Here is a 72,089-nt window from a genome sequence, read left to right on the forward strand (position 1 = left end):
ATAAATAATAAGTTTATTATTGCCTCTAGGGCATATTTCCTTCAGTCTCCCACTTGCACTAGAGTCAATAATCTAGATTACACTGTAATGATTCTAACACCCATGGAGCCTTGGTGCTGATCATGTTTTGCTCGTGGAAGAGGCTTATTCAACGGGTCTGCTACATTCAGATCCGTATGTATCTTGCAAATCTCTATGTCTCCCACCTGGACTAGATCCCGGATGGAATTGAAGTGTCTTTTGATGTGCTTGGTTCTCTTGTGAAATCTGGATTCCTTTGCCAAGGCAATTGCACCAGTATTATCACAACAGATTTTCATTGGACCCGATGCACTAGGTATGACACCTAGATCGGATATGAACTCCTTCATCCAGACTCCTTCATTTGCTGCTTCCAAAGTAGCTATGTACTCCGCTTCACATGTCGATCCCGCTACGACGCTTTGTTTAGAACTGCACCAACTGACAGCTCCACCGTTTAATGTAAGCACGTATCCGGTTTGCGATTTAGAATCGTCCGGATCAGTGTCAAAGCTTGCGTCAACGTAACCTTTTACGATGAGCTCTTTGTCACCTCCATATATGAGAAACATATCCTTAGTCCTTTTCAGGTATTTCAGGATGTTCTTGACCGCTGTCCAGTGATCCATTCCTGGATTACTTTGGTACCTCCCTGCTAAACTTATAGCAAGGCACACATCAGGTCTGGTACACAGCATTGCATACATGATATAGCCTATGGCTGAAGCATAGGGAACATCTTTCATTTTCTCTCTATCTTCTGCAGTGGTCGGGCTTTGAGTCTTACTCAATTTCACACCTTGTAACACAGGCAAGAACCCTTTCTTTGCTTGATCCATTTTGAACTTTTTCAAAACTTTGTCAAGGTATGTGCTTTGTGAAAGTCCAATTAGGCATCTTGATCTATCTCTATAGATCTTAATGCCTAATATATAAGCAGCTTCACCGAGGTCTTTCATTGAAAAACTCTTATTCAAGTATCCCTTTATGCTATCCAGAAATTCTATATCATTTCCAATTAGTAATATGTCATCCACATATAATATCAGAAATGCTACAGAGCTCCCACTCACTTTCTTGTAAATACAGGCTTCTCCAAAAGTATGTATAAAACCAAATGCTCTGATCACACTATCAAAATGTTTATTCCAACTCCGAGAGGCTTGCACCAGTCCATAAATGGATCGCTGGAGCTTGCACACTTTGTTAGCTCCCTTTGTATCGACAAAACCTTCTGGTTGCATCATATACAACTCTTCTTCCAGAAATCCATTCAGGAATGCAGTTTTGACATCCATCTGCCAAATTTCATAATCATAAAATGCGGCAATTGCTAACATGATTCGGACAGACTTAAGCATCGCTACGGGTGAGAAGGTCTCATCGTAGTCAATCCCTTGAACTTGCCGAAAACCTTTTGCGACAAGTCGAGCTTTGTAGACAGTAATATTACCGTCAGCGTCAGTCTTCTTCTTGAAGATCCATTTATTCTCAATTGCTTGCCGATCATCGGGCAAGTCAACCAAAGTCCATACTTTGTTCTCATACATGGATCCCATCTCAGATTTCATGGCTTCAAGCCATTTTGCGGAATCTGGGCTCACCATCGCTTCTTCATAGTTCGTAGGTTCATCATGATCTAGTAGCATGACTTCCAGAACAGGATTACCGTACCACTCTAGCGCGGATCTCACTCTAGTTGATCTATGAGGTTCAGTAGTATCTTGATCTAAAGTTTCATGATCATCATCATTAGCTTCCTCACTTATTGGTGTAGGTGTCGCAGAAACAGTTTTCTGTGATGTACTACTTTCCAATAAGGGAGTAGGTACAGTTACCTCGTCAAGTTCTACTTTCCTCCCACTCACTTCTTTCGAGAGAAACTCCTTCTCCAGAAAGTTTCCGAATTTAGCAACAAAAGTCTTGCCTTCGGATCTGTGATAGAAGGTGTATCCAATAGTTTCCTTTGGATATCCTATGAAGACACATTTCTCCGATTTGGGTTCGAGCTTATCAGGTTGAAGCTTTTTCACATAAGCATCGCAGCCCCAAACTTTCAGAAACGACAACTTTGGTTTCTTGCCAAACCACAGTTCATAAGGCGTCGTCTCAACGGATTTTGATGGTGCCCTATTTAACGTGAATGCGGCCGTCTCTAGAGCGTATCCCCAAAACGATAGCGGTAAATCAGTAAGAGACATCATAGATCGCACCATATCAAGTAAAGTACGATTACGACGTTCGGACACACCATTACGCTGTGGTGTTCCGGGTGGCGTGAGTTGCGAAACTATTCCGCATTGTTTCAAATGTACACCAAACTCGTAACTAAAATATTCTCCTCCACGATCAGATCATAGAAACTTTATTTTCTTGTTACGATGATTTTCAACTTCACTCTGAAATTCTTTGAACTTTTCAAATGTCTCAGACTTATGTTTCATTAAGTAGATATACCCATATCTGCTTAAATCATTTGTGAAGGTGAGAAAATAACGATATCCGCCACGAGCCTCAATATTCATCGGACCACATACATCTGTATGTATGATTTCCAATAAATCTGTTGCTCTCTCCATATTACCGGAGAACGGTGTTTTAGTCATCTTGCCCATGAGGCACGGTTCGCAAGTACCAAGTGATTCATAATCAAGTGGTTCCAAAAGTCCATCAGTATGTAGTTTCTTCATGCGCTTTACACCGATATGACCTAAACGGCAGTGCCACAAATAAGTTGCACCTTCATTATCAACTCTGCATCTTTTGGCTTCAACATTATGAATATGTGTATCACTACTATCGAGATTCAATAAAAATAGACCACTCTTCAAGGGAGCATGACCATAAAAGATATTACTCATATAAATAGAACAACCATTATTCTCTGATTTAAATGAATAACCGTCTCGCATTAAACAAGATCCAGATATAATGTTCATGCTCAACGCTGGCACCAAATAACAATTATTTAGGTCTAATACTAATCCCGAAGGTAGATGTAGAGGTAGCGTGCCGACCGCGATAACATCGACTTTGGAACCGTTTCCCACGCGCATCGTCACCTCGTCCTTAGCCAATCTTCGCTTAATCCGTAGTCCCTGTTTCGAGTTGCAAATATTAGCAGCAGAACCAGTATCAAATACCCAGGTGCTACTGCGAGCATTAGTAAGGTACACATCAATAACATGTATATCACATATACCTTTGTTCAGCTTGCCATCATTCTTATCCGCCAAATACTTGGGCCAGTTCCGCTTCCAGTGACCAGTCTGCTTGCAGTAGAAGCACTCAGTTTCAGGCTTAGGTCCATACTTGGGTTTCTTCTCTTGAGCAGCAACTTGCTTGCCGTTCTTCTTGAAGTTCCCCTTCTTCTTCCCTTTGCCCTTTTTCTTGAAACTAGTGGTCTTGTTGACCATCAACACTTGATGCTCCTTCTTGATTTCTACCTCCGCAGCTTTCAGCATCGCGAAGAGCTCGGGAATAGTCTTATTCATCCCTTGCATATTATAGTTCATCACGAAGCTCTAGTAGCTTGGTGGCAGTGATTGGAGAATTATGTCAATGACGCAGTCATCTGGAAGATTAACTCCCAACTGAATCAAGTGATTATTATACCCAGACATTTTGAGTATATGCTCACTGACAGAACTGTTCTCCTCCATCTTGCAGCTATAGAACTTTATTGGAGACTTCGTATCTCTCAATCCGGGCATTTGATTGAAATATTAACTTTAACTCCTGGAACATCTCATATGCTCCATGATGTTCAAAACGTCGTTGAAGTCCCGATTCTAAGCCGTAAAGCATGGCACACTGAACTATTGAGTAGTCATCAGCTTTGCTCTGCCAGACATTCATAACATCCGACGTTGCTCCTGCAGTAGGCCTAGCACCCAGCGGTGCTTCCAGGACGTAATTCTTCTATGCAGCAATGAGGATAATCCTCAAGTTACGGACCCAGTCCGTGTAATTGCTACCATCATCTTTCAACTTTGCTTTCTCAAGGAACGCATTAAAATTCAACGGAACAACAGCACGAGCCATCTATCTACAATCAAACATAAACAAGCAAGATACTAATCAGGTACTAAGTTTCATGATAAATTTAAGATCAGTTAATTTACTTAAAGAACTCCCACTTAGATAGACATCCCTCTAATCCTCTAAGTGATTACGTGATCCAAATCAACTAAACCATGTCCGATCATCACGTGAGATGGAGCAGTTTCATTGGTGAACATCTTTATGTTGATCATATCTACTATATGATTCACGCTCGACCTTTCGGTCTCCGTGTTCCGAGGCCATATCTGTATATGCTTGGCTCGTCAAGTTTAACCTGAGTATTCCGCGTGTGCAACTGTTTTGCACCCGTTGTATTTGAACGTAGAGCCTATCACACCCGATCATCACGTGGTGTCTCAGCACGAAGAACTTTCGCAACGGTGCATACTCAGGGAGAACACTACTTGATAATTTAGTGAGAGATCATCTTATAATGCTACCGTCAATCAAAGCAAGATAAGATGCATAAAGGATAAACATCACATGCAATCAATATAAGTGATATGATATGGCCATCATCATCTTGTGCTTGTGATCTCCATCTCCGAAGCACCGTCGTGATCACCATCGTCACCGGCGTGACACCTTGATCTCCATCGTAGCGTCGTTGTCGTCTCGCCAAGCTTGTGCTTCCACGACTATCGCTACCATTTAGTGATAAAGTAAAGCATTACAGCGCGATTGCATTGCATACAATAAAGCGACAACCATATGGCTCCTGCCAGTTGCCGATAACTCGGTTACAAAACATAATCATCTCATACAATAAAAATTAGCAACATGCCTTGACCATATCACATCACAACATGCCCTGCAAAAACAAGTTAGACGTCCTCTACTTTGTTGTTGCAAGTTTTACGTGGCTGCTACGGGCTTAAGTAAGAACCAATCTCACCTACGCATCAAAACCACAACGATAGTTTGTCAATTTGACTCCGTTTTAACCTTCGCAAGGACCGGGCGTAGCCACACTTGGTTCAACTAAAGTTGGAGAAACTGTCACCCACAAGCCACCTCTATGCAAAGCACGTCGGGAGAACCGGTCTCGCGTAAGCGTACGCGTAATGTCGGTCTGGGCCGCTTCATCCAACAATACCGCCAAACCAAAGTATGACATGCTGGTAGGCAGTATGACTTATATCGCCCACAACTCACTTGTGTTCTACTCGTGCATATAACATCAAACCATAAAACGTAGGCTCGGATGCCACTGTTGGGGAACGTATTAATTTCAAAAAAAAATCCTACGCACACGCAAGATCATGGTCATGCATAGCAACGAGAGGGGAGAGTATGATCTACGTACCCTTGTAGATCGCAACGCAAGCGTTGACACAACGTAGAGGAAGTAGTCGTACGTTTTCTTCCCGATCCGACCGATCCAAGCACCGTTACTCCGGCACCTCCGAGTTCTTGGCACACGTACAGCTCGATGACGCTCCCCGGGCTCCGATCCAGCAAAGCTTCGGGGAAGAGTTCCGTCAGCACAACGGCGTGGTGACGATGATGATGTTCTACCGACGCAGGGCTTCGCCTAAGCACTACAATGATATGACCGAGGTGGAATATGGTGGCAGGGGGCACCGCACACGGCTAAGGAACAATCACGAGGATCAACTTGTGTGTCCTAGGGTGCCCCCCTGCCCCCGTATATAAAGGATCCAAGGGGGGGGGGGTGCGGCCGGCCTAGAGGAGGGCGCAGGAGGAGTCCTACTCCTACCGGGAGTAGGACTCCCCTCCCCGTTCCTTGTCCAACTTGGAGAGGTGGAGGGAGAGAAGGAAAGGGGGGGCGCCGCCCCTCCCTCCTTGTCCAATTTGGACTAGGGGGAGAGGGGGCGCGCGGCCTGCCCTGGCAGCCCCTTCCTCTTCTCCACATTAGGCCCATGAGGCCCATTAACCTCCCGGAGGGTTCCGGTAACCCCCCCGGTGCTCCAGTTTTATCCGAAACTACCCCGGAACCCTTCCGGTGTCCGAATATAGTCATCTAATATATCAATCTTTATGTCTCGACCATTTCGAGACTCCTCGTCATGTCCGTGATCATATCCGGGACTCCGAACTAACTTCGGTACATCAAAATGCATAAACTCATAATAACTGTCATCGTAACGTTAAGCGTGCGGACCCTACGGTTCGAGAACAATGTAGACATGACTGAGACAAATCTCCGGTCAATAACCAATAGCGGGACCTGGATGCCCATATTGGCTCCTACATATTCTACGAAGATATTTATCGGTCAGACCGCATAACAACATACGTTGTTCCCTTTGTCATCGGTATGTTACTTGCCCGAGATTCGATCGTCGGTATTCCAAATACCTAGTTCAATCTCGTTACCAGCAAGTCTCTTTACTCGTTCTGTAATACATCATCCCGCAACTAACTCATTAGTTGCAATGCTTGCAAGGCTTATGTGATGTGCATTACCGAGAGGGCCCAGAGATACCTCTCCGACAATCGGAGTGACAAATCCTAATCTCGAAATACGCCAACCCAACATCTACCTTTGGAGACACCTGTAATGCTCCTTTATAATCAGCCAGTCATGTTGTGACGTTTGGTAGCACCCAACGTGTTCCTCCGGCAAACGGGAGTTGCATAATCTCATAGTCATAGGAACATGTATAAGTCATGAAGAAAGCAATAGCAACATACTAAACGATCGGGTGCTAAGCTAATGGAATGGGTCATGTCAATCAGATCATTCAACTAATGATGTGACCTCGTTAATCAAATAACAACACTTTGTTCATGGTTAGGAAACATAACCATCTTTGATTAGCGAGCTAGTCAAGTAGAGGCATACTAATGACACTAAGTTTGTATATGTATTCACACATGTATTATGTTTCCGGTTAATACAATTCTAGCACGAACAATAAACATTTATCATGATATAAGGAAATAAATAATAACTTTATTATTGCCTCTAGGGCATATTTCCTTCAGTATGCATTAGGCTTAGCAAGAAAATGGACTTTAAGAAATAATAAATGGGATGTAATTATAATAACTGGACAACTACTATGCACCAAACACATAATTAGTTTGAAAAATATATTATTTTTGGAATTTGCAAATTTTAATTTCATTACATGTTGCGCGAGCAATATTTCGTTGGATTTTAACATAATACAACTTTATTTTGAAATTATATGTAACCTGACTAGAAATTTCAGATAAGAATATTTCGGATCCCATTAAAATGTGGGAATTTTTTTTGAATTCTGTTTTGAGCGGTTGTTTGAAATTATTAATCATTGTCCTAGCTAGAAGTTGGGCTGTACTTTTAACAAACTGTAAATGGGCTGTAGTAAATTCCATTAGATTTAAAAAATGGGTTGTACATTCTTACAAATCGCAAATGGGCTATATGTTCTCTGCCAAATCGAGCTGTGGGCCTACTAAGTTGATGCGTACCAAGGGCTTTGTCAAGTTAGTCAATATAAACGATTCTAGCTGCAGTGCTCGTACGATGTCCATCCAACAGCCGTAGTGCTTCTTCAACCTCTGGTCTTCTTGCTCCAGCCGCCCAAAGCAGCGTCGATCGTGTAGCGTGCTCCTGCCTTCCATGGCCTGCTGTGATGCCGCGGAGGCCTCACCGCCCCGTACTACTCCCACCACTGGCCAGGCCATCCCTCTACTCACGCACACCCCCTGTTATTCTGCGGCGACGACAGCCTCACACCGTAGCCGAACCAGTGAACCCTCGTACTCCTCTCCGCGCAGGCTTCCACTGCTGCGTCTTCCCAGGCTCCGCGTCATCTCTTCCTAGGCCTCGCCATCGTCCAGACCACCGCCCTGTGCTCTCGGCGCGGCGTGGTCAATGTGGTCAACAACCGACTTCCATCGGAAGAGTACTGTACGTGGAGAGGTTGACAACTGGGTCCACGGCAGCCGCAAGGAAGTGCCTTCTTATTACGCGCAAAATAATTATTTCTCCACCTGACAGCGGGGACCCACCGGACAGGCCATCGTATTTCGTGAAAAAAATGATTCGCCCCCTGACTGCTGGGACCCACGAGCTACATCTTCGCACGCAAGGAAGTGCGTCTGAAAAAAAACGATTCGCCCCCCTGACTGCTAGGACCCACCAGGCCCCCGACTGCTGGGACCCATCAGCTACACCTTCGCACGCAAGGAAGTGCGTTCGGGCAAAAAAACAAAATGATTTGCCTCCTGAGTGCTGGGACCCACCAGCTACATCTTCGCAAGCAAGGAAGTGCCTGACAGTCGGGACCCACCTGGTCGAAGCATACGTAGCATTGTCATTCTGGTCGCGAACGTGTACGTACATACTGGTCGATGTAGACGCGCGCACGTGTCGTACTAGAGGCGCGCACGTGTCGTAGTAGAGGCGCGCACATAGCATGTACACGTACGTACAGCGGCCAGGGTGCAAGAAAGAAAATACGACCACGTGTGTGTACATACGGGCGGGGTCTCGAACGTCTACTCGCGCATACGTACGGCCAGGGCTCGTGTACATGGCTGGGTCGGAACGGACAAACAGCGTCATCGTCGTATTCATGGGGAGGCAACGGAATGCGTCGTGTTCATGGGGAGGCAACGGAATGCGTCGTGTTCATCGGGAGGGCTTGGACGGAACAGGCGATGGAAACGAGGCCTGGCGTACCGCAGAACGAAGGAAACAGCCTTGTGTTCGACTGGCCACATTCGAAACGGGATACAGTTCATCGGGAGGGGTGTGGCGTACCGCAAAACGGAAGAAACGGACTTCCTACTGTCGAAACGGGGGTCCTGTTGATCGGGAGGGGTGTGGCATACCGCAAAACGGAGGAAACGGACCTCCTACGGTCGAAACGGGGGTCCTGTTGATCGGGAGGGGTGTGGCGTACCGCAAAACGGAGGAAACAGACTTTTGTTGGAGCTCTACGGTCGAAACGGGGGTCATGTTCATTGGGAGGGGTGTGGCGTACCGCAAAACGGGACTCCACGGGATACTGTTCATCTCCACTGTCGACCTCCTCCAGCCTGCACGGGCTCCTGTTCATCCAGCCTCCACCGCGTGCTACTCCACCGGCTACTGTTCAACCACCCCTCCACCGTCTACTGTTCATCCAGCCCTCCACACCACAGGATCCTGTTCAACCACCCCTTCACCGTCTACTGTTCGTCCAGCCCTCCACACCACGGGGTCCAGTTCATCCACCCCTCCACGGGCACCCCTCCACCGTCTACTGTTCATCCAGCCCTCCACCACATCACGGGGTCCTGTTCATCCAAAGGCAACGCCACCGCTCACTGTTCATCCAACCCCCCCCCCCCCCCGCAACGCTCACTGTTCATCCCATCGATCGGCTTTAGTTAGCAACAGTAGCGAAGGAATCGCTCGATAGGGTTCAGTTAACAGCCATCGATCGATCGCTTGGGTTCAGTAACGCGTAGCCTGCAGTGCAATCGCTCAGGTTCAGTTAGAGCCCGATGCCTCGCTCGGGTTCAGTTAGAGCCAACGCCTCGCACACACACGCGTACGTGTACGAGAGAAACGCGCATCGCTCGGCCCCCGACCTCCCACGGTAACCGGGAACTCTCCGAAATTTTCCTCCCCCTCGCTTCTTCCACGGTTTTTTCCGTCATGACAAAACCCGGTATCATCATAGATGTGGTGGGCACCTCTACAAATACCTGCTTCCCTCTACGAAGGGCCTATCAATTTACTTTTATGCTGAGTCATCATCCTCTTATTAAAAAGCACCAGTTCGAGAGCACCGCTGTCATTTGTATTCATTATTGTTAGTTTACATTGATTATGACTTCACTGGATCTCTTTTACCATGAATTACAATGTCTAGTCAGTCCTTGATCTTTAAAGGTGCTCTGCATTTATGTTTTGCGGTCTCAGAAAGGGCTTGCAAGATTCCACCTTGTTATATCATATTATGATTGTTTGGAGAAAGTGTTGTCATTCGAGTTTTATTATTATGGCTCGCTAGATGATTATGCTATTGATATGAGTAACTTGAGACCTATGCGTTATTGCGGATGTGGTTAGTTATTATCTTTGCTGAACACTTGAATGCTGACTTTACATATTTACAACAACAAGAGCAAACAGAGTTTGTAAAAGTTTTTCTTTATCACTTTCAGTTTGTCAACTGAATTGCTTGAGGACAAGTAAAGGTTTAAGCTTGGGGGAGTTGATACATCTCCAACGTATCTACTTTTCCAAACACTTTTGCCCTTGTTTTGGACTCTAACTTGCATGATTTGAATGGAACTAACCCGGACTGACGTTGTTTTCAGCAGAACTACCATGGTGTTATTTATGTGCAGGATCAAACGTTCTCGGAATGACCTGAAACTTCACGGAGACACTTTTCAGAAAATAAGAAAAATACCCGCCAAAGATGAAGGCCAGGGGGGCCCACCACCTTGCCACGAGGGTCGGGGGCGCCCTGCCCCCCTAGGGCGTGCCCCCTACCTCATGGGGCCCCTGTTGCCTCTCCGACTCCAACTCCACCTCCATATATTGAGTTTCGGGGAGAGAAAAATCAGAGAGAAGAAATCATCGCATTTTATGATATGGAGCCGCCGCCAAGCCCTAAAACCTATCGGGAGGGCTGATCTGGAGTCCGTTCGGGGCTCCAGAGAGGGGAATCCGTCGCCATCATCATCACCAACCATCCTCCATCACCAATTTCATGATGCTCACCGCCGTGCGTGAGTAATTCCATCGTAGGCTTGCTGGACGGTGATGGGTTGGATGGGATCTATCATGTAATCAAGTTAGTTTTGTTAGGGTTTGATCCCTAGTATCCACTATGTTCTGAGATTGATGTTGCTATGACTTTTCTATGCTTAATGCTTGTCACTAGGGCCCGAGTGCCATGATTTCAGATCTTAACCTATTATGTTTTCACCAATATATGAGTGTTCTTGATCCTATCTTGCAACTCTATAGTCACCTATTATGTGTTATGATCCGTTAACCCCGAAGTGACAATAATCGGGATACTTACCGGTGATGACCGTAGTTTGAGGAGTTCATGTATTCACTATGTGTTAATGCTTTGTTCCGGTTCTCTATTAAAAGGAGGCCTTAATATCCCTTAGTTTCCGTAAGGACCCCGCTGTCACGGGAGGGTAGGACAAAAGATGTCATGCAAGTTCTTTTTCATAAGCACATATGACTATGTTTGGAATACATGCCTACATTATATCAATGAACTGGAGCTAGTCCTGTGTCACCCTAGGTTATGACTATTACATGATGAATCGCATCCGGCATAATTCTCCATCACCAATCCATTGCCTACGAGCTTCCCATATATTGTGCTTCGCTTATTTACTTTTCCGTTGCTATTGCTATCATCACTACAAATACCAAAAACATTACTTTTACTACTGTTACCTTTTGCTACCGTTACCACTACTATCATATTACTTTGCTACTAAATACTTTGCTGTAGATATTAAGTTTCCAGGTGTGGTTGAATTGACAACTCAGCTGCTAATACTTGAGAATATTCTTTGGCTCCCCTTGTGTCAAATCAAAAAATTTGGTTTGAATACTCCACCCTCGAAAACTGTTGCGATCCCCTATACTTGTGGGTTATCACTCTTCCACCCTTCAGGAAAATTAGGTACCATCTGAACTAGTTCTATTATAGGAACCATCTGAGGATTGCAAGGGAATAGTTCAATCTCAGACACTCTATCCTTAGAGTTATACTTCAAATGGCATTTGGAGTTTTGAAGAATCTATTTAAGATCCTGGATCAGAAGCCGTTCCATCCTTTCCCACCTAGGTTAATTAGGCATGTTCTAGCATGTTGCACTCTCCATAACTGGATCTGAGAATGGGGTTGTGACGAATTTGTGCCGAACAAGGAAGATGTGATGGTTGGTGTTGTTGAAAACTCCGGCCATGGTGTGGAGTCATATGAAAACGAAACTTGGAAGAGAAAAGGGTTCGAGTGTGTTGAGGCACTGTGGGCAAACATATCTCAGAACTGGATTGAAAGAAGAAGCAGCAACAACAATAAAAGAAGAAGAACACGGGGATGGACTTTCCCCTAGTTCGGCATTGATGAAATTTCCCCCTGGAGCCATATGACTATTAATTTGTATTGCAATTTGTTTGTAGATAGGATGAATTATCATTTTTTTACTAGGTAGGATTGAAACAATGTTTATTGCGTACAACATATCTTGTGTAATGTATTGTAAGGTCACCGCTAGTGATAAGTGGTGACCACAACATGCACAACCAAACACCGTGTTTTGCATGTTGACAACCATAACCCATAATTGCTGCTAACCAAATGACAGACATCAAACTGCTCAGTGGTGCAATGTAGGCTAGCAAACCATGTGCAGAACTAGATTTTTGGCATGTATTCACTTACCAGACCCAACTCAGTCACAGATGCAAACATACCAAAAACAATGAAACCTACCAAACACATCACATATATACTTACAATCGGTTGTCGTTGCAAGGCGTCAGAAAAGGATCAACAAGATTATCAAGTGCGCCAGGCCGTTATTATCTTGCTTCAATCTCGATTGACACAACAATATGCACAATCGAGGATTTGATGAGTCTAGAGAGATTGACTGTAGCACACAACAACCATCAGTGGATCGTGCCTATATATACTAATGGTGTATTTATGTTTTTTTCAATAAATGAGAAAGATTGCATGATATAAAGAATTATGATAGTAGATCACACTCTATACAATCATACAATTTGCATAGTATTCTATATATTAAGTATTCGGATTGGGAGAATATATATTCTTCTTTTGTAATCACCTTGCGTGATTATGTAGAATTTTCTTTCTATTTTCCTCGTGGGCCGCTGTTCTCCGTTCATACGAAATGGTAATGGCTCGTGCTCTTACATCTAATCAAAGCTTTTTCTATAAGGATCAAATGCCAAATGTGCTGGCAAGAAAAAAACTTTTAAAGGCCAAATCTTTTAGAGTATGGCAAGCCATTAAGCACATGGGTGCTGCAAGCCGGCTGTCACCGACTAGTAAAAAAATTCAGATACTGGAAGCAACACCTTAAGTTAATGTGCTTTTTTGCGCGATTTTTTTTAGTTGGACACAGTGGTTATTGAAGGGCATGAAAAATGCATGCTATTTTCACATATATATATATATATATATATATATATATATATATATATATATATATATATAAATGACAATCAGTTTTAAAATTAGAAGTCAAATTTGGCATATTTATATATTATTATGCGCAGAAAATATACGCCGCGGTAGATCCGGTACTCAACAAACAGAATCTGCCTTGCTACCTGAGATCATTATTATCCACTCTAATACTTGGTCATTTCAGAGATTTTTTCTTATATTTAGAACAGAGTTTTTTAATTTGTTTGTTAAAAATTTGATGCATGTTAAAACATCAAAAGCTTGAATCTCACTGATTTTACTTAAAAGATATTTATCTTTCTTTGATTTTATTTGCAGACTGGATTCAGGTGCGCTCTGGAGCAATTTGATCCGCATCTCTACTCCTAAAGGGAGAGTTGGTAGTCTCGCCTCACCTCCAACCAACCCTTTATTATGTCCGCGAGCGTCTTACAGGTGATCTTTCGCTGAAGCGCGGCCAATTTGGATTGGTCCATTTGATGCATGCATTGACTCAATTAAATCGACATTTTCCCAAAACAACATCATGCATTAACTAATTCCAATCAAATCCAAAGAAAATTTCAAGTAAATCCAAACTTTCTTTGTCTTCAACTACTCATACCTAAATCAAATCAAATCTTTCCAAAACATCAACATGAATCAAAGTTGGCCGACCCATTTGATGTGTGCGCATGTTTTTATTTTATTCACTTTTTCCTATGTTTCATTTTTGGGTCTTTTACATCTGTGTCCCTAACTCGAACCCACTACTCACATTTGCCCCTAATTCGAAAGCCTGCTCAAAAATGCCCCTCCGCCATTACGTGCCCTTACAGAAATGCCCTTTTGCACCGTTACCGTCCGGTCAAAGCCGGTCAAAGGGCATTGACCGGCCCCAAAAAAATAGCAAAAAAATCTAAAAAATCTGAAAATTTGTGAGATCAAAGATACTAAGGTTCGCAAGGTGCGTGCAATTTTTCGTGCTGTTTGGGCATTCCAGGAGCTCGTGTCAAAGGAAAAACAGTAAATATGTAAGCCTGTGAACAGTAAATTCAAAAAAATAGCAAGAAAATTCAAAAAAATATGAAATTTTTTGGCATCAAAGAGGCTATGGTCTAAAAGCTGCGTGCCAATTTTTGTTGTGTTTGGACATTGGAGGGGCTTGTGGAGAAAAAAACAAAATCTGGCACGGGAAAAAACTTGGGAAAAAATGACTATTTTGTTTTTTCTTGCGAGAGCTCCTCGCAAGTCATTTGATCACAAAAACTTGCAAGCACCTTGTGCACCCAAGCCTATTTGATGCCAAAAAATTTCATATTTTTTTGAATTTTCTTGCTATTTTATTTCAAATTTACTGTTCACAAGCGTGCATATTAACTGTTTTTCCTCGCCACGAGCTCCTGGAATGTCCAAATAGCACAAAAATTTGCACGCACCTTGCGCACATGAGTATCTTCGATCTTACAAAATTTTAGATTTTTTTAAATTTTTTTGCTATTTTTTTCAGGACGGTCAAAGTTGTTTGACCGGACGGTAACGGCGCAAAAGGGCATCTTTGTAAGGGCACGTAACGGCGGAGGGGCATTTTTGAGCAGGCTTATGAATTAGGGATATATCTGATTAGGTGGTTCGAGTTAGGGACAGAAATGCAAATGGCCCTTCATTTTTTTTCATTTTTTCTGTTTCATCTCTACTCTGTTTTTTAACACAGTATAGACGCAAGCGCTCATATAAATGTGCATACATGGTAGACCGGTATCCATGGTTTATTTTTACCGCACCAGTTTAGTTTCACCCCACCTCGCAGCCCCCCCCCCCCTCCACAATGGTTTTCTTTCCTCCCGTCATTGATTTTTTCCCTCCACCTTCCGTATTCGTTTTTTTCTACAATCTAGTTTTTTCTCTATATCATACGTCAGCTCCTGACTCTATTCTCATCCACTCAAATGCAGAAAATATCTCGAAAGGGAAAGAATTCGAATGACATGTTGACCGCAAGAGCAAGTTGTGTGGATCGAATACATCTTGACTGCACATATCCAAACGTCAACGCATGAGATCTTCCAAACATCATCTTAATTAAGAAATAAAAAATGTCTTAAAAATAAAAGAGGCCAAAGAAGCCCAAATAAAAAATGAAAAAATGAGAGAAAAGAGAGAAGGGGCAATGCTACTATCCTTTTTACCACACTTGTGCTTCAAAGTAGCACCATGTCCTTCATGATAGAGAGTCTTCTATTTTATCACTTTCATATACTAGTGGGAATTTTTCATTATATAACTTGGCTTGAATATTTCAATGATGAGCTTCCTCAAATTGCCCTAGGTCGTCGTGAGCAAGCAAGTTCGATGCACACCCACTTAGTTTCCTTTTGAGATTGCATACACTTATAGCTCTAGTGCATCCATTGCATGTCAATCCCTACTCACTTGCATCAATATCAATTGATGGGCATCTTCATAGCCCATTATTTTGCCTAGTTGACTATGACATTCTTCTTTTTGTCTTCTCCTCACAAACTCCACCATACTCTATTCCACCTATAGTGCTATATCAATGGCTCACGCTCATGTATTGCGTGAAAGTTGAAAAAGTTTGAGAACATCAAAAGTATGAAACAATTGCTTGGCTTGTCATCGGGGTTGTGCATGATTTAATACTTTGTGTGATGAAGATGGAGCATAGCCAGACTATATGATTTTGTAGGGATAACTTTCTTTGGCCATGATATTTTGAGAAGACATGATTACTTTATTAGTATGCTTGAAGTATTATTGTTTTTATGTCAATATCAAAATTTTGTTTTGAATCTTATGGATCTGAATATTCATGCCAGAATAAAGAAGATTACATGGATAAATATGTTAGGTAGCATTCCACATCAAAAATTCTGTTTTTATCATTTACCTACTCGAGGACGAGTAGGAATTAAGCTTGGGGATGCTTGATACATCTCCAACGTATCTATAATTTTTTATTGTTTCATGCTATTATATTATCTATTTTGGGTGTTTTATATGCATTAATATGCTATTTTATATTATTTTTTGGACTAACCTATTAACTTAGAGCCCAATGCCAGTTTCTGGCTTTTTCCTTATTTTTGAGTTTTACAGAAATGGAATATCAAAAGGAGTCCAAACGATCTGAAAATTTATGGTGATTTTTTATGGACCAGAAGAGACCCACGGAGCACTTGAGATGTGCCAGGAGGTGACCGAGGAGGCCACATGCCTGGGGGGTGCACCCACCCCCCTAGACGTGCCACTAGGGCTTATGGGCCCCTCGGGAACCCCTTGACTTGTTTCCAATGCCAAAAATCATATAAATATAGAAACCCCTGGAAAAAACCTTAGATCGGGAGTTCCGCCGCCGTAAGCCTCTGTAGCCACGAAAAACCAATCGGGGGGCCGTTCCGGCACCCTGCCGGAGGGGGAAGCCATCACCGGAGGCCATCTTCATCATCCCGGTGGTCTCCATGACGAGGAGGGAGTAGTTCACCCTCGGGGCTGACGGTATGTACCAGTAGCTATGTGTTTGATCTCTCTCTCTCTCGTGTTCTTGTTTTGCCACGATCTTGATGTACCGCGAGCTTTGTTACTATAGTTGAATCATATGGTGTTTCTTCCCTCTCTACCTTCTTGTGATGAATTGAGTCTTGATCTTTGAGGTTTCATTATGTTGGATTGAGTATTGGATTTGAGATCACTTGATGTATGTCTTGCGATGGAATATCTGTGGTGACAATGGGATGTTCTATTGATTCACTTGATGTATGTTTTGGCACTCCAGTGGCGGATTCCCGAGGTGACATTGGGGTAATCTATCCATAGGGGTTGATGCACGTTTTCGTCCTACGTACTCCAGTAGAAACTTTAGACTGATTCTTGTGACATCCGGGTGTTGCTGGATTTTGCCATCATGCTTTTCATCTGCCCTTTTTGCTTTAAAATGGATTTGAGTTAATTAATTTGGACTTGCACTTGGGCATGGTTTTGATTTTGATGCAAGTGACCCCTCTCAACCTCTCTTGATCTCCCATCATCATCAAAATGCTTTGGAATATTTTTCTTATCAAGGAAATATTCATTTTTCTCTTGAAAATGGAATATTTTCCTTTCCCTTCCAAAGCAACCCCTTTGTTTCTTTCTCAGAAAAATCTGAGAAAATTCTCTCACACACTTTAGAGAGTGCCTCATCACCCTATGCAAAAATATCATATGGTCATGTGACCAAATTTTGCTAGGGAAAATCAATTTCTTTATACCCTCAAAATGCACTTTACATAGGAAGTGTATTATTCCTTAATCTAATGAAGATGATTTTTCTTGAGCTTCATTACCCTCCTAAGAAAACCCTAACCTAAAGAGATTAGCCCTAAAATCCTTCTAGAACCCCTCCAAAAACAGTGCACAAGTTTCTGTCCAGAAACTTGCTGCTGAGCTCTTGTTCAATCCGGTCGGCCTCGCAGTGTGCCATCTCGTCTCCTGGACCTAACACTGCACGGACAACACACTGGACAAGGTTTGGCATCGCCTGGGCGGTTGTTTGGCTTAGTTCGTGTGGTGACCGCATGTGCACACGGGCGCTGGCACGCGTTCGGCGCGCTCTGCGCTGCGGCCGAGCCCCTATTCAGCGTGTGCCCGTCTCAGTGCTCGCCGCCGACTGCCGCACCGCGCCACCTACCTCGACGCATCACCCTTGACCCCTCCCTGCCGCTCACCGACGCCGGAGCCACCACAGCGAGCACGGGCACGACGCAGCCAAGCGCACAATGTGCCCATGCCACTGTCTCCGTCCGTGCTCGCGCCCTGTGCTCGTCCTCGAGCCTCCACAGTGGCCGCGTGATTGCTGACCCCTTGTCCACCTCCCTCTGCCACTCCTCGTCACCGTGGGCCGCCTTCTAGAGCCCTCTGGCGGAGCCGAGTCCTCCGTACCCTCTGCCTATAAATAGCGCTCCCCTCCGGCCTCTCCGAGCATCCCAAACCAATCAGCCATCCTCCACAACGTAGTAGAGAAGCCGTAGCCCGGCCGGGCAGGCCTCTGGCCGCCGTCCTCAGCCAGAGCTCGTCGGCGATCGCCTCTACTGCTCCCCACCTCTCCAGCACTCCTCGAGCCCCATCAACTTCTCCGGCGACTCCCTAGGGATCCGTTGGTGCTCACTGACCCTGTTGGAGCCCCTGGAACCGCCTCCCCTTGTCGTCTTCCTCATCTCCGGTGAACTCCGTCCGCAGCCGCCGCAGGAGACACCGTTTCCGAACTGCTCCGGCCATCCCTCGCCAAGCCACGGGTACAGGAAGGTGTGCCAGGACCTCCTCTACACATCCTTCCCTCTCAGATCGGCCGCCGAGCCATTCTCATCGGAGAGAACTTCGGCGAAGCTCCTCCGTCCCCTGTTTCTCTTCCCCTCCTCTCCAACCCGATAGGCAGGGCCCGCTGTCAGCCTCTCCACTCGCGCCCGAAGCAGTACGAGTGGAGGCGTATTCTCTGAATACGTCTTCGACGTCACACCCCCCCCCCCAGTTTTTCTTTTATTCAAATTTAAATTCATTTTGACCAGCAACTTTGACCAACTCTAACTTTTAAACCATAAGTCCAAATGAATTGATTCTTTTTGTATTAGTTTTGTACTGAAATTCTCTAGCAGCACACCAAATTTGACGTAAGGTATAAACAGAAGTGTTGACGTAGCTCTAACTTTTAAACCATAAGCATGATCCAGCCCTAGCTATAAACAGAAGTGTTGACGTAGCTTAAGAGTCCCATATATTGGACTGGATGTAACGAGTTTTGACGTAGCTGAGGAAGAGACTAGCAAGAAGTGTACGATGCAAGTGTAACAGTTGTTGTCGGTGTCAAAACCGGCAGATCTCGGGTAGGGGGTCCCGAACTGTGCATCTAGGCTGGATGGTAACAGGAGACAGGGGACACTTTGTTTTACTCAGGTTCGGGCCCTCTCGATGGAGGTAAAACCCTACTCCTGCTTGATTAATATTGATGATATGGGTAGTACAAGAGTAGATCTACCATGAGATCAAGGAGGCTAAACCCTAGAAGCTAGCCTATGGTATGATTGTTGTGTATGGAGTTGATTCTGTCCTACGGACTACAACCCTCCGGTTTATATAGACACCGGATAGGGTTAGGGTTACATAGAGTCGGTTACAATGGTAGGAGATCTTGAATATACGCATCGCCAAGCTTGCCTTCTACGCCAAGGAAAGTCCCATCCGGACACGGGGCAAAGTCTTCAATCTTGTATCTTCATAGTCCTGGAGTCCGGCTGAAGGTATAGTCCGGCTACCCGAACACCCCCTAATCTAGGACTCCCTCAGTAGCCCCTGAACCAGGCTTCAATGACAACGAGTCCGGCGCGCAAATTGTCTTCGGCATTGCAAGGCGGGTTCCCCCTCCCAGTCCTTCATAGAAGATTGTAAACACCAAGAGTAGTGTCCGGCTCTGCAAAATAAGTTTCCACATATTGCCATAGAGAGAATAATATTAACACAAATCAAATCTGCTGATGTATTCTGCAGTGCGCCATCACATTACAGCCAAGCCCTTTACTCGAATCATTTTTACTTTTCCACCTCAGCATGTTTTGCGAGGCGGTTTCCTTGGCACGTCTTGTCAAAGCAGAGATCGCGTACCCTTTTTACGGGATTCTCATCAATACGGACGTGGGTAACCCAACCGCGCCATTTATCACGGCGCTCGGGAGGCAAGCGAGTTTTATTAGGCAGGTGGGGACGCATAACCGCATCCGCCTATATAAGGGGATAAGGATTCACCCTTTTACCTACGCCTTCTTCCTCCCTTGCCTACCCATCTCTCGCGCACCCGAGCTCCAGCGCCCAAGCCCGCACTTCCCACCTCAACCTTCTCCAGCAATGTCCGGAGCGGGAGGCAAATGGATGGTCTCCTCCGTTACGGAGGGTAAAATCAAGAAAGTAAGGAAGGCTGGGTATCTGTCCAAGGACATCGTGCACCGGCTTCCCGAGGAGGGGCAGCTTATCCCCACCCCAAGGCCCCATGGGAGGGTGGTATTTCTCCTCCACTTCCTCCGCGGACTGGGTTTTCCACTCCACCCATTTGTCCGGGTGCTCATGTTCTACTACGGCCTGGATTTCCACGATTTGGCTCTGAACTTCATCCTCAACATCTCGGCGTTTATCGTCGTGTGCGAGGCTTTTCTCCGTGTCCGCCCCCATTTCGGCCTCTGGCTCAAGACTTTCAACGGCAGCCAGGCGGAGTGCGGAGGCGCCATGGCGGGCAAGATGGCCAACGCCCTATGGTTCGAGGGCTCTTTCGTGGAGACCTTAAAGGGATGGCAATCCGGGTGGTTTTACATCACCGAGCCACGCGATCCAGAATGGACCGCGGCCCCCGAGTTCCGATCCGGACCCCCCACGCGGCTTGTGTCCTGGAAAGAGACGGGCATGTCGTGGGGTGACGAAAAAGAGGTGACCGGATTGCAAACATGCATCCAGTCCCTGGTGGACAAGCCAGTCCGGCTAGTCAATATAATCCAGGTTATACTCGTCCGCCGGATCCTCCCGTGCCAACAACGGGATTTCAATCTGTCGGAGTTCGACCCGGTGCAGCATCAAACCCTCAGCAGGCTCTTCGACACAACGTACGAGGATGCCTGGAAGATGATATTCAAGGGCGCCGAGGCTCCCGCATCCGCCTTCGAGGACCGCGGATACAGCTCGTAGCGTCATGCTAGCAAGGTATGCCATCTACACCTTTTACAGGATGTTAAGCTTTTTTCATAGTTTGGCTCTATGCGGGATCTAAACTCCCTTACCTTTGACAGGCTTGGCAGGCGATAGCCGAACCAATTAACTATCCGGCTCCGTTGCCCGAAGACCCAGCCCCAGCTCTACTAGTGAAGCTGCTGGCTCCGGCGCCTTATGTGGTGCCGGAAAACAAGGCCAAGAAGAAGAAGACCACGGGGACTCGAAAGAGTACCCGTAATGCGGTGCCGTCGGACTCGTCATCCGACGAATCCGAGGTGCCCTCTTCCCGTGAAAACGAGGAGGAGGAAGAAGAAACCTCTCCCCCTCCAGCGGGGGGAGGAAAGAAAAGGAAGGCCGCCCCAGCGGGGGGGGGGGGGAAGGGTCCAAGAAGAGGAAAACCCCTTCGCCGGACTATGCACCCGACGCCGACGAGGGCGAAGAGGAGTGGCCGGACAGGGCCAGGCGTCCGGCAAAATCGTAAGTGTTCAGGTACCAGAGTAACTCATGATATTCCTTTTGTTGCACAGCTTCCCCTAATGTCGAATATAATCATGCAGCCCGCCCCGGGCCGCACTCAACGAGTCGTCGAGCGTCTCCCTGGATTCATCGGACGTGAACTCTGTTCCACCCACTGTCTCACCCCGCACTGCGGATGACGCCGAAGTGGCGTCGCAACAAGCTCCGGGGCAGGAGGAGGTGGTCCTGGAGGAGCTGCAAGGCGACCTCCCGGACCCCAGGAGTGAAGGGGACAAGACCCCCCAGGGCTCCAAGTCCGGCCTTAAGCCAGACACCGTGCCGGAATCTTCAACAATTCCGGACCGCGGCAGGCGAACTCCTTCCAAGAGGAGCAAGCCTTCTGAGCCGGCAGCCTCCGTCCAACCGAAGGCGCCGGACAATCTGCTGGAGGTGCTTGAAGGGGCCTCCATCGACGAGGAGCACCGTACTATTATGAGTACGGTGATCCAGAAGGTTCAGTCCGCCAAGAGCGGGCTGAATGAAGCTTGCGCTAGCCTCCTAACAGGCTTCGAGGTAAGTAAAAATATGTAAAAATATTACCGCATAGACAGTAGCCCCTGATGCTCTGTTTGGCGTTCGGAAAGAAAAGCCGAATAGAGGATCTATTAAATTTCGCAGGAGTCTAATAATGAAGAGTCAATATGCGTATGCAGGCTTCGCTGCTAGCCACCGCCGCACTGACTGCGGAGGTGGATGCCCTGAAGCAGGGACTCGAGCGGTCCGAGGAAGAGCTCGGCCTTGCCAAGCAGCAGCTCGAGGAGAAAGAAGGTAAGAAATACCTTATAAAAAGGTGCCTATACAGAGGCATGATTGCAAAAAATAACAGGATTGTATTGCTTATTGTAGGGGCCACGACTGAGGTGGCGACCCTCAAGCAGGCGCTGTCCGAGGCCGAAAAGAAAACAGCCGCGAAGCGCACCGAGCAAGAGAAACTTGGGGCTCAGGTCGGTGAGGTGCAGCAAGAGCTTCAGGCTCTCATGAAAACACATGAGAGTTTGGAGCTTGAGTCAAAGACCCAAGCGTCCGAGCTCGCGACGGCCCTTGAGACTTCCAAGTCTGCCAAGGCCGAAGCCCAAAAGGCCCTCCGAGAGTTGGAGGATATGAAGAAGATAGCAGCGGGTAAGGCATTCTTTATGCAAAGCAGAAACATAAAAGTAAACTACTTGTTACTTACCCGAATCCGGAGTTCTCCAGGGGCCTTCGCAGATCTTCCCCGCAGCGTATCCGATGCCGCCGCATTCTACCGAGCTGAAGAGGGCAGCTCGACGGAGAAGGTGTTCTGGTCTCAGTATGCTGAGGCCGGACACCCTGTGCCCTTGAGCGACCAGCTGAAACAGCTGGTCGAACTCCACAAGGCGGCCGAACAGGCCATGAAGGGCTTCATAGTTCGGCTGTGGCCCGGAGAGGCCCTGCCTGGGAGCTACTTCGGGCTGGCGCGGCGGCTGGTGGAGGCCTGTCCAAGGCTCGAGGTCATCAAGCGCTCCGTCTGCATCGAAGGTGCCCGTAGGGCCCTTGCCCATGTAAAGGTGCACTGGGGTAAGCTGGACGGTGAGAAGCTTGTGACGGACGGGCCGCCGCCGGGGAAGGAGCATCGCAAGCCGGAGAACTACTATAAGGATGTTCTTGCGGGTGCCCGCCTTGTGGCGGATGAGTGCACCAAGGATGTAACTTTTGAATGAATCCGCTCGTGTTTATCCTATGCGCTGAAAACTTGTTCATATGCGCTAAGCAATGCTTATTGAATTTAAAATATTATTTTCTGTGCGGCCGTTTATCAAAAATTGAGAGATGGCCAGTCATCGGCTTCTGCCCCCATGCCACTAGTGCTGGGGTGTTCGGTGATAAACCTGGGCGCTCTTTTTCCCATGGTTGGGTCCTTCGAGGGAGGCGCTCAGCATGACGAACCAGGCAATCGGACTATAATGCTTGAACACTCTCACTTAGCCATAGAACTTTATAATTTTAAATTTCGGCGAAGCCCCTAGTTAGGAAGACCGAGTTCGGGGCGCTATCCACGCCTTGGCTGGGGTTATCCAGCTCCTCGCTCGAAGCGGCATAAGCCTTTAGGGACTCGAAAAACCTCTCGAACAGCGAACGGTCTCTCGCCTCATCATGACAGTCAGTTTTAGCTTTCTCCACTGAGGTGCTTAACCCAGCTCAACCGGGGCACAATCACAGTGGTTCTCCTAGTGCTACCTTACACTACAGGAATCAGCTACTTTGCCGTCTGCCATGGCGGACGGCAAAGGCATGAACGGCAGATGGCAAAGACCTTTGCCGTCAGCCGCGGACGGCAAAAGGCTCCGGCAAAGTAGGCTACGGTAAACAGCTACTTTGCCGTCTGCTACTGATGGCAAAGTCTTTGCCGTCTGCGGCGGACGGCAAAGAGACACGGCAATAATTGCGCTGTCAGTCCGTTAAGTGGCTAACAGCAGGCCTTTGCCGTCCGCCGCTGACGGCAAAATTTCTAGTGTCTTTGCCATCCGCCGCTGATGTCATCTACACGTCACTACATGGCAGGTTCTTTGCCGTCTGCCACTGATGGCAAAGTGCAGGTTCTTTGCCGTCTGCCACTGATGGCAAAGTCTTTGCCGTCTGCCACTTTAGGAAAACTGACGAAATGGGTCAGCTCCCAGGAAGCACAGCTAGATGCCACGTGTCTTCTTTGCCGTCCGCGGCAGACGGCAAAGAGCCTGTTGCCGTCGGTGGCAGACGGCAAAGAGCCTGCATATTGGCTCTTTTATCTGTTTTTTATTAAATCCAACAATTTTCATCACAAATATATATGACATATATAGATATATTTCAAAAGGCCATTACAGAGCAAACATATAAGATATCCAACACATAACTTCATCATCCAACCATATATATTACATGCATAGTTCCATCATACATAACAAGTTCAACATAGAGGCATCCAACCATATATATTACAATAGTTTCATCCAACGATACATGCATAGTTCAATGATACAAAAGAAACAGAGAAAGGGATAAGGAGCACTCCATCTATGCAAGCTTTCGTCAAGTGAATGAAATCTACAAAATGAAAAATAAGAAAGTTAGAACAAGAAGAGTAGAAGAAGAAGAAGAGTAGAACAAGAAGAAGACTAGAAGAAGAAGAGTAGAACAAGAAGAGTATGTCATTTATGAGCTAACTTACGTGAAATGGATCATATATGAGCTAACTTACGTGAAATGGATCATATATGAGCTAACTAAGTTGAAATGGGTCGTTTATGAGCTAACTAAGGTCAAATGGATCGTTTTGAGGTAAATAAGGTGAAATGGATCGTTTTTAGCTAACTTAGGTGAAATGGATCATTTATGAGCTAACTTAGTTGAAATGGATCGTTTTTGAGCTAACTTGGGTGAAATGGATCATTTATGAGCTAATTTAGTTGAAATGGATCTTTTTGAGCTAACTTAGGTGAAATGGATCATTTAAGAGCTAATTTAGGTGAAATGGATCGTTTTTTAGCTAACTTGGTGAAATGGATCGTTTATGAGCTAAATTAGTTGAAATGGATCGTTTATGAGATAACCTAGGTAAGATGGGTCATTTTGGAGTTAACCTAGGTGAAATGGATCATTTTAAAGCTAACGTAGGTAAAATGGATCATTTAGGAGCTAATCTAGGTAAAATGGGTCATTTTTTAGCTAACTTGGATGAACTGGGTCATTTATAAGCTAACCTAGGTAAAATGGGTCATTTTAGAGCTAACTTAGGTAAAATGGATCATCTATGAGCTAACTAAGCTAATTATGCAATTTTTGACATAAGTAAGCTAAGTACAGATCGTTTTAGAGCTAACTTAGGTAAAATGGATGGTTTTGGAGGTCAGTAAGCTTATTAAGTCATTTTGGAGGAGAAGAAGCTAAGTCTAGGTCATTATGGTAAGCATTGGAGGAAATAAAGCTAAGTCTAGGTCTTTATGCATGTGTTAAGCAAAACACTAGATAAACTTACCAAGATCCAGGAGGTGTAGGAGCGGGGTGGCTCGTGTCGGTAGCTGGAGAAGGATCGTGCGATGCTTGTCTGGAGTTACGCTGCACCAAAGATCATTTCCAATGTATTGTTAGCATGATGACACTCAAATGTTAAGACTAGCAAGTAATGTCCATTCAAATAAAACTCACCGTGGTCCCAGGAGCAATCACTAGCATCGGCGGAGCGGTCTGACATGTCTTCTCGCACACAGACTGCACATTTGGTTTTGACAACTCAGTCATACTAGTTAGTAATGAGACAAACACTACATGAATGTTTTGGCTAATCTGCAGAAGAAACTTACCACAAGGAGCTCGTACATGGCCCTTGCCTGCATGTCATTCCGTGCCCTCTCCTCCTCCATCATCTTTGTCGTCCTCTCCTCCAACTCCCGCTGCCTCTCCGCCGCCTCCGCCAGAAGTTTCTACGTTCTATCTCTCTCACTCTGTATAGCAGCCTGCAACACCACTCACATGACCATTTGTAATCATTGATGGAAGCGCACACAATGTAATGGAGAAAGATAACTGAGTACGTATCACTAACCTTGATGGCGAGTTGCACTGGCCATTCACGAGGCCTTATCTCAGGAGCGGAGCTCGACTGGCGCGCCTTGATCTCCGGGAGAGTGCTAGGACAACGGATAAGTCCATCTCCAATGGCTATGGAGCCATGGGACCTCCCGCCACCAGATATCATCAACAGCTCTGGATCAATGGGACCCTGGCTCGGGTTAAAGTCCTCCCCTTTCCTCGCCTTCCCCTCATCTCTATATCTCACGAGCTTGTTGTGGGAGGAGATGTTGGTGAAGTTGTTTGCATCATCGAGGTCAGACTGAGAGAAAGCCTTGACTTTCTTGAAAGAGGCAGTGTGGGCCATGGCATACAGGTCGTACACCTCTAGCACCTTATCCGCCTTATTGTAGCGTGCCTGAAAGAGAGAAACAATGAAAATTAGTAATTAAAGGGCTCAAGCTAGCATGATGAATGAATTGCATGAATCATGAAGCAAACCACATACCCAGTTGCGCCCGAACTGATATAAGTTGGAGCTGCCTTGATGGTGTGGCACACCTTCCATTTGGGCACGTTTGTCCTTGGCCTCGTTGTGGAGGGCTAGCCATTGTTTTGAGCACCACTCATCGACCAACACCTCCCAATAATCCATCCGATCCGCACACCATCTCGGAGGCGCCTAAGTTAGCAAATAGAAACTTGAGCGCTGCGGCTAAGAATTACTAAATGAAGGAACTTAAGTAGAGAAGGCCTTAAGAATTACCTTCATGTACTGCTCCTTACTCAGGAACTTATCGCGGCACGCCGGCTTGGTCTTCTTGATACCACGCAAGGCGTAGTAGTCTCGAACAGCCTGCACCCGAGCCTCGTGCCGTAAGTTCTGGAGTAGGCGCTTGCAGACGTTCTCGATAACATGTGCCGCGTCCTCCTCGTATCCCTCCTCACACCTGTAGAATGTCTGCAATCAAATGAGACAATATTGATTAGTACAATTAATAACTAGCTAGTTGAAGATTTTTAAATGTGTAAACGAGAAATTACCCAGAACTTTCTGATCACCATGTCTGCCCTCGTGTCGCACACGACACCGTCGATAATCTCATCCGGCGGGGCCGGGGCAGCCACGTAGTGCTCCCAGCTCAATCGAAGCTCTGGAAGCCGACCCTCACCAGGCAACGTGACAAACCCCGGGAAGTTTTGCCGGCAAAGAACTCCAAGGACGGAGTTGGGCCAGCGGACACTATGATGGTGGTCCCAACCCCTGCAGCATGACAAGGCCAACGCATTAGTTATTTGAAAAAACATGAATGCACAAGGTACAAAAATATTAAATGCACTTACGTACCTCTCCCCATCAGGGAAAATCAACCACCTCTGCTCGCGGGTCACCGGCATGGACGGGAGCCGTGTAGCACCACGCTGGTAGACGGTGCCCCCCTCCTCCTCAAGATCAGTCGGCTCCCCGCCATCATCAGCATGGCCACTCGGCTCCTCGGGCTGATCCGGCCAGGTACCCCATCCGGACGTGTGCTCCTCCGGGGTCACGTGGGCCGAACTCTCGTGGGCCGAAGGCCAGTCGACCCGAAGCTCGTAGGCCCAAGACCCGTGGACCGGAGTCCGTGTAGCCTCCTCCTCGGACGAGTCCACCCTAGCAGTCACGTGCTCGGGTGAAATAGCTGGGGGTGGCGGCGAGGAAGGCGCCGTAGCAGTCACCCTACCTCCTCTCCCACGACCACGTGCCCCACCTCCTCTCTTCCTACCTCGTCCCCTGCTGGGCACCGCGGTCGACGAAGAAGGGCCCGGCGGTGTGGCCATACTGTCCAGCAACGCTCGGCGGAGAGGTGCGTCTGGAATGGAAGACCTCAGACCACGCTCCCGACCAGCGCCCACCATCTTTCAACACCTGCCATGACAAACAGTAAACGAAATTAGTACAAGATAAAAAAAGACCGACATGAATAATAATATGTGTATCACTTAAGTGTGTCATCATCAAGTACAACATAAAAAAATGTAATACCTGGCACTACTAATAATCTCGATCAGTATCATCAATAAATGCATAATCATCATCATCACTATAATCAATGACGGGCTCATAGGGTTCATTGGCATCAACATGTGCAAGGCCATCTTGACGTAATCGGTCAAGCATTGACAGGTCATCCGCAGTAGTAACCTCTTCTTGTTCCGGCTCTTCTTGTTCCTCCTCTGGGGTGATGTCGGATTCATTGTCGTTGTCTACTTCAATGTTTTGTGGTGAAGTATAGCGGTTCTTGAAATGCTTTTTGGAAAGACGTGTCTCTTGGAAGAATTCTCCTTCATATGTGTCTGGGTTAATGTGAGGTTCATAATCCTCTTCCTTTGGGGGAGAAAGTCTAGCACGTGGCGGCACTTCATAAACGACATCCCAACCTTTCAGATTTGGATTAGTTTGGCAGGCCCATGGTAGATAGAATACTTGGGTCGCCTGTTGAGCCATAATATAGACATCAGGAACATCTAAATGAGTGCTTTGGTTGATTTCAACTAGCCCTACATGTTCATGAGTCCTTCTAGTCTCCTTCGGCTGAAACCAATAACATTTGAAGACTACGACATTCGGTGGGTTTTCACCATAGAACATAAGTTCATAAATTGCTTCAACTCTCCCATAATACTCGGTACCTCCTTCGCCGATAGCAGATACACAACAATTTGTTGACTTTCGGTCGGCCATAGATAGCTCTTTGCCATAGGTACGAAAGCGATACCCGTTGATGTCGTACTTGTCAAATGAACGGACCTTATAGTCAAAACCATTAGCGACTTGTCTCAATTTTCGGCGTCCATAGACTCTGAATTAGCCTACAAGTTTAATATGAAAGGATTGTTGCATTATGCACAAATTAGCGAATGAAATGAAATTTTCTAATAGAAATTACCGTTTGTTTGAACCAAGAGATGAAACCGGGATAGCCACCTCCTTGCTTTGCGAGAAGCTCATACTCTTCGACGGAATCCTTTTGGATCTCCGCTCCATACGAGAATATGGCGACGTATCGACTGTATGACATATCCAGGAATAAGAGTAGTTCAAAGGAAATAGAAGTTGCGAAACAATGTACCGAGAACTTACTCGATGTACGGCCGCACTTCTATCAGGTTGTTGAAGATATACAACGAAATGGTCCGCCATTCTTTGTTATCCAAAGATACTGGATGTGAAACACTAGCTGGTGCGAGATTCCCTTTGAATAGGCTGAGGTTGGATCCACCCTTTTTAAGCTCGTCAGCATTGTACCGAGGCTTCGGATTATGCAAATGACGATTTTTGGCTTCGTAGTGCGCTGTTACGAAGTTTGCCGCCTCCTCTGTGATGAATGCCTCAGCCATCGATGCTTCAATTCTACATTTATTTTTACATTTTTCTCGAAGCGTCTTCTGCATTCTCTCAGTTGGGTAGCACCAACGATTTTGCACGGGCCCCCCCAATCTTGCCTCGGTTGGGAGATGCAAAATCAAATGCTGCATTGGATTAAAGAAGCCCGGTGGAAAGATCTTCTCTATCTTGCAGATCAACTCCGGCGCCAACTCTTCCATTTCTTCTAGCACGCCAGGCGATAGTTCTTTCGCACAAAGAACACGGAAGAAATAGCTGACTTCTGCTAGTACTAGCCATTCATCCTCAGGGATGAAGCCACGCAACATCACCGGCATTACCCGCTCAATCCATATGTGCCAATCATGACTCTTGAGACCAAATATCTTCAGTTTATCAAGATTCGCTCCCCTCTTTAGATTCGCTGCATACCCATCGGGGAACATCAACTGCTCTTGCACCCACAAGAGAATTTCCCTCATAGCTGGCCTTCCAAGATTGAACCATGCCTTTGGCTTCGTCCAGTTCTGCTTTCCTTTCGGTTCTTTCATGTTTTGTAACGGCCTATCACATAGCGCCTCCAGATCGACTCTAGCCTTAGTATTATCCTTTGACTTCCCATCTATGCCGAACAACGTACCAAAAAGTGCCTCGCGATATTCTTCTCAGTGTGCATCACGTCGATGTTGTGTGGGCAAAAGAGGTCTTTGAAGTAAGGCAGATCCCATAAGCATGTTTTGTGAGTCCACGCGTGCTTAGTATTATACCCCTTGAAGTACCCTGGACGTTGTGGATCTGGCTCGAGAGCGTTTAACTGATCCAGGGTCTGTTGGCCTGTCAATGCAGGTGGTGCAGAGTTTTTGACAACTCTACCCCTGATGAAGTTCTTCTTGTCTTTCCTGAACTAATGGCGAGGATCCAGGAACTGTCTATGCATGTTGAAGCAAGAAAACTTGCGACCGGCCTGAAGCCAACGAAACTCAAGAGCTCCCTTGCATGTGGGGCACGGGAACCTTCCATGCACACACCAGCCAACGAATAGCGCATACGCCGGCAAGTCATGTGTCGAGTACATGTACCAGACACGCATTATGAAGTTCCGTTTGCTAAAGGCGTCGTATGTCTTCAACCCATTATCCCAGGCTTCTTGCAATTCGTCCTTAAGCGGCTGCATGTACACATTCATATTTTTGCCCGGATAGTTGGGTCCTGGAATTATCAACGTCAGGAAAATGTTCTTTCTTTGCATAATCTGTCCGGGGGGGAGATTGAGTGGAAAGACAAATATGGGCCAACAACTGTATTGGGCTGCCGTCATACCAAACACACTGAACCCATCCGTGCTTTCATCAAACTTTTTCCACGCAACACCATCCGATGTGTGTACCATCATCAGATTCCCATCTGCATCTAGTTCGGTTCTTTTGCCTGTTTTGTGCCATGTCATCTGTCTGGCCATCTCTTCGACCATGAAAAGACTTTGAAGTCTTGGTACGATTGGCATATACCGAAGAACACTAACGGGGATTTTGGTCTGTGTCTTCTCACCCATACCGTTGTCTACCACAATATACCTGGAAGACTTGCAAATGGGACAATAGTTCAAGTCCGCATAGTCAAGCCTAAATAAGGCACATTCTTTCTCACAGGCATGTATCTTCTCATAGGGCATCTTCAGTGCACGGAGGATTTTGTCCGACTGGTACAGGTTTGCAGGCATTACATGGCCTTTGGGTAGAAAGCGTCCAAATACTGTCATAATTGCGTCATAGCATTCTCTGCCCAAGTTGAACTGAGCCTTCAGAGCCATTACTTGTGAGATGGCATCCAACTGACAAAGCTCAGTGTGCTCGTGGAGCGGACGTTTCGAAGACTCCAACATTTCATTGAAGGCCTTTGCAGATTCCTCCATCTCCTCGTCCGAATCCCGAGCATCATCATAGCCTTGCACCATGTTTTCCATCCCGGTACCATGCTTGTCGGTGCGACGACGATCCACCTCAGCTCGGTCACGTTGGGCAGACTCACCATGAAATGTCCACACCGTATAATCGGGCATAAAACCACTCTTCTGCAGGTGTTTGCCCATTTCAGCCTCTGTCTTCTTTTCCCAATTGCCGCACCGGAAACAGGGGCACCAGGTTTTCTTTTGGCCATTTGCAAATGCGGCTTGCACAAACCCCTTGGTTTTTGTGAACCATTCAGCGCTCCATTCGTTCTGACCAGTGTGACCGGTATACATCCAAGCACGGTCACTCATCTTGACTTTCAGAGCTACTGGACACACAACAATTATATATGTAATTCACCATGTATATATTCATTAGTTGATCTACTTTGTCAATTTTATTACGTCCATGCAACCTACACTCTAATAGGTAATGATAGGTCCTAATCCCACCCGTGTATGTGTAGATTGGGTTCATTTTCCCATGCTATGCTCCGGATCCGACGCAAAATTTCGACAGCACCTCCCCGCTGTTCTCCTGATACACGTCTCTGCAATAAACAGAGAGGATGTGTACCCGGAGAACAGTAGGGGAGGCACTGACGAAATATATGCGTCGGATCCGGAGCAAAGCATATGGGAAAATGAACCCAATCTACACATACTCGGGCTGTCCATGGATAGCGTTGGACAATTCGAAAGAATCAAGGTTATAAATATGCAAATGCATGCATATTTATAACTATGACGCTTTTGAACGGGAGACACATATTGGTTACGCATACTGATGATTCAAGACACATCTAGCTAGCTATCAAGTTTCATCGGAATAGATCAAATAATTAATGGGGGAGGAGGACTTGTCATTTGTGCTCACCCACGAACGAAGGGGCAGAGCTCGTCAAACGCACGGCGAGGTCGTCGAACACCAAACCCCGCAGCGATGGAACAACTGCACATTTAAAACTACACGATCAACACAATTATATATGATGTTTTTCATAACAAAATCGAAAAATATATGACCTAACTAATAATTCACAAATATATGACCCCGTCGGCCTCTGGAAGGCCAAAGAACACCTTTTCGGGAGGTGTCGGTGGTCGGGGTGTCCTGTCGGTGTCGGGGTGCCGTGTCGGGGTCGGGGTGCTGTTTCGGGGTCGGGGTGTCGTGTCGATGTCGGGGTAGTGCCGTGTCGGTGTCGGGGTGTTGTTTCGGGGTCGGGGTGTGGTGTCGGGGTCAGGGTGTCGGGTCAGGCTCGGGGTCGGGGTGTCGGGCCAGGCTCGGGGGGTCGGGGTGTCGGGGTCGGGGTCGGGGTGTCGGGGTCGGGGTGTCGGGGTCAGGGTCGGGCTCGGGGTGTCGGGGTCGGGGTCTCGGGGTCGGGGTGTCGTGTCGGGGTGCCGGGTCGGGGTCGGGGTGTCGGGTCAGGCTCGGGGGGTCGGGGTGTCGAGGTCGGGGTCGGGGTGTCGGGGTAGGGGTGTCGGGGTCGGGGTCGGGCTCGGGGTGTCGGGGTCGGGGTCTCGGGGTCGGGGTGTCATGTCGGGGTGCCGGGTCGGGGTCTTTTTCCTTTTCTTCTTCTTCCTCTTCTTCCTTTTCTTCCTTTTCTTCCTTTTTTTCCTTCTTCTTCTTCTTCTTCTTCTTCTTCTTCTTCCTCCTTTCCTTTTTCCTCTTCTTCTTCTCCTCCTCTCCTGTTTTTTTCTTCTTCTTCTTCCTCTTCTTCTTTTTTCTCCTCCTCCTCCTCTTCTTCTTCTTCTCCTCCTCTCCTGTTTTTTTCTTCTTCTTCTTCCTCTTCTTCTTTTTTCTTCTCCTCCTCTTCTTCTTCCTCCTTTCCTTTTTCCTCTTCTTCTTCTCCTCCTCTCCTGTTATTTTCTTCTTCTTCTTTTTCTTTCCTAAAACTGAACTAAACCTAAATCTAATCTAAACATAAACCTAAAACTAAAAAAACAGAAAAAAAGGAAAAAACTAAATCTAAACCTAAAACTAAACTAAAACTAAACCTAAACCTAAAACTAAACCTAAAACTAAAACTAAAACTAAATCTAAACTAAACATAAACCTAAAACTAAAAAAACAGAAGAAAAAAAAGGAAAAATAGAGGAGAAGTAGAGCTCACCTGGGCCAGTGGAGGAGGTGGCCGGTGGAGGAGGGGGCGGGGCGGCCTGGGGCTGCGGCGCCGGGCCCAGGGCGATGGGGCGCGGGGGGGCGGGGGGCCGGGGCGCGGCGGCGCTGAGACGGGGGGCCGGTGGAGGAGGGGGGGAGGGGCGGCGGCAGTGGCGACGAGGCGGGGGGCCGGTGGACGAGGGGGGGCGGGGCGGCGGCGCCGGGCCCGGGGCGGTGGGGCGCGGGGGGGGCGGGGCGCGGCGGCGGCGAGTGGTGGTGGCGGCGGCGCGCGTATGGGAGGAGAGAAACAGAGAGAGAGAGTGCGGGGTGTGGGGCGGGCAGTTAGATATGTTAAATCTTTGCCGTCCGCCCCCATTTGCCGTCCGCTTATTTGCTCTTTGCCGTCTGCTAGCAGACGGCAAAGAGGGGGGGGCCGTTAAGTTTTTTTTAACCAGCTCCTCAGTGGGGCCCCCTCCCTCTTTGCCGTCTGCTAGCGGACGGCAAAGAATCTTTGCCGTCAGCTAGCGGACGGCAAAGAAACTGGCTGATGGCAAAGGCTTTCTTTGCCATCAGCCAGTTCTTTGCCGTCTGCTTTCGGGTAGCTGATGGCAAAGGGCTTCTTTGCCGTCTGCTAGCAGACGGCAAAGAGCTGGCAGATGGCAAAGTAGCTGATTCCAGTAGTGTTAGCCGATATAGCGGAACGTAAGGCACCAAAACATAGGAGCCGGGCAAACCAAACTATTGACCCAAATCATGATTCGGAGCCGATGCATATAGTGCTATAAGTTCGGGGTGCCGCACTTGTGAAAGTGTACGGACTTCTCACACCATATTTAATGGGTACTGAAGCCCCTGGCGTACTAGTCGTACCATAGTGTACGGATGCAACATGTCATCAATGAACATATATATGAAAAGAGTAATGCAAAAATAGACAAAAAGCTAAGAATTGTTTATGGAGAGGCTATTTATCAAAGCCGAACGATACAAATAGTGCGGTAAGCAAAAGATATTGGACTATTTAGTATATCCTGACCAGGGGCAGGCCGCGGAATTATATTTAAAGCAGGTATACCGCTCGTAACAGAGACCACCTGGGAGTTCCATAATGCGGCATGGCTTGTCTGCCTCCCTGGATCTTGCATCGTTTGTGCGGCAGTCGAATTGCCGAACAGGTCGTCCGAAGTATGGAGTCCTGAAAGTAAGAAAAAAGTAAAAAAAAAGAATCCGGCAGCCCCTGGTACGTTTTAAGCCGTATTTTGGGCGTGTCGTTATTGTGCCCCTTCCCCTGTGCCCATGGTATTTCAAGGGCGTAGTTATGTACGTGAGGTACTGGTTTTGCTAGGTCGCGAAAGCTGGGGTTGGGACTGCATTGCTACGCTTGCTCAGAGTGTGCCAGGCGGTCCTGCTGTAGGTTACTCCGGGCGCACTTGGCAGTGTCTGGCTTTTTAATGGCCCGGCTGGAGAATTGCCTAAGAAGGCTACTTTGTACCTCCGCTGCGAGAGCCTCCGTATGCTCCTCCGTACGGAGGGAGCGTTCGGTGTTTCCGTTGACCGTGATTACTCCTCGAGGGCCTGGCATCTTGAGTTTGAGATATGCGTAGTGCGGCACCGCATTGAATTTTGCGAATGCGGTTCGTCCGAGCAGGGCGTGATAGCCACTGCGAAACGGGACTATATCGAAGATTAACTCTTCGCTTCAGAAATTATCCGGGGATCCGAAGACCACGTCAAGTGTTACTGAGCCTGTACAGTTGGCTTCTACACCTGGTATGACGCCTTTAAAGGTCGTTCTTGTGGGTTTGATCCTTGAGGGATATATGCCCATTTTCCGCACTGTGTCCTGATAAAGCAGGTTCAGGCTACTGCCGCCGTCCATGAGGACTCTTGTGAGGTGAAATCCATCGATGATTGGGTCAAGAACCAATGCGGCGAAGCCGCCATGACGGATGCTAGTGGGATGGTCCCTTCGATCAAAAGTGATCAGGCAGGAGGACCATGGGTTGAACTTTGGGGCGACTGGCTCCATCGCGTATACGTCCCGTAGCGCATGCTTCCGCTCCCGCTTGGGGATGTGGGTTGCGTATATCATGTTCACCGTCCGCACTTGTGGGGGAAAGCCCTTCTGTCCATTATTGTTCGGCGGCTTGGTCTCCTCGTCGTCGCTGTGCAGCCCCTTGTCTCTGTTTTCGGCTCTTAACTTGCCTGCCTACTTGAACACCCAACAATCCCTGTTAGTGTGATTGGCTGGCTTTTCGGGGGTGCCATGTATCTGGCACAAGCGATCGAGTATTCGGTCCAAACTGGACGGGCCCTGAGTATTCTTTTTGAATGGCTTTTTTCGCTGACCAGATTTATAGCCTCTGAATCCGGCATTGACTGCCGTGTCTTCATTGCTATCGCTGTTAACGCGGCGTTTTTCCTTGTTCCGACGTGTCCTGCCACTTTTGTCCTTGGTATCCGAATTACCAGGGTTCTTTGATAAGTTGTTACTGTGAGCTAGCCAGCTGTCTTCACCCGCGCAGAAGCGGGTCATGAGTGTCGTGAGGGCTGCCATGGATTTTGGCTTTTCCTGTCCTAGGTGCCGGGCAAGCCACTCGTCGCGGATGTTATGCTTGAAGGCTGCTAGGGCCTCTGCGTCTGGACAGTCGACTATCTGGTTTTTCTTTGTTAGGAACCGTGTCCAGAATTGTCTGGCTGATTCTTCTGGCTGCTGAATTATGTGGCTTAAGTCGTCGGCATCCGGCGGTCGCACGTGAGTGCCCTGGAAGTTGTCGAGGAATGCGGCTTCCAGGTCCTCCCAAGAACTGATTGAGTCTGCTGGCAAGCTGTTAAGCCAATGCCGGGCCGGTCCTTTAAGTTTGAGCGGGAGGTACTTGATGGCGTGTAGATCATTGCCGCGTGCCATGTGGATGTGAAGGAGATAATCCTCGATCCATACCGTCGGGTCTGTGGTGCTATCGTATGATTCGATGTTTACGGGTTTAAAGCCCTCTAGGATTTTATGATCCATTACTTCATTCGTGAAGCATAGCGGGTGTGCGGCGCCTCTGTACTGGGCTATATCACGACGCAGCTCGGAAGAGCTATGTCTGTTGTGTTCAGCCCGGCCGGATTTGTTGTATCCGGCGTGAAGATCATTGTCACATGCCGTAGGGCGCCTGCGCGATCCGTAGATCGATCTTGTCTGTCTTGCCTTGTCCTCCAGTATGTCTCGCAGGTCGGGCGCATTTTCCCGTGCCTTAGTTGTGCGGCGTCGGGGCATGGCTTGGGTGGAGGGCTGAGAGGCCTCTCTATCGCGGCCACGAGGTGGCCGGTCTGCCATGTCATGCGTTGGTGATGTAGGTGCTTCCTCCTCTGATCGGGGTAGCGGCCTGCGCTTCGGGTAACTCTTGGAGGGGCGTTCGAGTTCATACTCTTCGGCCGCAAGGACTTCAGTCCATCTGTCAGCTAGCAAATCTTGGGCAGCTTTAAGCTGTTGCTGTTTTTTCTTGAGGCTGCTTGCCGTGGCTAAAAGCCTGCGTCTAAAACGCTCTTGTTCGGCGGGGTCTGATGGTATGACGAATTCATCGTCATCGAGGCTTGCCTTGTCTTCGGAGGGAGGCGTATAGTTATCATCCTCGACCTCTCGGTCTGCCGCTCTCTCATGAGGGCTGGCTTCTCCATCTTCCTGTGCCGAATCTTGCTGGGGTGGGTGTTCTTCGGCGCTATCCGGGGTAGTATTATCTCCCGTGCCGGAATCACCGTTTTTGCTTTGGCGGGATTTAGAGCGGCGCCCCTGACGCCGGCACTTTGGCTGTTTCCTGGGGGCGTCATCCCCCATTGTTCCATCGCCATCTCCGTCTTTTGGAGTATCCACCATGTATATGTCATATGACGAGGTGGCGTTCCAGTGCCCTACAGGTGCTGGTTCCTATTCGTCTCCTATATCGTCGTCCATGCCGTCGATGTCTTCGGAGCCGAAGTCAAGTATGTCGGTTAAATCGTCGACAGTGGCTACAAAGTGGGTGGTGGGTGGGTTTTGAATTTCCTCACCGTCCGTATCCCACCCTTGCTGACCGTAGTTCGGCCAGGGCTCTCCTGATAAAGAGAGAGACTTAAGAGAATTCAGGATGTCGCCAAAAGGCGAATGCTGAAAGATATCCGCGGCGGTGAACTCCATTACCGGCGCCCAATCGGATTCGATTGGCAGGGGTGCGGGGGTCTCGGAGTTCGGAGAGGAATCCGGCTCCTCGGAGTCACGGGCCACGCGGAGTGCGGGGCTGGAGTTCGGCTCGATCGCCTCTGAGATCGCAGCCCCTGAGGCAGCGTCCAACCGCTGATCCTCGATCGGCACAGTAGGTTCCGAATCAATGGTCGAAACCGATGCGTGTGCGGCCTCCAAGGCGCTGTTCGGCGGTAGAGCTATATCATGCCCATCGAGACAGTGCGGCATGCTTGGCTGTGGCTCGAATCCATCGAAGATCAAGTCCCCGCGGATGTCAGCCGTGTAGTTTAGGCTTCCAAACTTGACCTGATGGCCAGGGGCGTAGCTTTCGATCTGCTCAAGGTGGCCAAGCGAGTTGGCCCGCAGTGCGAAGCCGCCGAAGGCGAAGATCTGTCTGGGGAGAAAAGTCTCACCCTGGACCGCATCATTGTTGAAGATCGAAGGAGCCATCGGGCCTAAAGGCGACGACACAGAGGAACTCTCAATGAAAGCACCAATGTCGGTGTCAAAATCGGCAGATCTCGGGTAGGGGGCCCGAACTGTGCGTCTAGGCCGGATGGTAACAGGAGACAGGGGACACTTTGTTTTACCCAGGTTCGGGCCCTCTCGATTTAGGTAAAACCCTACTCCTGCTTGATTAATATTGATGATATGGGTAGTACAAGAGTAGATCTACCACGAGATTAAGGAGGCTAAACCCTAGAAGCTAGCCTATGGTATGATTGTTGTGTATGGAGTTGATTCTGTCCTACGGACTACAACCCTCCGGTTTATATAGACACCGGATAGGGTTAGGGTTACATAGAGTCGGTTACAATGGTAGGAAATCTTGAATATCCGCATCGCCAAGCTTGCCTTCTACGCCAAGGAAAGTCCCATCCGGACACGGGACGAAGTCTTCAATCATGTATCTTCATAGTCCTGGAGTCCAGCTGAAGGTATAGTCCGGCTACCCGAACACCCCCTAATCTAGGACTCCCTCAGTTGTTATTGACAAATATGCGAGTTTATTGCTGTCATGAGTCCAGGAATTCAGCAACCAGGATGATCTGGAGAAGAGCATGTACCTGTGACAGAATATATAGAAATGATTCAGCTAGTTAAAGGTTACCACAAGCAAGAGGGACAACTGTGTAAAGAAAGTGAAACAAGAAGATGGATATCGGCATATATAAGTAAACATAAATAGCACATGATTTCTATACATATGGTCCATTTTTTTATAAAATAGAAGGGGAACATGAGAAGCAATCAATGCTGAAGAAAGACTGGAAACAACACGAACACAATGGAATCAGACGAAGATTTTCTGTCTGAATGTGTGACGTAGATAGCTTATTTGTTTAGAAACACTATTCACATAACAGAATTTCTTGAAATAACAGCAATTATCATGTAACTACACCCAAGTAATTTAAGATGGAAAGAAGTACCATAAACATGTACAGCTAGCACATGCAGATTAATAGATTTTGGAAGTATAACCAACTCATACAAGTCTAATACAATGCATACTAAAACGTGTGCATTTAGACTGCAATTTATGGATACTATTTGAAACACATGATGGTTCTAATTCAAACTGAAATAAGCGTCTGGAATATCCAAGCCAACATCGTTGATGTTCACGTGGATTAGAAATACCCATTATACACAGCCCAGAGTTTGTTCCACATAAAAACACAACCTTCTGAAAGGATAGGATCATCTAGGCTCTAGTCATCCCTTATCCGTCCATGATATATTATGATTGCTAATAGAACTGCATATACCCTTTGGCAACTTATACCCGACAATTACTATCCCTGGTAGATACTACACCTGTCGGTTTTCATGGACAAAACACTCATACATTTCACTGAACATGACCAACTCATATGTCAATTTCGAAACAGGAGAAGTGATCACCAACTCAGAGACGTAGCAGAAATTGTATGCTAAGCTGCTAAGCTGGCGTAGCTGGGATGTTGTAGCGACTGTGAAAGCCATCGACAGCTCTAGCCACGGACTTTGCCATCTCAAGTAAGGTCACCTTGCACACTGACCAGTTATTTGCCAACCAAGTTAGTAAAGTTGAAGATTGAAGTGCAGCAAATTTCAGATAGTAGATGCCTCTGCTTGCTTCAGTACCACGAGAGGTAGACGACTGCACCTCTGTCAACAACTTCTTGTACGATGCCTGCAAGGAATCTACATGAAATTCAGATACACCTACGACCAGCACTCGATCAAACATGGATCGAATTGAAGGAGAAGTGTACCTTCATCTCCTTGGCTTGCTGGGAGACCTTGTCGGCCATCTTCTTATGCTCCTTCTCTGCCTCGCCCGCCATGTGCACACAGCTCTGCGCTTGCATCTGAAGTGAAGAGCACACATGGAAGGGGATGAAGGAAATATGCCCTAGCGGCAATAATAAAGTTATTATTTATTTTCTTATATCATGATAAATGTTTATTATTCATGCTAGAATTGTATTAACCGGAAACATGATACATGTGTGAATACATAGACAAACAGAGTGTCACTAGTATGCCTCTACTTGACTAGCTCGTTGATGAAAGATGGTTATGTTTCCTAGCCATAGACATGAGTTGTCATTTGATTAATAGGATCACATCATTAGGAGAATGATGTGATTGACTTGACCCATTCCGCAGCTTAGCACTTGATCGTTCAGTATGTTGCTATTTGCTTTCTTCATGACTTATACATGTTCCCATGACTATGAGATTATGCAACTCCCATTTACCAGAGGAACACTTTGTGTGCTACCAAACGTCACAACGTAACTGGGTGATTATAAAGGTGCTCTACAGGTGTCTCCGAAGGTACTTGTTGAGTTGGCGTATTTTGAGATTAGGATTTGTCACTCCGATTGTCGGAGAGGTATCTCTGGGCCCACTCAGTAATGCACATCACTATAAGCCTTGCAAGCATTGTAACTAATGAGTTAGTTGCGGGATGATGTATTACGGAACGAGTAAAGAGACTTGTCGGTAACGAGATTGAACTAGGTATTGAGATACCGACGATCGAATCTCGGGCAAGGAACATACCGATGAGAAAGGGAACAACGTATGTTGTTATGCGGTTTGACCGATAAAGATCTTGTAGAATATGTGGGAGCCAATATGAGCATCCAGGTTCCCCTATTGGTTATTCATCGGAGACGTGTCTCGGTCATGTCTACATAGTTCTCGAACCCGTAGGGTCCGCACGCTTAAAGTTCGGTGACGATCGGTATTATGAGTTTTTGTGTTTTGATGTACCGAAGGTAGTTTGGAGCCCCGGATATGATCATGGACATGACGAGGAGTCTCGAAATGGTCGAGACGTAAAGATCAATATATTGGACGACTATGTCCGGACATCGGAAAGGTTCTGGAAGGTTTCGGACATATACTGGAGTACCGGGGGGTTACCGGAACCCCCCCGGGGGCTTCATGGGCCTACATGGGCTTTAGTGGAAATAGAGGGAAGCAAGGGGAATGTGGGGTGCCCCCCCCCCCAGGGCCCAAACCGAATTGGTTTAGGGCAAAGGGGGCTGGCCCCCTCTTTCCTTCTCCTCCTCTCCCTTTCCTTCCCCCTCTCCTACTCCTACTAGGAAAACGAGGAGTCCTACTCCTAGTGGGAGTAGGACACCCCCTCTTGGCGCGCCTCTCCCTGGCCGGCCGCCTCCTCCCCCTTGCTCCTTTATATACGGGGGCAGGGGCACCCCATAGACACAACAATTGATCATTGATCTCTTAGCCGTGTGCGGTGCCCCCCTCCACCATAATCCACCTCGATCATATCGTAGCGGTGCTTAGGCAAAGCCCTGCGTCGGTAGCATCATCATCACCGTCACCACGCCGTCGTGCTAACGAAACTCTCTTGTGAAGCTTTGCTGGATCAGAGCTCGCGGGACGCCATCGAGTTGAACGTGTGCTGAACTCAGAGATGCCGTGCGTTCGGTACTTGGATCGGTCGGATCGTGAAGACGTACGACTAAATCAACCGTGTTGTGCTAACGCTTCCGCATTTTGTCTACGAGGGTACGTGGACACACTCTCCCCTCTCGTTGCTATGTATCACCATGATCCTGTGTATGCGTAGGAATTTTTTTTGAAATTACTACGTTCCCAGCAGGGATCCATCACGTCACATCACATCTTGTATGGGGGTAAAAAAGACCACCCCCACCCAAAGGGGTTCCGAGCAGCGGCGCGGGGGCGGCCCACACCAGTGGCGCCACCGAACCCGGGACCACGAGGTCCGGTAATGGTGGCAGAGCTGGAGCGGCCGGCACTGCATTGACCGGACGAGGCGGCCTAGTGCAGATAGCAGACGGGGCGCGTGCAGAGCCCGCATACGATCGACCCCAGAGTTCGCCAAGCCAGCAACTCACCGCTCGTGAATGCGGTTGTTGCCAGCGCTGATAGGGGTCGATGGACGGCGTGGCGGCAGGAGACTCATCGGAGGCAAGGAGAGGAGAGGAGAGCAACGGGCGGTGAGAGGACAGTGAGGAAGCGTGGTATGAAAAGGAGTGGGCGGTGACATGAGAGAGAGGCCGAGTTATGAGACGTCCTATCTGTCTCCTGCGCTTCCCGAGGCATGCAACAAGGATCCATGCGTGTCCGCGCTCAGCCTAGCTACGGAGAAACTGCCGATTCAGTAGTCGCTCACGGGCCTGGCCCCGGACTGCTTTAAATTCCATGTGGACCAAGACGTGGGTGCAGCCCAGGCAACCAAACAGCTGATTTTCGTCCTGCACAGGCCTGGTTGGCCCAAATGCAAGCAACCAAACGTGTCCTTGGATCCCGATCTGGATTAGGGAGTAAGAAAGATTCTCCATCTCCACTACTATTAAACAATCAAACAAGAATTTTCTTAAGTGCACCCAGCAAATTGTCCCACAACACCGCACGGACCGATCAACACCACACGAGTAGTCCCACATATCTCAATCTAACAGCCAATATTGATCTAATAACATCATTATGGGCAATAAAAAGAAAGCTACAGAGTTCCTACTTACCATCCTACAGTTCATTGTTGTCTTGCATAAAGTGTAATCAAATAGTTTGATTGACATCTTTTGACCAATTTTTATAACACTCTTTATCAGTTTCCTCACTTGATGCTGGTTCACGGATATCTCATTGGCCCATATGCAGAAAGGATCGAAGTGCGGATCTTTGACAATGACATATGTACCTAAAAGGACCAAGTTAATATTAGAAGCTATAAACAACAATTGCAAAATGATGTAGTACAACACTCCCTTCATCGGATTATATAAGATATTATATATGTATATCTAGACATCATCAGAACATTAAGGTAACACTTTTCCTTGTTGCTATGTAGTCTAGGATTGCATATTTAGTCATTCAGTACAATGCACGTTGCTATGTAGCCTCAGATATATTAAATATGACCCTAGTTAACCTACCGATAAATGGGTTACAGATATATTCTGTGAAATGTCCGATTCGATGATTAATCCTTAGCAGCAAGTATCCATCAAGCACCAAGCTCCAATCAGCTCAAATAGTACTCTTACATAGCGTGAGTGTTCAGTGCAGAATCATTTTTAGCTACTAGTAGTCTAGTGCCACCGTGAGCTTCACTTGTATCTGCGTGTGCTTTTATGTGCAGAACATAGCTAGTGTGTTCTACTAGTTCCTAGCTACTAGCTGCAGCGTACTACTCTGTAGTTTGGGCTAACATCCGGCGGCTTGGTTACAAATGGGAAAATGGCCCTGCATGCAAATGTGGCGATTAGCCAATATAGGTTTCAGCTGCAGAATACTACCTCCAGCCTGATTTATTGTTCCCCTTTGTATTTAGTGTCAATGCATGTCATAACAATTTAGTGTCAAATTTTGATTACAGATTTAACTAACAAAATGTCAATACATGTCATAAAAATTTATACCATGAGAAACTATGTTTAAATATGAATCCAACAATATAATTTTGGTGGCATGCATTAATATTTTTTACTTAAATTTATGGTCAAGATTTAACACAAAATACAAAGGGGACCAATAAGCCAGGACGAAGGTAGTACCATCTAAAGCTCTCAAGCAAAATATGTGGACTTTGCGTGGGACAATGAGCTGCCAAAGATGATCCCACAAGAATTGTCACCGAAGGGCCAGAGGAGCCATTTGTTAAATTCTGACAAAATTGATGGGACCATTCAATATGGTATGCAGTGCAGACTGGAAAGATTCATGTCTTTGTAAAATGCCATGAGACAAAATCCTCGAGCGCCACATGGTTAGGAGGAATCCGTAAAATTCTGGCAACATCCACCGTACTAAATATAGAGGATATGAGATCTTCATCCCAAATGCCAGTAGAGGGATAGATCAAGTCACTAACTTCGGAGAGAAGGGTTTGACCACGTTGGGATATAACTTTTTGATTAGGACTCGAAGGGATCCGAAGATCTGCCCATACGTTAATTGATTAACCACCACTAATCCTCCAAATGCAACCTCTTTTAAATGTCTGGATACTAGCGTATAAACTCAGCCAGGTGAACGAGGACCCTGCTTTAGATCCTACTTTGAGGACACTACAATTTGGATAGTACTTTGCTTTCAAAACCATTGCACTGAGAGAATCAGGGGAGGTGACCATCCTCCTCACTTTTTTTGCTAACGTTGCTAGGTTGAAGCAATGTAAATCACGGAATCACATGCCCCATGCTTTCTTCACCAAGCATACCAGTGCATCTTTTTGTCATCTCCATCATGGCCCCACCAAAAGTATGCAATTTTATTCATAATATCCTTGCAAACACTTGTGGGTAATTTTAATACATACGGCCTTCAATAATATTTCCTTACCGCCTAAAGATAATTGTTCTCCTTCCATCCATTAATTTTCTCTCCGATCCTATCTAGAAAATGTTTAAAATAGTTGATTCTATCCGTACTGACCATTACAGGCAGACCCAAGTACTTGTCAGATAAGGCCTCATTATCAATGTGCACTTCATTGCAAATCTCAGATTTCAGCGCAACACCCGTGTTAGGACTAAAGAAATGCTTGACTTTCCCCTAATCACAAGCTGACCAAAATTAGCACAATATGTATCAAGAACTTGTTGCAAGGAAGCTTCATTTAACATATCCGCTCGCATGAGAATTAAGGAATCGTCGGCAAATAAAAGTTGAGAAACTGACATTGCATTTCTGCACACCTTTATCCCATCAATGCCACCAACTACTTCTTCATGCAACAACAAACTCGATAACCCTTCAGCACATAAAAGGAATAAATACGGTGATAGGGGATCACTATGAGGGATGCCTCTAGAGTGTGAAAAACTTTCAGGCTCCTGCGAGTTATACCTTATAGTGTACGTGACTGAGCTCACACAGTTCATCACCAGAAGTTGAATATTGGCACCCAGTAATTTTATCATCATATTTCCCAGAAAAACCAATTCAATCTGGTCACAGGCCTGATGCATATCAAATTTTACCGCAAAGAGGCCTAAAAATCTCTCATTTTTATTTTTGTATGCCACCAGTACATTATCAGTAATTAACCTTCCGGGGACAAAAGCACTTTGTTTTTGTTTTGGGAAGATAATTTCTGGAAGAACTGTTTTCAATCCAGCTACCAACATCTAGGAAGTAATCTTGCAATTAACATTATAAAGAATAATAATTGGCCTAAATCGAGTAAATACCTCTGGAGCATCAACTTTAGGGATAAGAAAAACAGTGGTATTATTCCATTCCTCTGATATTATTTCAGAATTAATAGCAGGAAGTACTTCTTGTTTTATCTCTTCACCAAAAATATGTCATTATTCTTTATAGGAAAGAGCTCACTACTATAACCGCTTTTTTGACATCTACCGCTGAATCGGGAGTCGTGAGCACATCATTCATCTCCAAGGTTACATGAGAGTGCACCTTAGCAAGTCGCTCTGGCTTTGTTTCATTAACTTCAGAAGAAAACAAATCAGTGAAACAAGAATGAATCAAAGTATTCAAATTATCAGTACCTTCGAGCCAGATACCCTGGTCGTTCATCAATCGTGATATTCTATTCCGTTTCCATCTGGCCGAGGCAAACAAGTGAGAAAGGCAATATTTTTATCTCCTTACATAAGCCAATTAACCCGGGACCGCTAGGGCCAATGAATTTCTTCTAGCTCTAGCAAATATTCTGTCAACTCAGATAGCTCCTTTTTTATATTTCTGTTTCATCATCCATCTGGTCTTGCATCTCTTTTTCAAGATCCCTTTGAGCCTTCTGTAATCTCTTTTGTGGCTTCTTCAGCACCCTTTGGTCCCAGTGATGGAACACATCGTGCATGAAATTAAGTTTCACCTGGTACTCCTAAAGTAATGTGACAGTTTGCTTCAGACCAAGCCTGCTCCACCTTCTCCCTAAATTTTGATTCATGCAACCCGCGTGCCTCCAACATTTTACGTCATGTCCGCTGTGCGGGTACCTAACAAGGATAATCATTGTGCACTAATAATGGTCTATGGTCAGAGTGGTTGCACTCTAGGTTACCAACAGCAGCATTTGCAAATTGATACCTATAAGTGCTACTAGTTCTTTAGTACTTTATAAAGGATTTAGTCCTTTATACTTATAGATAATTATATTGCTTTACCTTGTTCAGTTTAGAATAGCTTCTCCGGTTACTGTATCTGCTCTTTGTAGTTAGTAATTCTTCCATTCCTTTTTATTGCTGTGCTTTTAATAAATCTATGTAACTACAGTTCTTGTTCTTGTATATACTGCAGCTATGAACTAGCCCAAGTGTTGTGATATGCTTGGTGTTCCTATATATAGAAAATACCCCTGTGCAGGTGGGTGTGCCTATAGCAGATATACTGTTTATGTTCTATAATGGCCTGAAGTTTTGTACTCGTTAAGGACAGTACCTTTTCTTGCCCCAAGTTCCCTCTCTTCTACATTCTGATTCGAACAGATCCTATACTTGCTCTTCCCACTGTCTCTTTCTCTCCTTCTCACTGATAAGAACAGGTGCTCTATGATCTTATGCTAGCCAATGATGGTGCTCTGAGGCTACTCTCACTAGGATAAATACAGAACAATCCCCTCCAAACCAACCTTCGTATCTTCTGTAGCTTAGTCTTGAGGATTCTGGCAAAACCGTCAATATATTTGTACACCCTTCAGTTTGCTCGCCTTCGTATCTTCTGTAGCTTAGTCTTGAGGATATTGGGAGAGGGTCAAGGAGGGAGGACCATGGACGGTATGGGGCAACATTGTCATGCTCGGGCAGTATGATGGATACACCAAGCCATCCTCGTTTGCACCGAATACTTTGGAAATTGCGATTCAAGTTCGTGATCTCCCTGCTGGATAGTACCTGTGCCAAAGTCTCTTGCCTCTAAGGTGGGAGAGTATGCCTATGCTAAACTCAAATCACAGTATTTCAACAGGAGTTTTTTCAGAGTTGCCAAGACCTGCTAAATTGCATTGGTCGGCGGCGGGTCTCACCTCCGCACGCTGACACACGCCAGCCGTTTCCGCGTTTCCTTCCTCCAGCGGAGATACCGCTGGCGAATGCCAAAACCGGCATCCCGTAGCTCACCGTCATTTATATGGATGCCTTGTTTCCCTAGCCCTAGCCCACACCTCCTCCCGACCCTCAGTCGCCGCCCCATGAAACCCTTTCCCGCTACGCCACCATCCCCCACAGATGTCGGCCCGCAGCTTAGCCCACCCGATCCCGCCGGCCGTCCCCAACTCATCCATGCTCGCCAGCGACCCTGTCCACCAGGACACCGTTGCTGTGTCGTCCGGGCCGCCTCGATCTGCTGGGGCACTCCCAACCCAGCAAGAGGCGCCTGTGATGGAGATGGACCCACAGCAACACGTCGTGTATGTGAAGGCGCTGCAATCGCTCCGAGCGTCTACGGTGGCGACGGCCCCGTAGCAGGGCGCGTACATGGCAGTGGCACTGCCGACACAAGGTGGACACCGTGCGCTTGCGATGGAGAAGTTTCTGCAGCAGGTCGCGGACATGGTGGCGCTGGCCGCCCTGCATGCATGGCCATCGATGAAGCACCTGGCGATGCAATGGGCAGTGGCATCGACGCCGGTGAAGGAGCCATCGTACATGACCGTGACGTCTGCGGTGCTCCTGTAAGCCCAAACCAAAATGGCACCTCACCCCACGCAACAAGAACTTCTGATGGCACTGCGGCCATTCCTTGCCGGTCGTCTACTTCCACGGGCAGGATCCACGATGATGGCGCAGCCGCCGCTGCCTGCCGGCCCTCCACCCATGACGGCGATGCAGCACCTACGGACAGCCGTACATACGATGGCACAGCAGCCTTTGCCAAATGCCAAGCGTAAGCATCCTTTGTTTCTTGATTACTTTCATATGTGTCTGCTCAACACTAAATTATGTTAATTAGATTAAAGTTTTGTCTTGTTCTTACATATTCATTCGAAAGTTTAAGGTATAACGGAATATTGTTTACTGTTCAACATCCAAGCGTACAAAACATTAATCTAAGGATGCTTACACTTTCCAGGAACGGGATATTGTTCAATGCTTTCCTATGAATATGTAAGAACAAGATAAAACATTAATCTAATTATCAAAAGATAGTGTTGAGCAGTAAACTAACACAAACCAAAGTAATCAGGAAACTAAGGATACTTATGCTTGGCAGTGGGCATCGGTTGTTGTGCCATCGTATGTAGGGCCGCATGTACGTGTTGCATGGCCGTCATGGGTGCCAGCAGGCAACAGCGGTTGCACCATCATCATGGATCTGGCTGTGGAAGTGGAGGATCGGCCAAGAAATGGCCACAGTGCCATCATAAGTTCGTCTTAAGAGGGATGAGATGGCATTTTGGTTTGGGATTGCAGGGGCAGCGCTGACGCCATGGGCATGTATGATGGCTCCTGCATGGGCGTCGGTGCCACCACCCATTGCATCACCAGGTACGTCACCATGTGGCATGCAGGGCGGTCGGGGCCACCATGTCCGTTCCCTGCTATCGGACCATCTCCATCAGAGGTGCACAGTGCCCACCTTGTGCCGACGGTGGCACCGCTATGTACGCCCCTACTGCGGGACCATCGCCACCATAGACACTCGGCGCGGCGGCGGTGCCGTCGTGTACACAGGGCGCTGATGTCGGACCATCTCCATCATAGGCGCCCCTTGCTGGGGGTTGGGAGCGCCCCAACAGATCGAGATGGCCTTATCATCGTAGCTGCGGTGGCCTAGTTGACAGGGTCGCTGGCGAGCACGAACGAGTTGGGGGTGGCCAGCTGGATTGAGTCAGCTGAGCTGTGGGCGGACATCTATGGGGGATGGTGGAGGAGCGGGAAAGGGTTTCATGGGGCGGCGGCTGAGTGTTGGGAGGAGGCGCGGCCTAGGGCTAGGGAAAGGTCAGGCCATGATGCTAACATTCTTGCTGACAATATGTCTAGACCTAATGGGATCAATATCCCCGATGATAAGTTCTACCTAAGAGATGTTGGATATGCATGTCGTTCTGGTGCTCTTCCACCCTTCAGAAAAATTAGGTACCATCTGAACTAGTTCTATTCTAGGAACCATCCGAGGATTGCAAGGGAATTGTTCAATCTCAGACACTCTAGCCTTAGAGTTATACTTCAAATGGCATTTGGAGTTTTGAAGAATCTATTTAAGATCCTGGATCAGAAGCCGTTCCATCGTTTCCCCACCTAGGTTAATTAGGCATGTTCTAGCATGTTGCACTTCCCATAATTGGATCTGAGAATGGGGTTGTGATGAGTTTGTGCCGGACGAGGAATATGTGATGGTCGGTGTTGTTGAAAACTCCGGCCATGGTGTGGAGTCATATGAAAATGAAGCTTGGAAGAGAAAAGGGTTCGAGTGTGTTGAGGCACTGTCGGCAAACCGAGAACAGAAAGGGATTGAAAGAAGAAGAAGCAGCAGCAACAATAAAAGAAGAAGAACACAAGGATGGACTTTCTCCTAGTTCGGCATCGATGAAATTTCCCCCATGGAGCCATATGACTATTAATTTGTACTGCAATTTTTTTGTAGATAGGATGAATTATCATTTGTTTACTAGGTAGGATTGAAACAATGTTTATTGCGTACAACATATCTAGTGTAATGTATTGTAAGGTCACCGCTAGTGATAAGTGGTGACCACAACATGCACAACCAAACACCGTGTTTTGCATGTTGACAGCCATAACCCATAATTGCTGCTAACTAAATGCCAGACATCAAACTGCTCAGTGGTGCAATGCAGGCTAGCAAACTATGTGCAGAACCACATTTTTGGCATGTATTCACTTACCATACCCAACTCAGTCACAGATGCAAACATAACAAAAGCAATGAAATCTACCAAACACATCACATATATACTTACACTCGGTTGTCGTTGCAAGGCGTCAGAAAAGGATCAACAAGATTATCAAGTGCGCCGGGCCGTTATTATCTTGCTTCAATCTCGATTGACACAACAATATGCACAATCGAGGATTTGATGGGTATAGAGAGATTGACTGTAGCACACAACAACCATCAGTGGATCGTGCCTATATATACTAATGGTGTATTTATGTTTTTTCAATAAATGAGAAAGATTGCATGATATAAAGAATTATGGTAGTAGATCACATTCTTTACAATCATACAATTTGCATAGTATTCTATATATTAAGTATTCGGATTGGGTGAATATATATTCTTCTTTTGTAATCACCTTGCGTGATTATGTAGGATTTGCTTTCTATTTTCTTCGTGGGCCGCTGTTCTCTGTTCATACGAAATGGTAATGGCTCGTGCTCTTAAATCTAATCAAAGCTTTTTCTATAAGGATCAAATGCCAAATGTGCTGGCAAGAAAAAAACTTTTAAAGGCCAAATATTTAAGACTATGGAAAGCCATTAAGCACATGGGTGCTGCAAGCCGGCTGTCACCAACTAGTAAAAAACTTCAGATACTGGAAGCAACACCTTAAGTTAATGTGGTTTTTTGTGGGATTTTTTTAAGTTGGACACAGTGGTTATTGAAGGGCATGAAAAATGCATGCTATTTTCATATATAGATCTATATAAATGACAATCTGTTTTAAAATTACAAGTCAAATTTTGCGTATTTATATATTATTATGCACAAAAAATATACGCCGCGGCAGATCCGGTACTCAACAAACAGAATCTGCCTGGCTACCTGAGATTATTATTATTCACTCTAATACTTGGTCATTTGAAATATTTTTTTTATATCTAGAACACAGTTTTTTAATTTGTTTGTTAAAAATTTGATGGATGTTAAAACATCAAAAGCTTGAATCTCACTTATTTTACTTAAAAGATCTTTAACTTTCTTTGATTTTATTTGTAGATTGGATTCAGGTGCGCTCTGGAGCAATTTGATCCTCATCTCTACTCCTAAAGGGAGAGTTGTTAGTCTCGCCTCACCTCCCACCAACCCTTTATTATGTTCGCGAGCGTCTTATAGGCGACATTTTGCTCAAGCGCGGCCAATTTGGATTTGTCCATTTGATGCATGCATTAATTCAATTAAATCGACATTTTCCCAAAACAACGTCATGCATTAACTAATTCCAGTCAAATCCTAAGAAAATATCGAGTAAATCCAAACTTTCTTTGTCTTCCACTACTCATACCTAAATCAAATCAAATCTTCCCAAAACATCAACGTTAATCAAACATGGCCGGCCCATTTGATGTGTGCGTGTGTTTTTATTTTTTCACTTTTTCCTATGTTTCATTTTTCCATTTTTTTCCTGTTTCATCTATACTCCTTTTTTTAACACAGTACAGACGCAAGCGCTCATATAAACGCGCATACATGGTAGACCGGTATCCATGGTTTATTTTCGCCGCACCAGTTTAGTTTTGCCTCACCTCGCACCATCCCCCCTCCACAGTGGTTTTCTTTCCTTCCGTCGTTGATTTTTTCCCCTCCACCTTCGTTTTTTTTCTTCAATCTGGTTTTTCTCAATATCATTCAGCTCCTGACTCTATTCTCATCCACTCAAATGCAGAAAATATCTCCAAAGGGAAAGAATTTGAATGAGATCTTGACCACAAGAGCAAATTGTGTGGATCAATTACATCTTGACCGCACATATCCAAACGTCAACGCACGAGATCTTCCAAACATCATCTTAATTAAGAAATAAAAAATGTCTTAAAAATAAAAGAGGCGAAAGAAGTTCAAATAAAAAAATGAAAGAAAATGAGAGCAAAGAGAGAAGGGGCAATGCTACTATCCTTTTTACCACACTTGCGCTTCAAAGTAGCACGATATCCTTCATGATAGAGAGTCTCCTATTTTATCACTTTCATATACTAGTGGGAATTTTTCATTATATAACTTCACTTGTATATTCCAATGATGAGCTTCCTTAAATTTCCCTAGGTCTCCGTGAGCAAGAAAGTTGGATGCACACCCACTTAGTTTCCTTTTGAGCTTTCATACACTTATAGCTCTAGTGCATCTGTTGCATGGCAATCCCTACTCACTTGCATCGATATCAATTGATGGGCATCTTCATAGCCCATTAATTTGCCTAGTTGATGTGAGACTTTCTCCTTTTTGTCTTCTCCTCACAACCTCCACCATACTCTATTTCACCTATAGTGCTATATCCATGGCTCATGCTCATGTATTCCGTGAAAGTTGAAAAGGTTTGAGAACATCAGAAGTATGAAACAATTGCCTGGCTTGTCATCAGGGTAGTGCATGATTTAATACTTTGTGTGATGAAGATGGAGCATAGCGAGACTATATGATTTTGTAGGGATAACTTTCTTTCGCCATGATATTTTGAGAAGACATGATTACTTTATTAGTATGCTTGAAGTATTATTGTTTTTATGTCAATATTAAACTTTTGTTTTGAATCTTGTGGATCTCAATATTCATGCCACAATAAAGAAGATTACATGGATAAATATGTTAGGTAGCATTCCGTGTCAAAAATTTTGTTTTTATCATTTACCTACTAGAGGACGAGCATGAATTAATCTTGGGGATGCTTGATACGTCTCCAACATATCTATAATTTTTTATTGTTCCATGCTATTATATTATATGTTTTGGACGTTTTATATGCATCAATATGCTATTTTATATTATTTTTGGGACTAAACTATTAACCTCGAGCCCAGTGCCAGATTCTATTTTTTCTTGTTTTTGAGTTTTACAGAAAAGGAATATCAAACGGAGCACAAACGAGTTGAAAATTTACTGTGATTTTTTGTGGACCAGAAGAGACCCACGGAGCACCGGAGATGTGCCAGGAGGTGACCGAGGAGGCCACAAGCCTAGGGGGCGCGCTGATAACCCACAAGTATAAGGGATCGCAACAGCTTTCGAGGGTAGAGTATTCAACCCAAATTTATTGATTCGACACAAGGGGAGCCAAAGAATATTCTCAAGTATTAGCAGCTGAGTTGTAAATTCAACCACACCTGGAAACTTAATATCTGTAGCAAAGTATTTAGTAGCAAAGTAATATGTTAGTGGTGGTAACGGTAACAAAAGAGCAAACAAAGCAAAGTAATATTTTTGGTATTTTGTAGTGATTGTAACAATAGCAACGGGAAAGTAAATGAGCGTAAACCACTATATGGAAAGCTCGTAGGCATTGGATCAGTGATGGATAATTATGCCGGATGCGGTTCATCATGTAACAGTCATAACATAGGGTGACACAGAACTAGCTCCAATTCATCAATGTAATGTAGGCATGTATTCCGAATATAGTCATACGTGCTTATGGAAAAGAACTTGCATGACATCTTTTGTCCTACCCTCCCGTGGTAGCGGGGTCCTAATGGAAACTAAGGGATATTAAGGCCTCCTTTTAATAGAGAACCGGAACAAAGCATTAGCACATAGTGAATACATGAACTCCTCAAACTATGGTCATCACCGGGAGTGGTCCCGATTATTGTCACTTCATGGTTGCCGGATCATAACACATAGTAGGTGATTATAGACTTGCAAGATAGGATCAAGAACTCACATATATTCATGAAAACATAATAGGTTCAGATCTGAAATCATGGCACTCGGGCCCTAGTGACAAGCATTAAGCATAGCAAAGTCATAGCAACATCAATCTCAGAACATAATGGATACTAGGGATCAAACCCTAACAAAACTAACTCGATTACATGATAGATCTCATCCAACCCATCACCGTCCAGCAAGCCTACGATGGAATTACTCATGCACAGCGGTGAGCATCATGAAATTGGTGATGGAGGATGGTTGATGATGACGACGGCGACGAATCCCCCTCTCCGGAGCCCCGAACGGACTCGAGATCAGCCCTCGCGAGAGGTTTTAGGGCTTGGCGGCGGCTCCGTATCGTAAAACGCGATGATTTCTTCTCCTCCATTTTTTCTCCCCGAAAGCAAATATATAGAGTTGGAGTTGGCGTCGGAAGGTCTCCAGGGGGCCCAGGGGCGCGCCCCCCACCCTCGTGGACAAGGTGTGGGCCCCCTGGTCTTCATCTTTGGCGAGGATTTTTTATTATTTATTATAAGATATTCCGTGGAGTTTCAGGTCATTTCAAGAACTTTTGTTTTCTGCACATAAAACAACATCATGGCAATTCTGCTGAAAATAGTGTCAGTCCGGGTTAGTTCCATTCAAATTATACAAGTTAGAGTCCAAAACAAGGGCAAAAGTGTTTGGAAAAGTAGATACGACGGAGACGTATCAACTCCCCCAAGCTTAAACCCTTGCTTGTCCTCAAGCAATTCAGTTGACAAACTGAAAGAGAAAAAGAAAGACTTTTACAAACTTTGTTTGCTCTTGTTGTTGTAAATATGTCAAGCCAGCATTCAAGTTTTCAGCAAATACTATAACTAACCACATTTGCAATAATTCTCAGGTCTCATAATTACTCATATCAATAGCATAATCAACTAGCGAGCCATAATAATATATCTCGGATGACAACACTTTCTCAAAACAATCATAATATGATATAACAGGATGGTATCTTGCTAGCCCTTTCTGAGACCGGAAAACATAAATGCAGAGCACCTTTAAAGATCAAGGACTGACTAGACCTTGTAATTCATGGTAAAAGAGATCCAGTCATAGTCACACCCAATATAGATTAATAGTGATGAATGCAAATGACAGCTGTGCTCTCCAGCTAGTGCTCTTTAATAAGAGGGTGATGACTCAACATAAAAGTAAATGGATAGGCCCTTCGCAGAGGGAAGTAGGGATTTGTAGAGGTGCCGGAGCTCGGTTTTGAAATAGAGATAAATAATATTTTGAGCGGTATACTTTCATTGTCAACATAGCAACTAAGAGATGGCGATATCTTCCATGCCACACACATTATAGGCGGTTCCCAAACAGAATGGTAAAGTTTATACTCCCCCTCCACCAACAAGCATCAATCCATGACTTGCTCGAAACAACGAGTGTCTCCAACTAACATCAGGTCCCAGGGGGAGTTTTGTTTGCAATTAATTTTGATTTAGTTTGCATAAAGCATGTGACTGGGCATCCCGGTGACCAGCCATTTTCTCGTGAGTGAGGAGCGGAGTCCACTCCTCTTGAGAATAACCCGCCTAATATGGAAGATAAGGGCAGCCCTAGTTGATACATGAGCTATCCGAGCATACAAAACAGAATGTTTATTTGAAGGATTAGAGTTTGGCACATACAAATTTACTTGGAACGGCAGGTAGATACCGCATGTAGGAAGGTATAGTGGACTGATATGGAATAACTTTGGGGTTTAAGGGATTGGATGCACAAGCAGTATTCCCGCTTAGTACAATTGAAGGCTAGCAAAAGACTGGGAAGCGACCAACTAGAGAGCGACAACAGCCATGTACATGCATTAAAATTAATAAACATTGGGTGCAAGCATGAGTAGGATATAATCCACCATGAACATAAATATCATTAAGGCTATGTTGATTTGTTTCAACTACATGCGCGAACATGTGCCAAGTCAAGTCACTTAAATCATCCAAAGGAGGATACCACCCCACTATACCACATCATAACCATTTCGATAGCATGTTGGCACGCAAGGTAAACCATTATAACTCATAGCTAATCAAGCATGGAATAAGCAACTATAATCTCTAATTGTCATTGCAAACATGTTTATTCATAATAAGCTGAATCAAGAACGATGAACTCATCATATTTACAAAAAGAAAAGAGGTCGAGTTCATACCAGCTTTTCCCATCTCAGTTAGTCCATCATATATCATCATAATTGCCTTTTGCTTGCACGACCGAACGATGTGAATAAAAGTGCATGTGCATTGGACTAAGCTGGAATCTGTGAGCATTCAATAAGCAGGAGAAGACAAGGCAATATGAGCTCTTGTTTAAATCAACAATTATGTATATAAGAGCCACTTCAACAATTTAATCATGGTCTTCTCCTATCGACCACCAAAGAAAAGAAAAGAAATAAAACTATTTACACGGGAAAGCTCCCAACAAGCAAAAGAAGAACAGGAAATATTTTTGGGTTTTCTTTTTAATTATTACTACTACAGTAGGAAAGTAAACTACTACTAATTTTTTGTGGTTTTTCTTAAGGTTTAACAAGCACACAAGAAGAAAGCAGGAAAAAGAAAATAAACTAGCATGGATATTACAATGAAAGAGTATGAGCACCGACATCTAGCAATGAGTGTGTATGAACATAAATTTAATGTAGGTGAGAAATACGTACTCCCCCAAGCTTAGGATTTTGGCCTAAGTTGGTTTATTGCCAGGGATAGCCTGGCAGATACCCGTAGGTGTAGCTGGGGTCGTACTGCGACGAAGAATAGTTGGGGTTGTACTGTGATGCGGTAACTATCGCCTCCTGAGCTGCAGCGTGGAGTCGAGCTGCCTCTGCTCCCCTCTCGTACTCATATGCCTCCTCTCTGGTAATAGTGTATCTTCCTTTTGTCTGAGAATCAAAGAAGGCAGGAGCAGGAAGAGTAATATGGACAACATGTCGTTTGTTAAAGATTAGTCGATACTGGACGGGTAATTTGGTCCTCTCGACAAACTGGTGGGAAACCATAGAATCAAAATCTAAATAAGTAGGGGGCAACTCCATGTCACCCTCACGTATGTCTACCTCAAGAAAATTAGCTAAGCGGGTTGCATAAATTCCTCCAAAGAAATCTCCATTATATCTATTATGATGCAACCTACGTGCTACAATGGCTCCCATATGATAAGATTGGTCTCCTAACACAGCACTCCTAAGAATGCTAAGGTCAGGGACACACATGTGACAATCTTCATCTTTAGCATTTATGCATCTACCTATGAAGAGAGCAAAATAGTGTATAGCAGGAAAGTGAATGCTCCCTATGGTAGCTTGCGTTATGTCTCTAGATTACAGTTATACTAGCAAGAAAGTTTCTAAATTCAGATTTACGGGGATCAATAATACTACCCCATTGTGGGAGTTTGCAGGCAAGAGTAAAATCCTCTAAGTCGATGGTATAAGATTTATCATAAAGATCGAACATGACTGAAGGAGAATTACGAGAAGATGAAAACTCAAACCTCCTCACGAATGAACTAGTAAGATCATGATACTGTAGGCATTTGTCTGCCTCAAAGTCCACAAGATCGGCGTTATGCAAATATGCGTTAAATTCTTATTTAATTCCCGCTCGATCCATAAAGTTTTCCGAAGGCCATTCACAGGGCCTCACGGGAGCGTCCCTCGGGGGCTCCTCATCAGCATCACGCATTGCAAGCCTGGGTCCTTGCTTCCTTGAAGAACCACCTTGGAACATCTTCCTAAACATATTGTTTTTCTCTGAAAAAATTCTGAAATTTTTAGTAACTTCAAACAAAAGTGAACAAAGCTCAACAAAATTGATAGCAACAACTCCTACAAGTGCCTAGGGCCAATATCAAGCATTAGAACTACTTGGAACCATATAAATTTGACATGCAAGATCAAGAACATGGTCACCTATGCAGCACAAATTTGCAAAGAATAAAGCACTAGAACAAAAACTAATTGGACCAATGGAAGAGTCGCATACCAAGGAACAATCTCCCCAAGCAGTTTTGCGAGAGCTGCTTTGACCAAGGAGATCGAAAATCACAGCAAAGTGAGCTAGAACCCGTGCTTGAACCATATATTCGTGTTTGTGTGAGGAAGAAGAAGAGGATGGGTGCAGGAATAAGTGGAGGAGGGCCACCGTGGGCCCATCAGGCAGGGGGCGCGCCCAGGGGGGTAGGGCACGCCCTCCACCCTCGTGGCCAGGTGGCAGCTCCCCCCGCGTTGATTTTTGCACCATAAATCCTCAAATATTCCCGAAAAAATCATATTAAATTGGCATGGCATTCTGAGGACTTTTATTTTCGGGATATTTTTATATTGCACAGATAAATTAGGAAACAGACAGAAAAATACTATTTTTACTTTATTTCAACTAAACAACAGAAAGTATAAAGAGGGTACAAAAGGTTGTGCTCTCTAGTTTCATCCATCTCATGCTCATCAAAAGGAATCCACTAACAAGGTTGATCAAGTCTTGTTAACAAACTCATTCCGATTAACATGAAACTGGAGAAATTTCGAATAACACTATGTTACCTCAACGGGGATATGCACATCCCCAATAATAAGAATATCATATTTCTTCTTGACAGTAGGAAGAGGAAATTCAAAACCTCCAAATATAATCGATGGAATTTTTCCAATAGAGTTGATACTATGAACTTGAGGTTGTTTCCTTGGAAAGTGTACCATATGCTCATTACCATTAAAATGAAAATTGACATTGCCTTTGTTGCAATCAATAACAGCCCCTACAGTATTAAGAAAAAGTCTTCCAAGAATAATGGACATACTATCGTCCTCAGAATATCAAGAATAATAAAGTCCGTTAAAATAGTAACGTTCGCAACCACAACAGGCACATCCTCACAAATACCGACAAGTATAGCAGTTGATTTATCAGCCATTTGCAAAGATATTTCAGTAGGTGTCAACTTATTCAAGTCAAGTCTACGATATAAAGAGAGAGGCATAACACTTACACCGGCTCCAAGATCACATAAACCAGTTTTAACATAGTTTCTTTTAATGGAACATGGTATAGTAGGTACTCCTGGATCTCCAAGTTTCTTTGGTATTCCACCCTTAAAAGTATAATTAGCAAGCATGGTGGAAATTTCAGCTTCCGGTATCTTTCTTTTATTAGTAACAATATCTTTCATATATTTAGCATAAGGATTCATTTTGAGCATATCAGTCAATCGCATACGCAAAAAGATAGGTCTAATCATTTCAGAAAAGCGCTCAAAATCCTCATCATCCTTTTTCTTGGATGGTTTGGGAGGAAAATGCATGGGCTTCTGAACCCATGGTTCTCTTTCTTTACCATGTTTCCTAGCAACAAAGTCTCTCTTATCATAACGTTGATTCTTTGATTGTGGGTTATCAAGATCAACAGCAGGTTCAACTTCTACATCATTATCATTACTAGGTTGAGCATCATCATGAACATCATCATTAACATTTTCACTAGGTTCATGTTCATTACCAGATTGTGTTTCAGCATCAGACATAGATATATCATTTGGATTATCAGGTGGTTCAGCAATAGGTTCACTAGAAGTTTGCAAAGTCCTATCATTTTTCTTTTTCTTCCTTTTAGCGGAACTAGGCGCATCAATATTATTTCTCTGAGAATCTTGCTCAATTCTTTTAGGGTGGCCTTCAGGATACAAAGGTTCCTGAGTCATTCTACCAGTTCTAGTAGCCACTCTAACAGCATAATCATTTTTCTTACTATTCATTTCATCAAGCAATTCTTTTTGAGCCTTAAGTACTTGTTCTACTTGAGTGGTAACCATAGAAGCATGTTTGCTAACAAGTTTAAGTTCACCTCTAATATTAGCCATATAATCACCCAAGTGTTTAATCATATAAGTATTCTGTTTTAATTGTCTACCAAAATAAGCATTAAAATCTTCTTGCTTAAACATAAAGTTATCAAACTCATCCAAGCACTGACTAGCCATTTTAGTAGGAGGGACTTCAGCTCTATCATATCTATAGAGAGAATTTACCTTTACTACCTGTGTCAGGTTATCAAGATCAGGAGGTTCTTCAATAGGTAATGGATCAAGATCATATGTTTCTTCAACAGGTGGTAAATTAAGACCATGTATTTCTTCAATAGGAGGTAAATTCTTAACATCTTCAGCTTTAATACCTTTTTCTTTCATAGATTTCTTTGCCTCTTGCATATCCTCGGGACTAAGAAATAGAACACCTCTCTTCTTCAGAGTTGGTTTAGAAATAGGATCATTAATTGGAGCAGGAGCTGGCTCAGGAGCTGGCTCGGGAGGTGCCCAATTATTTTCATTTGTCAACATATTATTCAATAGAATTTCAGCTTCATCCGGTGTTCTTTCCCTGAAAAGAGAACCAGCACAACTATCCAAGTAATCTCTGGAAGCATCGGTTAGTCCATTATAAAAGATATCAAGTATTTCATTTTTCTTAAGAGGATGATCAGGCAAAGCATTAAGTAACTTGAGAAGCCTCCCCCAAGCTTGTGGGAGACTCTCTTCTTTGATTTGCACAAAGTTGTATATTTCCTTTAAAGCAGCTTGTTTCTTATGAGCAAGGAAATATTTAGCAGAGAAGTAATAAATCATATCCTGGGGACTATGCACAAAACCAGGATCAAGAGAATTAAACCATATTCTAGCATCACCCTTTAATGAGAACGGAAATATTTTAAGAATATAAAAGTAGCGAGATCTCTCATCATTAGTGAACAGGGTGGCTATATCATTTAATTTAGTAAGATGTGCCACAAGAGTTTCAGATTCATAACCATGTAAAGGATCAGATTCAACCAAACTAAATATATCAGGATCAACAGAGAATTCATAATCCTTATCGGGAACACAAATAGGTGAAGTAGCAAAAGCAGGGTCAGGCCTCATTTTATCTTTAAGAGATTCTTTGTTCCATTTAACTAATAGCATTTTAAGTTCAGGAGGATCTCTGCAAGCTAAGATAGCGGCAGAAGATTCCATATCAAAAACATAACCCTCGGGAATAACAGGCCTCTCTTCATCATCACTTTCATCATTATAATCAGATTCAATAATTTCTTTCTCTCTAGCCCTAGCAATTTGTTCATCAATAAATTCACTAAGGGGCACAGTAGTATCAGGCATAGAAGTAGTTTCATCATAAGTATCATGCATAGCAGAAGTGGCATCATCAATAACATGCGACATATCAGAATGAATAGCAGAAGCAGGTTTAGGTGTCTCAAGCTTACTCATAACAGAAGGTGAATCAAGTGCAGAGCTAGATGGCAGTTCCTTACCTCCCCTCATAGTTGAGGGATAAATTGTTGTATTAGCGTCTTTCAAGTTCTTAATAGTGTCCAGCAGATATAATTCCCAAGTGACTCAAAGAATAGAGCTATGCTCCCCGGCAACGGTGCCAGAAATTAGTCATGATAACCCACAAGTATAGGGGATCGCAACAGCTTTCGAGGGTAGAGTATTCAACCCAATTTTATTGATTCGACACAAGGGGAGCCAAAGAATATTCTCAAGTATTAGCAGCTAAGTTGTCAATTCAACCACACCTAGAAACTTAATATCGGCAGCAAAGTGTTTAGTAGCAAAGTAATATGATACTAGTGGTAACGGTAACAAAAGAGCAAAGAAAGCAAAGTAATATTTTTGGAATTTTGTAGTGATTGTAACAGTAGCAACCGGAAAGTAAATAAGCGTAAACCAGTATATGGAAAGCTCGTAGACATTGGATCAGTGATGGATCATTATGCCGAATGCGGTTCATCATGTAACAGTCATAACATAGGGTGACACAGAACTAGCTCCAATTCATCAATTTAATGTAGGCATGTATTCCGAATATAGTCATACGTGCTTATGGAAAAGAACTTGCATGACATCTTTTGTCCTACCCTCCCATGGCAGCGGGGTCCTAATGGAAACTAAGGGATATTAAGGCCTCCTTTTAATAGAGAACCGGAACAAAGCATTAGCACATAGTGAATACATGAACTCCTCAAACTATTGTCATCACCGGGAGTGGTCCCGATTATTGTCACTTCGGGGTTGCCGGATCCTAACACATAGTAGGTGACTATAGACTTGCAAGATAGGATCAAGAACTCACATATATTCATGAAAACATAATAGGTTCAGACCTGAAATCATGGCACTCGGGCCCTAGTGACAAGCATTAAGCGTAGCAAAGTCATAGCAACATCAATCTCAGAACATAACGGATACTAGGGATCAAACCCTAACAAAACTAACTCGATTACATGATAGATCTCATCCAACCCATCACCGTCCAGCAAGCCTACGATGGAATTACTTACGCACGGCGGTGAGCATCATGAAATTGGTGATGGAGGATGGTTTATGATGACGACGACGATGAATCCCCCTCTCCGGAGCCCCGAACGGACTCGAGATCAGCCCTCCCGAGAGGTTTTAGGGCTTGGCGGTGGCTCCATATCGTAAAACGCGATGATTTCTTCTCCTTCATTTTTTTCTCCCCAAAAGCAAATATATAGAGTTGGAGTTGGCGTGGGAAGGTCTCCAGGGGGCCCACGAGGTAGGGGGCGCGCCCTAGGGGGGTGCGCCCCCCACCCTCGTGGACAGGGTGTGGGCCCCCTGGTCTTCATCTTTGGCGAGGATTTTTTATTATTTATTATAAGATATTCCGTGGAGTTTCAGGTCATTCCGAGAACTTTTGTTTTCTGCACATAAAACAACATCATGGCAATTCTGCTGAAAACAGTGTTAGTCCGGGTTTGTTCCATTCAAATCATACAAGTTAGAGTCCAAAACAAGGGCAAAAGTGTTTGGGAAAGTAGATACGACGGAGACGTATCACGCGCCCACCCCCTGGACGCGCCCCTAGGGCTTATGGGCCCCTCGGGCACCCCCCTGACTTGTTTCCAACGCCAAAAATCCATATAAATATAGAAACCCCCGAAAAGAACCTTAGATCGGGAGTTCCACCGAGGTAAGCCTTTGTAGCCACGAAAAACCAATCGGGAGCCCGCTCTGACACCCTGCCAGAGGGGGAAACCATCACCGGAGGCCATCTTCATCATCTTGGCGGTCTCCATGATGAGGAGGGAGTAGTTCACCCTCGGGGCTGAGGGTATGTACCAGTAGCTATGTGTTTGATCTCTCTCTCTCTCTCTCTCGTGTTGTTGATTTGGCACGATCTTGATGTACCGCGAGCTTTTTTAATATAGTTGAATCATATGGTGTTTCTTCCCTCTCTACCTTCTTGTTATGAATTGAGTCTTGCTCTTTGAGGTTTCGTTATGCTGGATTAAGTATTGGATTTGAGAACACTTGATGTATGTCTTGCGATGCGATATCTGTGGTGACAATGGGATGTTCTATTGATTCACTTGATGTATGTTTTGGCACTCAACTTGCGGATTCCTGAGGTGACATTGGGGTAATCTAGGCTATCGATGCAGCGCTTGCTGATATCGTGCCGCTCGGATAGCGGCCTGGCGGCGCGCTTCCTCGAGGAGGAGCAAATCAGCTTTCTGCAGGTCGTCCTGCTGGGCGTTGTCAAAGGCTAGGACCTGCAGGAACCCGTGCTTGAACTCAGTGGGGAGGGCCGCTTCAGCCCCGTAGATGAAAAATAAGGGTGTTTCGCTGGTAGGCTTGGTGGCTATCATGCGGATTGACCATAGCATGGAAGGAAGCTCGTCAAGCTAGCCCTTGCCGCAGGTCGTGAGCTTTTTCTTGAAGCTCATTGTCTTGAGGCCCTTGGGGACCTCAGCGTTGGCATGCTCGCACTACTAGAAAAAGGCCCAATTGTCCCGGTTTATAAGGCCCATTTGTCCTGATTAGGGAACTGGGACTAATGTTGGGTTTCATAGTAATTTCAAAAAATTTCCTACGCACACGCAAGATCATGTGATGCATAGCAACGAGAGGGGAGAGTGTTGTCTACGTACCCAACGCAGACCGACTGCGGAAGCGCTGACACGACGTAGAGGAAGTAGTCGTACGTCTTCACGATCCAACCGATCAAGCACCGAAACTACGGCACCTCCGAGTTCGAGCACACGTTCAGCTCGATGACGATCACCAGACTCCGATCCAGCAAAGTGTCGGGGAAGAGTTCCGTCAGCACGACGGCGTGGTGACGATCTTGATGCACTACAGCAGCAGGGCTTCGCCTAAACTCCGCTACAGTATTATCGAGGATTATGGTGGCAGGGGGCACCGCACACGGCTAAGGAATAGATCACGTGGATCAACTTGTGTGTTTCTGGGGTGCCTCTGCCTCAGTATATAAAGGAGCCAAGGGGGAGGGGGGCGCCGGCCAGGAGGAGGCCGCAGGACTAGGACTCCCCCCCAATCCTAGTTGGACTAGGATTCCCCGAGGGGAAAAGAGGGAGAGGGGGGCCAGCCACCTTCTCCTAGTCCTAATAGGACTAGGGGAGGGGGGAGGTGCGCAGCCACCTTGGGCTGCCCCTTTCTCCTTTCCACTAAAGCCCATCAAGGCCCATATGGCTCCCGGGGGGTTCCGGTAACCTCCCGGTACTCCGGCAAAATCCCGATTTCACCCGAAACACTTCCGATATCCAAACATAGGCTTCCAATATATCAATCTTTACATCTCGACCATTTCGAGACTCCTCATCATGTCCATGATCACATCCGGGACTCCTAACAACCTTCAGTACATCAAAATGCATAAACTCATAATATAACTGTCATCGTAACCTTAAGCGTGCGGACCCTACGGGTTCGAGAACAATGTAGACATGACCGAGACACGTCTCCGGTCAATAACCAATAGCGGGACCTGGATGCCCATATTGGCTCCTACATATTCCACGAAGATCTTTATTGGTCAGACCGCATAACAACATACGTTGTTCCCTTTGTCATCGGTATGTTACTTGCCCGAGATTCGATCGTCGGTATCCAATACCTAGTTCAATCTCGTTACCGGCAAGTCTCTTTACTCGTTCTGTAATACATCATCTCACAACTAACATCTTAGTTACAATGCTTGCAAGGCTTATGTGATGTGTATTACCGAGAGGGCCCCAGAGATACCTCTCCGACAATCGGAGTGACAAAACCTAATCTCGAAATACGCCAACCCAACATGTACCATTGGAGACACCTGTAGTACTCCTTTATAATCACCCAGTTACGTTGTGACGTTTGGTAGTACCCAAAGTGTTCCTCCGGTAAACGGGAGTTGCATAGTCTCATAGTTATAGGAACATGTATAAGTCATGAAGAAAGCAATAGCAACATACTAAACGATCGGGTGCTAAGCTAATGGAATGGGTCATGTCAATCAGATCATTCAACTAATGATGTGATCCCGTTAATCAAATAACAACTCATTGTTCATGGTTAGGAAACATAACCATATTTGATTAACGAGCTAGTTAAGTAGAGGCATACTAGTGACACTTTGTTTGTCTATGTATTCACACATGTATTATGTTTCCGGTTAATACAATTCTAGCATGAATAATAAACATTTATCATGATTGTAAGGAAATAAATAATAACTTTATTATTGCCTCTAGGGCATATTTCCTTCAGTCTCCCACTTGCACTAGAGTCAATAATCTAGATTACACTGTAATGATTCTAACACCCATGGAGCCTTGGTGCTGATCATGTTTTGCTCGTGGAAGATGCTTAGTCAACGGGTCTGCAACATTCAGATCCGTATGTATCTTGCAAATCTCTATGTCTCCCACCTGGACTAGATCCCGGATGGAGTTGAAGCGTCTCTTGATGTGCTTGGTCCTTTTGTGAAATCTGGATTCCTTTGCCAAGGCAATTGCACCAGTATTGTCACAAAAGATTTTCATTGGACCCGATGCACTAGGTATGACACCTAGATCGGATATGAACTCCTTCATCCAGACTCCTTCGTTCGCTGCTTCCGAAGCAGCTATGTATTCCGCTTCACATGTAGATCCCGCTATGACGCTTTGTTTAGAACTGCACCAACTGACAGCTCCACCATTTAATGTAAACACGTATCCGGTTTGCGATTTAGAATCATCCGGATCAGTGTCAAAGCTTGCATCAACGTAACCTTTTACGGTGAGCTCTTTGTCACCTCCATATACGAGAAACATATCCCTAGTCCTTTTCAGGTATTTCAGGATGTTCTTGACCGCTGTCTAGTGATCCATTCCTGGATTACTTTGGTACCTCCCTGCTAAACTTATAGCAAGGCACACATCAGGTCTGGTACACAACATTGCATACATGATAGAGCCTATGGCTGAAGCATAGGGAACATCTTTCATTTTCTCTCTATCTTCTGCAGTGGTCGGGCATTGAGTCTTACTCAACTTCACACCTTGTAACACAGGCAAGAACCCTTTCTTTGTTTGATCCATTTTGAACTTCTTCAAAAATTTGTCAAGGTATGTGCTTTGTGAAAGTCCAATTAAGCGTCTTGATCTATCTCTATAGATCTTAATGCCTAATATGTAAGCAGCTTCACCGAGGTCTTTCATTGAAAAACTCTTATTCAAGTATCCCTTTATGCTATCTAGAAATTCTATATCATTTCCAATTAGTAATATGTCATCCACATATAATATCAGAAATGCTACAGAGCTCCCACTCACTTTCTTGTAAATACAGGCTTCTCCGAAAGTCTGTATAAAACCAAATGCTTTGATCACACTATCAAAGCATTTATTCCAACTCTGAGATGCTTGCACCAGTCCATAAATGGATCGCTGGAGCTTGCACACTTTGTTAGCTCCCTTTGCATCGACAAAACCTTCCGGTTGTATCATATACAATTCTTCTTCCAGAAATCCATTCAGGAATGCAGTTTTGACATCCATCTGCCAAATTTCATAATCATAAAATGCGGCAATTGCTAACATGATTCGGACAGACTTAAGCATCGCTACGGGTGAGAAGGTCTCATCGTAGTCAATACCTTGAACTTGTCTAAAACCTTTTGCGACAAGTCGAGCTTTGTAGACAGTAACATTACCATCAGCGTCAGTCTTCTTCTTGAAGATCCATTTATTCTCAATTGCTTGCCGATCATCGGGCAAGTCAACCAAAGTCCATACTTTGTTCTCATACATGGATCCCATCTCAGATTTCATGGCTTCAAGCCACTTTGCGGAATCTGGGCTCACCATCGTTTCTTCATAGTTCGTAGGTTCATCATGATCTAGTAGCATGACTTCCAGAACAGGATTACCGTACCACTCTGGTGCGGATCTTACTCTGGTTGATCTACGAGGTTCAGTAGTATCTTGATCTGAAGTTTCATGATCATTATCATTAGCTTCCTCACTAACTGGTGTAGGTGTCACTGAAACAGTTTTCTGTGATGTACTACTTTCCAGTAAGGGAGCAGGTACAGTTACCTCGTCAAGTTCTACTTTCCTCCCACTCACTTCTTTCGAGAGAAACTCCTTCTCTAGAAAGGATCCATTCTTAGCAACGAATGTCTTGCCTTCGGATCTGTGATAGAAGGTGTACCCAACAGTCTCCTTTGGGTATCCTATGAAGACACATTTCTCCGATTTGGGTTCGAGCTTATCAGGTTGAAGCTTTTTCAAATAAGCATCGCAGCCCCAAACTTTAAGAAACAACAACTTTGGTTTCTTGCCAAACCACAATTCATAAGGCGTCGTCTCAACGGATTTTGATGGGGCCCTATTTAACGTGAATGCGGCCGTCTCTAAAGCATAACCCCAAAATGATAGCGGTAAATCTGTAAGAGACATCATAGATCGCACCATATCTAGTAAAGTACAATTACGACGTTCGGACACACCATTACGCTGTGGTGTTCCGGGTGGCGTGAGTTGCGAAACTATTCCACAGTTTTTCAAATGTACACCAAACTCGTAACTCAAATATTCTCCTCCACGATCAGATCGTAGAAACTTTATTTTCTTGTTACAATGATTTTCAACTTCACTCTGAAATTCTTTGAACTTTTCAAATGTTTCAGACTTATGTTTCATTAAGTAGATATACCCATATCTGCTTAAATCATCTGTGAAGGTGAGAAAATAACGATATCCACCACGAGCCTCAATATTCATCGGACCACATACATCGGTATGTATGATTTCCAACAAATCTGTTGCTCTCTCCATAGTACCGGAGAACGGTGTTTTAGTCATCTTGCCCATGAGGCACGGTTCTCAAGTACCAAGTGATTCATAATCAAGTGGTTCCAAAAGTCCATCAGTATGGAGTTTCTTCATGCGCTTTACACCGATATGACCTAAACGATAGTGCCACAAATAAGTTGCACTTTCATTATCAACTCTGCATTTTTTGGCTTCAACATTATGAATATGTGTATTACTACTATCGAGATTCAATAAGAATAGACCACTCTTCAAGGGTGCATGACCATAAAAGATATTACTCATATAAATAGAACAACCATTATTCCCTGATTTAAATGAATAACCGTCTCGCATTAAACAAGATCCAGATATAATGTTCATGCTCAACGCTGGCACCAAATAACAATTATTTAGGTCTAATATTAATCCCGAAGGTAGATGTAGAGGTAGCGTGCCGACCGCGATCACATCGACTTTGGAACCGTTTCCCACGCGCATCGTCACCTCGTCCTTTGCCAGTGCCCGCTTATTCCGTAGTCCTTGTTTCGAGTTGCAAATATTAGCAACAGAACCAGTATCAAATACCCAGGTGCTACTGCGAGCTCTAGTAAGGTACACATCAATAACATGTATATCACATATACCTTTGTTCACCTTGCCATCCTTCTTATCCGCCAAATACTTGGGGCAGTTCCGCTTCCAGTGACCGGTCTGCTTGCAGTAGAAGCACTCAGTTTCAGGCTTAGGTCCAGACTTGGGTTTCTTCTCTTGAGCAGCAACTTGCTTGCCGTTCTTCTTGAAGTTCCCCTTCTTCTTCCCTTTGCCCTTTTTCTTGAAACTAGTGGTCTTGTTAACCATCAACACTTGATGCTCCTTCTTGATTTCTACCTCCGCAGCTTTCAGCATTGCGAAGAGCTCGGGAATAGTCTTGTTCATCCCTTGCATATTATAGTTCATCACGAAGCTTTTGTAGCTTGGTGGCAGTGATTGGAGAATTCTGTCAATGACGCAATCATCCGGAAGATTAACTCCCAATTGAATCAAGTGATTATTATACCCAGACATTTTGAGTATATGCTCACTGACAGAACTGTTCTCCTCCATCTTGCAGCTATAGAACTTATTGGAGACTTCATATCTCTCAATCCGGGCATTTGCTTGAAATATTAACTTCAACTCCTGGAACATCTCATATGCTCCATGACGTTCAAAACGTTGTTGAAGTCCCAATTCTAAGCCGTAAAGCATGGCACACTGAACTATCGAGTAGTCATCAGCTTTGCTCTGCCAGACGTTCATAACATCTGGTGTTGCTCCAGCAGCAGGCCTGGCACCCAGCGGTGCTTCCAGGACGTAATTCTTCTGTGCAGCAATGAGGATAATCCTCAAGTTACGGACCCAGTCCATGTAATTGCTACCATCATCTTTCAACTTTGCTTTCTCAAGGAACGCATTAAAATTCAACGGAACAACAGCACGAGCCATCTATCTACAATCAACATAAACAAGCAAGATACTATCAGGTACTAAGTTCATGATAAGTTTAAGTTCAATTAATCAAATTACTTAAGAACTCCCACTTAGATAGACTTCCCTCTAATCTTCTAAGTGATTACGTGATCCAAATCAACTAAACCATAACCGATCATCATGTGAGATGGAGTAGTTTTCAATGGTGAACATCGTTATGTTGATCATATCTACTATATGATTCACGCTCGACCTTTCGGTCTCCGTGTTCCGAGGCCATATCTGCATATGCTAGGCTCGTCAAGTTTAACCTGAGTATTCTGCGTGTGCAAAACTGGCTTGCACCCGTTGTAGATGGACGTAGAGCTTATCACACCCGATCATCACGTGGTGTCTGGGCACGACGAACTTTGGCAACGGTGCATACTTAGGGAGAACACATCTTGATAATTTAGTGAGAGATCATCTTATAATGCTACCGTCAATCAAAGCAAGATAAGATGCATAAAAAGATAAACATCACATGCAATCAATATAAGTGATATGATATGGCCATCATCATCTTGTGCTTGTGATCTCCATCTCCGAAGCACCGTCATGATCACCATCGTCACCGGCGCGACACCTTGATCTCCATCGTAGCATCGTTGTCGTCTCGCCAATCTTATGCTTCCACGACTATCACTACCGTTTAGTAATAAAGTAAAGCATTACATCGCGATTGCATTGCATACAATAAAGCGACAACCATATGGCTCCTGCCAGTTGCCGATAACTCGGTTACAAAACATGATCATCTCATACAATAAAATTTAGCATCATGCCTTGACCATATCACATCACAACATGTCCCTGCAAAAACAAGTTAGACGTCCTCTACTTTGTTGTTGCAAGTTTTACGTGGCTGCTACGGGCTTAAGCAAGAACCAATCTCACCTACGCATCAAAACCACAACGATAGTTTGTCAAATAGACTCAGTTTTAACCTTCGCAAGGACCGGGCGTAGCCATACTTGGTTCAACTAAAGTTGGAGAGACAGTCGCCCGCAAGCCACCTGTGTGCAAAGCACGTCGGGGGAACCGGTCTCGCGTAAGCGTACGCGTAAGGTTGGTCCGGGTCGTCTCGTCCAACAATGCCGCCGAACCAAAGTATGACATGCTGGCAGGCAGAATGACTTATATCGCCCACAACTCACTTGTGTTCTACTCGTGCATATAACATCAACATAAATAACCTAGGCTCTGATACCACTGTTGGGTTTCGTAGTAATTTCAAAAAATTTCCTACGCACACGCAAGATCATGTGATGCATAGCAACGAGAGGGGAGAGTGTTTTCTACGTACCCAACACAGACCGACTACGGAAGCGCTGACACGACATAGAGGAAGTAGTCGTACGTCTTCACGATCCAACCGATCAAGCACCGAAACTACGGCACCTCCGAGTTCGAGCACACGTTCAGCTCAATGACGATCCCCGGACTCCGATCCAGCAAAGTGTCGGGGAAGAGTTCCGTCAGCACGACGGCGTGGTGACGATCTTGATGCACTACAGCAGCAGGGCTTCGCCTAAACTCCGCTACAGTATTATCGAGGATTATGGTGGCATGGGGCACCGCACACGGCTAAGGAATAGATCACGTGGATCAACTTTTGTGTTTATGGGGTGCCTCTGCCTCAGTATATAAAGGAGCCAAGGGGGAGGGGGCGCCGGCCAGGAGGAGGGCGCAGGAGGAGTCCTACTCCTTCCGGGAGTAGGACTCCCCCCCCCCCAATCCTAGTTGGACTAGGATTCCCCGAGGGGAAAAGAGGGAGAGGGGGGCCGGCCACCTTCTCCTAGTCCTAATAGGACTAGGGGAGGGGGGAGGTGCGCAGCCACCTTGGGCTTCCCCTTTCTCCTTTCCACTAAAGCCCATCAAGGCCCATATGGCTCCCGGGGGGTTCCGGTAACCTCCCGGTACTCCGGCAAAATCCCGATTTCACCCGGAACACTTCCGATATCCAAACATAGGCTTCCAATATATCAATCTTTACGTCTCGACCATTTCGAGACTCCTCGTCATGTCCATGATCACATCCGGGACTCCTAACAACCTTCGGTACATCAAAATGCATAAACTCATAATATAACTGTCATCGTAACCTTAAGCGTGCGGACCCTACGGGTTCGAGAACAATGTAGACATGACCGAGACACGTCTCCGGTCAATAACCAATAGCGGGACCTGGATGCCCATATTGGCTCCTACATATTCCACGAAGATCTTTATCGGTCAGACCGCATAACAACATACGTTGTTCCCTTTGTCATCGGTATGTTACTTGCCCGAGATTCGATCGTCGGTATCCAATACCTAGTTCAATCTCGTTACCGGCAAGTCTCTTTACTCGTTCTGTAATACATCATCTCACAACTAACATCTTAGTTACAATTCTTGCAAGGCTTATGTGATGTGTATTACCGAGAGGGCCCCAGAGATACCTCTCCGACAATCGGAGTGACAAAACCTAATCTCAAAATACGCCAACCCAACATGTACCATTGGAGACACCTGTAGTACTCCTTTATAATCACCCAGTTACGTTGTGACGTTTGGTAGTACCCAAAGTGTTCCTCCGGTAAACGGGAGTTGCATAGTCTCATAGTTATAGGAACATGTATAAGTCATGAAGAAAGCAATAGCAACATACTAAACGATCGGGTGCTAAGCTAATGGAATGGGTCATGTCAATCAGATCATTCAACTAATGATGTGATCCCGTTAATCAAATAGCAACTCATTGTTCATGGTTAGGAAACATAACCATCTTTGATTAACGAGCTAGTTAAGTAGAGGCATACT

The 72,089-nt window shown here is 45.3% G+C and overlaps 1 protein-coding gene and 1 long non-coding RNA gene across 2 annotated transcripts; one reads left to right on the top strand and one right to left on the bottom strand.

Annotated features, from left to right (window-relative positions):
- Positions 1-24,331: 24,331 nt before the first annotated feature.
- On the bottom strand, positions 24,332-25,665 carry LOC147962499 (uncharacterized). The gene is made up of 3 exons (XR_015610779.1): positions 25,623-25,665; positions 25,453-25,532; positions 24,332-24,521 (listed from the first exon to the last, which is right to left on the bottom strand). It is a non-coding gene; the product is annotated as an uncharacterized LOC147962499 (long non-coding RNA).
- A 21,635-nt stretch (positions 25,666-47,300) lies between these two features.
- On the top strand, positions 47,301-51,008 carry LOC147962500 (uncharacterized). Its single transcript, XM_087534207.1, has 5 exons — positions 47,301-47,533; positions 47,689-47,738; positions 47,842-47,958; positions 48,486-48,560; positions 50,977-51,008. The coding sequence occupies exons 1-5, from the start codon at positions 47,301-47,303 to the stop codon at positions 51,006-51,008; spliced, it is 507 nt and encodes a 168-aa protein (XP_087390333.1).
- Positions 51,009-72,089: the final 21,081 nt, after the last annotated feature.

The sequence above is a fragment of the Triticum urartu genome, chromosome 7A, assembly GCF_056163025.1.
Source record: "Triticum urartu cultivar PI428250 chromosome 7A, HENAU_Tu73, whole genome shotgun sequence".
In the NCBI taxonomy this organism is placed as follows: domain Eukaryota; kingdom Viridiplantae; phylum Streptophyta; class Magnoliopsida; order Poales; family Poaceae; genus Triticum; species Triticum urartu.

Coding starts and splice junctions, on each gene's coding strand:
- LOC147962500 (XM_087534207.1), top strand. CDS start 47,301: ATGTCGGCCCGCAGCTTAGCCCACCCGATCCCGCCGGCCGTCCCCAAC. Junction 47,739..47,841: donor ACATGACCGTGACGTCTGCG/GTGCTCCTGTAA, acceptor TTCCACGGGCAG/GATCCACGATGATGGCGCAG. Junction 47,959..48,485: donor GCCTTTGCCAAATGCCAAGC/GTAAGCATCCTT, acceptor TTGGGATTGCAG/GGGCAGCGCTGACGCCATGG.